Source organism: Carex rostrata, chromosome 1, assembly GCF_964058835.1.
Source record: "Carex rostrata chromosome 1, lpCarRost1.2, whole genome shotgun sequence".
NCBI classification, from domain to species: Eukaryota; Viridiplantae; Streptophyta; class Magnoliopsida; order Poales; family Cyperaceae; genus Carex; species Carex rostrata.
The window spans coordinates 1,180,877-1,252,965 of NC_135918.1; the positions used below are offsets into that span (position 1 = coordinate 1,180,877).

The following is a 72,089-nucleotide window of genomic DNA, read 5'->3' on the forward strand; positions in this document are numbered from 1 at the left end:
GGTGATGTTCTTCATTATATGCAGGCTTAATTTTAAGATGAGAATGAGCTTTTTATGAAAAGGTAACGATATATGTGAAAGGCTTAGGGTTTTGATGTTGTATGCTGCATGGTTGCGGGATGGATCATCGATCAACAACAAAAAGTGACTTTTTGCGAGCGTAAAAAGTGACTTTTTGCGAGCGTAAAAAGTGACTTTTTGCGAGCGTAAAAAGTGACTTTTCACGAGAGAGTACCATCATAAACGTGTTTTTTTCTATTCGCGACAGTACTTTTCGCGAGAGAGTACCGTCATAAATGCATTTTTTCCCTCACAAAAACTATCTATGTTGCTCTTGCCTTTGCTAGTCGCCGGGTTGCACGTTCTTCTTTTTTTCTTCCGTTTGCCTTTCTGATCGCCTCCAAAGATGTCGCTCAATATCCCCATCATTTTCGTTTTTCTAGAAAATCATAAATTGTAACATGTCTTTTATTTCACATTTTTCTCAACTATTGTGCATCGTAATGCAGTAAGACTTTTGACGGATCATTAATTAGGCTCATTTTTAATCTGAAATGCAAAAAAATAAAAATAATAATAAATAAATAAATAAATCATTTTTAACCTGCAACGCCAATATTAGCTAGCTAGCTATAGCTTTTGTCCATCAAATCAATGATAAATAAAACTGTTAGGAAGCTTTCTTATCCTTTTTTTGTCGTTTATATGTAAATGTGACATTAATTTAACTTATTGAACAATAAAAGAAAAAAAAAATGTTTCAACATAAAATGCCTGATGCTAATTTTTTTTTTTTGTATGCTTGCGTTTGCGTTGTATTATATTAGTAGATTGTTTGAGAATAAATTTTTGTCTTGATATAATATTGAAAGAATAAATTTCTTATTATTTTATATATTTTTAACAACTATACAAGCTTTCTTTTGAAAAATTCGAGTTTTAAATTCGATTCGTCCGGTTTTTTACGGAGTTGTCCAATTCAGATTCGACGAACAGTCAAAATCATCATGTGCGCAACTTTGTTCCTTGCACATACGACAACAAATAAAAAAGTATGTACATAAATATTCTGTATGTTTCGGGAACACAAGAATAACCGACTAACCTCAATGTTTATTGGATGGTAATAAAATTCTTTGTTTCGGGAAAAAAATAAGCGCAAAAGTATATAATTACTTGAAAGTGTGCAGTTGCATGTGGAAAAGCGCATATAATTTCTTGGTTATGTAACTATGAAGATTACACCTCGGTCGGATTTCATCAATCAAACCATGCGTCCGAAAAGGATGAATGCACATGCATGTTTTCTTCTTGATGAAATAAAAAAGAAAGAAACGTTTGCATAAAGCAGAGGGAGTAATACATATCATTGGATTTTGTTTATCCCCAAATATAGATTTTCGCTAGGTATGTTCAATAAAGGATCCTTGCGGTGCAAATTGTGACTATAAGGTGTAGATTTATAATGCAAGGAAATACTTAATTGTATTATCAAATAGTGATCATATGAGTTTGAGAGATTATATATTAATGTTTTTTTTAAAAAAAATAGTGATTTAAGTCTTGTAGATTTTCTTGGAATTTGCAAGTCATGCGCATTAATTATTATTTCAATTAAGAGGAGGGAAAACTTGAAAATGGTTATTTTGACAATCTTGACAATGAATTTAAAATACAATCAAATAATTAAAAATCTAAATATATAGATATGTTAGTGTACATATAGATAGTCTAACAATCAAGTTTATAGGTATGTTGGTCGAGCGAGATACAAGCATTGTTTGATAATGCATCAAGAAATATTAATATTAGATTGTTGAAGAATTGAGACATAAGTTTTTTTTTAAAGATTTCCATAAAAAATGAGTCGGTATCTACGTACTTTCATGTATAGTTTTAATGGCATCATACAACATATCCTGCAATATGATTTTACGTATCGGATGGAATACTCATAACATGATGTGGCTTTTTAGCATTTAGGAGAGTTTTTAGATCCGTTTGAAGTATGAAACAAACGATTAAGATTACACGTTATAGTACAACATATGACTGCAATTATAACGGGGACAATTGAAATAATTACCCAACGCCTAATTAGGAAATAAAAAAAATGTCGAAAGATCGATGAAAATATATTTTAGTAATAAAATAAGAGCTAGATAACCAGAGATTCAAGTTTTGAGGAAATATTTTTTAGTTCTCTTTATGTGTGCGCGTGTGAGAAGAGAGAGAGAGATATGAAGTCTTAATTATGTATAACAAAAAAAAGGTTAATTAAAAAAGAGAAAAGTTGTGTTATTTGGACCCTCCACCATTAATTTTAAGATTGGAAAAGGAAAGGTCATAAAAAAGAAATACGGTTAAAGAGTGGTATTTATTTGTGTAAATCTTTTGTATAATGAAAAGAATGGATGGACGTGTACGTATGATGACTAGGGCTGCACAAAAAATTCGTAGGTCGTGATTCGAATCAAACTCAAAGTAACGTGAACCATTGGTTTCCACTTATGACTTATATTTGCTGATGACTTAAAAGTTAAAACATAAGGCATTCCAGCCATAAGTCATAACTCGTAAGTCGTAACCCTCGTTCTCAATTCTAAAATCCTAGACGACTTTCATCTCTCGGTTTTGACGACTACGATCACTCTTTTTTATTGTAAAAAAGTTTGTAAAAGATTCGAAATTGAGTTCGTAAAAAATTTGATTCGAAATTAATTCAAACAAAACTAAAACTGGGGTAAGTTTGATTCGGTTTGATTCGTTTGCAGCTCTAATGATGACCATTGCCTGACCCCTTCCCACAAATTCACATCCTCTCAGGTTACCGGATTGAGTACAATTGAATCAGATGGTCCAAAATTATTCTTTTTAACTTGGCACGATTCTCAAAGCTCAAATAATACTACCCCTCAATAGGGGTGTCAATGGTACAATATGGGTAGGGTGAATGCATTTTCATACCCATACCCACTAAAAATAACCTTACCCATATCCTACCTTTATCCATTAAGAATTGACCTTATCCTACCCTACTATTACCATTAAAATTATCGGATAACGAAACGGTAGCGGGTGAATAACGAATAATACTAGTATAATAATTAGTTTTATTATATTTTACAAATATAATATCAAAACTCATTCATTTCACACATATGCAATGACATTACTAATAAAAAAAAATGTACAATCAATTTCAACTAAATTGTGTTTTTTATAAAACAAGAATATATCTTCTGACAAATTTAATTATTTAATTAAAAAAACAAGACATGCAAATAAAAATAATATATTTAATATTTTTCTTACAATAAAAACAATACACTAAATAACAAAAGTATTCACTAATTATTGCTCAAACATTATTATATTCACTAATTATTGCTAACAAAAAAAAAATTCTTACACATACCCATATTCAATAAGCTAACGAAAAAAAAAAGTCATTCATATCCGCCTTATCGAATACGGTACGAGTCCAATAAACGGTTAAAAGAGTATCATTGACATCCCTACTTCTCAATCATTGCGAGCAAAAATCGGTTGAAATTAAATCTGAACCGTCCTTTTCAATTGTGTTGAGTCAGGTACCTAAGAGGATACGGATATCCTTCCACCCGAGGTCCGTAAACCAAGGAAAACATCAAAATCCTAATCAAATCTTTTCTTTTTACCCGAAAGTCGTACACGACAAGTTCTATACTTAACCTTGGGTGCGTTATTTTAGTGATGGTAACAGAGTACAGAGAGAGAAAAGGATGAAATTATCTTTCTAGGATTCTAAAGCATTGAGGCCCAACGAGTAGATGCTTATCTCTTTAATTTTTCTGTATTAAGCTTTTCACAACCCACTACATTAATTGGAATTATTGGAGTTTTGAGATCTAAAACTTGGAAAGGGAATTATTTTTTTATTATTAATGGCATGACATTTGCATTGAATATTGGGAGCTTTTCATCTCTTGAGGAAGCTAGATTGATATCCACTCTTGCCTCTAAAGTGACTCATTTACACTAACCCTAATTTTTGAATTATGCAACTGTATGTCCCTGTCTCTCAATGTATTCCTTTAAATCTTAAAGCCTCGTGTATCCAGGACATAACCAACTTTATGTCCTCATAGTTGTCCAACCAGGTTAAAATTTGCTGAAAGTTTAGATTAAACGGGTCAGATCCTATTTATCTTTTTTCTGAAAAAAAAAATCACCGGAAACTGTGGTCATCCTATGAAGATGCTAATTAAGTATCAACGTTAACTTGTCAAAAATATTTAAGTGCTACGTTGTTCAGAGTTAATTCGTACGATGTATAAAATCTATATGTGTGTTTCCGCATTGCCCACGTGTTGGGTCTACGTAGCAGATTTCGCACGCTGTAGAGACCCGACAGTTCTTTGATGAACTTTTGACGATAAGTTTCACCGAAATATTTAAAGCAAATAATAATGTACATAATTTAAATTTCAAAGTCAATAATTTTCCATCAAAAGTTGGCCGGAGCACAAATGAGAGTTTTCTAGATCATCATCAAAATTTTACGGAGTATTGACAAGTTCGTCAGACCACCGCTACAAATTCATGAATGATTAAATAAAATAGGAAATGTAATTGTATATAGTGTTTATTAGTAAAGATAAACAGTAATGTTGGCTAATTAAGCTAATTCATAGTGATAATATCAATAAAATTTACATAATATTCCATACATATCGAAAATAAATTTAATCATGACTAACAGTTTTTAACGCTCCAAGCTATGTACATCTCAATTTCAATGGGAAGTTAGGTTTAGCTATCTAGTTATTGTGCAAACACAGTTTGTACTATTGGAGATTCCGAGCCCAAAAGTGAAGTCGTAATTTGTTTATAATTTATATATGCATTGATCTGAGAAAGTGGAGATCACTCTCAACAAGAGAGTGATTGTTTCCTTTACATATAAGCCTGCACTAACAATATATATTCCCCTCAGACCCATATGGCTCAAAATAGGGTCTAATGAAAATCTGGCACCTAATAGTGGGAGCATAATAAATGTACTATTACTTCTAGCTACGCAGTCAGTATGCTCCCGTATATGATGACAAAACACTAATGGGGCTCAAGATGAATCTATGATTAGGAATATTTATCATTTTAGTTATGTGAATGGGGAGACCATGAAGTAGTGTGCCTTCATGATCTCTCTTAAAATGAAAATAATGCCAAAATTATATTTATTACTTAATTAGTCAGGTGATGCTGATGTTGATCTCATCTCACATTGCATGTGCATGAGCAGTACTAGCAGTACTAGCTAGATAACTCATGACCAATGTGTAAATTAAGTAAAGGATAACTTCTTAATTTAATTGTTATTGGGGATTTTAAGTTTTGACTTCCAAATTAAATTACACTGCAATGGCGACATGAAGTGATATTGATTTTTCATTGGTCGGTGGAAGTGATGCGGAGCTTAACATATTTGTTAAGTTTTACAGTGTGGTTGATAGCACTTTATCTTAGCAAAAAGAAATATGTAGTACTTGAGTTAATTTTAGAATAAAGAATATATATATATATATATATAGAGGTTGGCTAAGATCAAAGTGGTAGTTCCTGAGCTTTGGTGCTACCAATTCGTTTTTTAATTTTGAAAGTTCAAAACGTCGATCCGAACCGTTCAAGTTGTTCTCCATATTAAATTGTGCTTGGAGACCAAATTTTATATTTTTATGATTTTTTTTACTATTTATTAAGCCACGTTGAAAACAGCTGATCCAACGGTGGCTTAACAAAACAGTAAAATCAGAAGCCACCGTTGGATCAGCTGTTTTCAAAGTGGCTTAATAAATAGTAAAAAAATTCAGAAATATGTAAAATTTGGTCTCCAAGCACAATTTAATATGGAGAACAACTTGAACGGTTCGGATCGACGTTTTGAACTTTCAAAATTGAAAAACGAATTGGTAGCACCAAAGCTCAGGAACTACCACTTTGATCTTAGCCAACCTCTATATATATATATATATATATATATATATATATATATATATATATGGAGTACGGCTAACGCGCTTCCTCTAGCATATGGGCCGAAATGCTTCCGGTGGAAATTTGAAATTTCAAAATCCAAAAAGTCGATCTGAACCGTTCATCTTCTTCTCCATATTAATATCTGCTTGGAGACCAAATTTTACATTTTTCTGAAATTTTTTACTATTTATTAAGCCACTTTGAAAATCGCTGATCCAATGGTTTTACTGTTTTGTTAAGCCACCGTTGGATCAGCGATTTTCAAAGTGGCTTAATAAATAGTAAAAAATTTCAGAAAAATGTAAAATTTGGTCTCCAAGCAGATATTAATATGGAGAAGGAGATGAACGGTTCAGATCGACTTTTTAGATTTTGAAATTTCAAATTTCCACCGGAAGTATTTCGGCCCATATGCTAGAGGAAGCGCGTTAGCCGTACTCTATATATATGAGCATATATATATATATATAGAGAGAGAGAGAGAGAGAGTGTGACTAATGTGCATTCGTATGCATTTGGCCCGATATGCATACGGTCCAAATTTGAAATTTTAAAATTCGAAACGTCGATCCGAACTGTTCATCTTGATCTCCATATTAATATGTGCTTGGAGACCAAATTTTACATTTTTCTGAATTTTTTTACTATTTATTAAGTCACTTTGAAAATTTATGATCCAACGGTGGCTGCTAATTTTACTGTTTTGTTAAGCCACCATTGAATCAACAATTTTCAAAGTGGCTTAATAAATAGTAAAATAATTCAGAAAAATGTAAAATTTGGTCTCCAAGTACATATTAATAACAAGATGAACGATTCGGATTGACGTTTTGGATTTTGAAATTTCAAATTTGAACCGTATGCATATCGGGCCATATGCATACGAATGCACATTAGTCACTCTCTCTCTGTCTCTCTCTCTCTCTCTCTCTCTATATATATATATGAGCAAGGCTACCATACATTGCAATGCATAGGCATTCTTGTGCATTGGACTATAAATCACCGAATTCAAAGTCCAAATGACTGATCCAAACCGATCATCTTGTTTTTCATATTAATATGTGTTTGCAGACCAAATTTTATATTTTTTGGAAAAATTTTACTATTTATTAAGCCACTTTGAAAATCGCTAATCCAACGATGCCTTTTGATTTTACTGTTACCGTTGGATCAGCGATTTTCAAAGTGCCTTAATAAATAGTAAAAAAATTCCAAAAAATATAAAATTTGGTCTGCAAACACATATTAATATGAAGAACAAGATGATCGGTTTGGATCAGTTATTTGGACTTTGAATTCAGTGATTTATAGTCCAATGCACAAGAATGTCTATGCATTGCAATGTATGGTAGCCTTACTCTCTCTCTATATATATAGATAGATAGATAGATAGACATACATGCATGTAGTCAAAGGTTTTTGAGTATTAAATGATTCTATGCATCAAAAGTGTTTAGCTGATGCATCGATCATAAAATGTACGTAGATACTAATTCACTAATACTATAAATAACAACAATTAAATAATCAAATATTGTGAAAACTTATGAAAAGTTATTTAATTTTTTTATTCCACCGCTGCTCTAACAGGTAAGGGAAGCGTTGTCTGACATCCTCTAAATCACTATGTTGATCAGGATTCCCACCATTCGTTACAGATACAGTTAAACTAACCAATTATTACACGTGCTGAATTACTTAATTCACCAAATACTCATTCAGCTTGTATCCCTCTCTCATCGGAATCATGTCTGCATATGATAAATGCCTTCTTCTTTTTTTAATTCTTTGAGATGTTATAAATGCAATCTGAATATCAAACAACCTAATAATAACGTATATAGAAAAGGTGTTCTGGTATCACAATTATTTAGTGCCACAAAATATAACACCCTATTTCTTTTCAATTTATATTTTAAAAATGAAAATCATAGACCATGTTAGATTGTGGAGTAAGAGGTGGAATAAACACCTTCATACTTAAGCCATCAAACGAGAAGTAAAAGAAGAGGAGTAATTAAGATAAAAGTAGGAGATGAGTTAATTCAAAGTGAGTTACTTCAAGTAGATTAACTTACTCCACCTGTAATGCCACTGACATAGGTAGAGGTAGCTCTATATATATATCAAACCAATCATTAATCTTCTTTAATTTTATGAGAGATGCATCAAATAAAAATTATAATTTTTAGGATTTATTTTATAGTAGAGAGGGAAAACTAAAACCACCAATATATTATCAATCCATATGAACTAGAATTGCTGGTAATTCAAAGATCTTGCTATTGTATAAGACTAACTCGAAACATTTTCACAATTCCTGTATGCCTCGCTAATATATAGATGATGGGCAACGTTTGTTAGATATTAGCACTTCCAATATTGCTGAAACTTCGCAGAAGTTCATGAAAAATGAAACTTTTGATAAAATTAAGAATGTAAAATATTAAGCACTAATTGTGACTAATCTAATTACTGTTCTAAACTTAGGATTATCAATTTAATTACAATTTCTTATCTTTAGGATCGAAGAGAAGGAAGGGTTCAAGATTCTTTTTTCTTATTATTGGGATATTGATCGAATAATGTCATGTCAACATTTCTCTGTCTCCACAGTCCAAGTTTTTTTTCATTTTTTATTGGGCATACTTGATCAACTAATAGAGCCCCACAAAACTTAATTATCTTCCTCGTCTTTTTTTTTGCCTGATAAAAGTAACAAAACGTAAAACAGTGCAAAAAGCTAATAATTAAGTACCACTAATATGAACATGCTAACTTCATCAAACCGAACATCACAAACCCTCTTGTAATTTGAAGCAAAAGACCTTATCGACAGTCTCTAAAAGCCCCACATCATCAAAGCAACACTCCTCGGTATTATCGTCCGCACTTAAATTCAAATCCAAACAAAAACCCGAATCCACCTCTCTCTGATCACTAGCCAACTCCTTTTCTTCATGATAAAGTTTATGTTTAGCTTGAGGTGACCATGCACGTGACCTCGAGTTGAATACATCACAACTCAATACTACAATTGAGTCATGAAAACTAACTTCTTCACCAACATCATTCCTTATTACACCACCCCCAATTGCCCTTGTAATGCACATTTTACGATTGTAGTCCAATCGGTCAACATCCTCCATGAAGATAACACGGTGAGGGTTCTCACGTAAAGCATGAAATAATTTCTCGAGATAGCCTTGGTCACTCTCAAGCCTTGATCTTTTGTTTATTATATTATCAGGTGAAGTAGACCGAGTGATCCGGGAGGACGTACCAAGCCTGAACGAGACAAAGTGGTTATGTGAACCAAAGATAAGGCTCGCAAGCTCTCTAGCTATGTTCTCTTTCCCTTCATTATCTCTTCCTTGGAACAAAAACCACGCATCCTCTCTAACACCAGATGAAACCCTGCACCTATCCTTCCTTCGCATCATGCCAGACCGACACTGTAGTATCGCACTAGCTATCTCTTGTACGACCACCTTCTGCCAAGGGACCTTTTTCTCCAAGGCATTGCATAGAGTTTTCAGGTTCTCAGCATTTAGTTCCTTGAACTTGGGAAGGTATTTTGCCTTACTCGTTTCATCTGAAGTACTTGAGTTAGTGTTACAGCTAGGGTTTGAAGTGTGCATGGACATTGTGCATTTTCCTTGCACACCATTTGTCTCAGAGAGCCAATAATGATCTCTCCATGAATTTTTGTTCTCAAAGGACAAAGGCCAAGGTTGATTGGAAAGATGGTGCAAGGTAGCGCTTGTAGAAAGTGAAGGAGGAAATGTAGTGGAGAAGCTTAAAGTTAACTCAGATGAATGGACGCTCGGGCTCTCAAGAGATGAGTTGCTTACACTAGTGTTCCATTTCATACAATGATCTTTCAGTTGAAGTGGCTCCTAAAAAATGATAGCACCGGTTGATATCGATGAGTTAGAGAGGAAAAGGAACAGAGAAAGAAAAGGAACTAAAAAGAAGGTAAGCTAATGTAATTGATTCAAAAACTTTATTCCCCGCGTACTTATTTCTGTATTAAGTATATGTGAACTTTAGTGCTAGATTCTGCTTGTACTTCCTTTCTATATATGTTTGTATACTGGTTCGAATTTATCTAGGTACAGCCTGTTGCATTTAAAAGTTCATAGAATAAAATACCTGAATATTGTTGCATGCTCTTTTCGCTTTTACATTGTGCTGAAGCCACGAGGGAATGTTGCTTTGATCATTTGTGCAACATTCAGCGGATTTACCAGTGTGGCTTCCTTGTACTCCCCCTTCTGACAACAACCAACTTGACCCGTTTCCAGTATATCCTTTTGATTTCGTTTGGTTTTGTGTGGCACTGAAAGAAAAAAAATATGCTAAGAGTTCGTTAATCAAAGTTAAGAATAATATATATTTTGAACTAATAGAAAATTGAAGGAACAATAATTAAATGTGTGCTAAATAAACGGATGATGTGCTTCATGCCCCCCCGGGAACATATTTGATGATTTTCTAATTTCTATGTGCAAGTTATGAGTTTCGACCTATACATCATAATGCATCGTGACTGCCAATGTATAATTAAAATTGCAAGGTACGTACGTACGTAGATAATATAATTCTCCAATTAGTTACTGATCATATAATGCCCCTGGTATTGCTCTCACCATTTCGCCAATCATCATTAACTGACTTATGGCTTATGGAAGGAATGGAAACAATACAGAATGCAATGGTAAGAAAGTATAACTATATGCAAACTATTATTTTCTTCTTTTTTTTCTTTCTTTTTTTTTGATGGTAGGATGTCAAAAAATGCAAATTGAATTTCTATTTTTCTACCTCAGCACAAGAAGCCAACAACAATCATTTTGTACCAATTGTTATATAGTAATTTGCATAAATGGCACTAACCTTTCACAAAGACTTAAACCCAATCCTTCAATATCAGAAATGGCGAGAGAATGCAGGCACCAAAGAGTCTCTAAAGAAGGTTCTCCGAGAGTACAACTCATGTAGCTGCTATTTGTACAAAATCCCAATAACCAAACCCTCTCGTTACTACTATTATTAATCAAACTACTAACTTCCATGATCATATGTTCAATAGGCGAATAACGATAGTTAGTATAACTCATTTGCTTTTCCAGACGAATGTTTTCCCATGCCTCACAAGCCCATTTAAAATCTTCTAAAATAAATAAGGCACCTCTTCTCCCCAAACAACAACTCCTTACAAGGCTTCTTAGCTCCATTACCTTATTATCCACCTCTTCTCTTGTCATAATCCTAAAAGAAGACAGAGGCAATGGTATGAGTTGTGTATTTCTCAAATCTTCTAGCACTTCTCCTTTGGCTATCTTATCCATTACAACCTTAATTACACCCTCAGAGAGTGACACGCACTCTCCCACAATAATAACACTTCTCTTGTTTACACTAGACAAGCAATCCAAAACCCTAACCACATCCTCACTCCTAACATGGCCCATGACCCTGCTTCCATGAACTATGGTTGCCTCCTTTGATTTGTTTTCATTTTTATTAGTACTTTCATCAGGTGTACTAGAGGCCTCCACCATAACCGCCTTCTCTACATGGATCTTGACTTGCGTGCTCGAGAAACCAGCCTCTCTCATAACCCGACTTACACTCGGATCATCCAAAATAGAAATGATAAGTTGCCCAAGTTCGATTTTGACGGCAAGCAACGGCTGTTGTTGACTCTCAGTGCCTCCTCGTCTCTGGTGTGCCTGGGCTCGTTTAAAGGCAGCTATCAATGCATTTGACAAAGTCGGGAAATGGTGATTGTGAGATGTGTGAGTGGTCAAGATTGTGGAGGAGGTTGGGAGGCGATTTAGCGCCACGTTGAAACAGAGCTCAAGAGCCTTGCACTGAAGAGGGTGTGAGTGAGATTGGAGGCAAGCTGCACGCAGGAGACTGGCCGAGGAGAGCATCATGCTAGCGACATGGAGCGGAGTCACCTGCGCATGACCCCGCCGCCTGGCAAGGTTTACCGACTGTTTGACAACTGTTGCTGCATCAGCAGTCAGGGCTTGTTGCACTGTGCACCCGCCGGCCCTCATCTTTAATTAGGTTCTATTGAAAAGATTTTGATTTAAGGGTTATATTATTTATTTGTCTTGATGATGTTATAGTTTGAATGGAGGTAGTTAGTGAGGGTTTTTCTTGGTTAACTTCATTGGTAGGAGTAGGGTAGTAAAAGAAAGGGAGAGATTTTGTTGAGGATGTCAATATCCAAGTGAGGCTGTGATAGTTTGAGATTGTAAGAGAGTGTATAAGAGGCCAGATGGGAGAAAAGATGGTGTATATGTGTATGTGTATATTCCTGTAGTCCCTTGCTTAAAAATATTTCTTTCTTTTGGGGGTAGAGATGCTTTTTGTGGGGTTAGGAGGTGGATGGATCGAGATAGGGATGAGAGAAGATTGGTGTGCTTTTCTTGTTGAGGAGGGAAAAAATTTCGGTCCAAAGTGGAATGCATGTGCTGGCGAAATGACATTGATTACTATTATCTTTAAAATCAATTAATTACTCTTTCTCATTTTTTACAGAGAAAAACCAAAAATGTACAGAGTACAAGTAAAAAATCCTCTCCTACTTGGCCCACCAGCCACGTGTCGAGCAGTATTGAAGGTTCCCATGGAAATTATTAACACTCACTGGCCACTTCCATTAGTGTACGTAGTCTATGCTTGAATCTATTTGTGTATGCGAGAAAGAGGGGCATGGGATTTTTTAATATACACCAAAGGGCTCAAAGATTAATGAAGTAATCTTGAATATAAGGTGAGCCTTGTGCTCACCTTGCAATCTTTGAGCCCTTTGTATGCTTATATCTTGTTGAGCAATCTTTAATATACAACAAATTAATGAAGCCTTTCCCAAAAATCTCCAGCACTGCAAAGCCAAGTTTAGGAACATAGTTATTTTGAAACTTTTCGAGGTCACTATAAGTATACTTTCCTTTTGAATAAAGGAAGATGCAATTATTTGTTGTTGATGCATCTTTCCACCAGACATGAGCAATGAGATCAGAGGTCGACTATGCTGATGCAACTCATTAATCTGAAATCTGTATCAGTATATATAAATGAGTCAGCTAACAGTCCCTCACACATCTATAGGGTTTAGAGTTTATAGAGGCAGCTCCAGAAAGAGCTTTTTGAGTGTTCTAGGAGCATAGGTTATTCTTGGCGGAAACTAGAATAACTCGGTTTTAAACTAAAATATAAAATAAATAAAGTAAATAGTAGAGTTTAGAGACACTTGACACAAGAGTAGTTTACGGAGTTCGGCACTAACGTCTACGTCTCCGGGGCCCGCGACCTTCTAGATGGTGCGCATTTCTTTACCCAATGAGAAATAAATACAATGTGAAATCGGTGAGCCCTTACAATCTTCTAGGAAGTCACATGGTCCGAGCATGAAATCGGCTCACGAGCACTAAAGGCTCAAAGAAAAATAATCTGAGCAACAAAGGGCTCAAAGATTGCAAGGTGAGCACAAGGCTTAAGGTAGTAGTTAATTTGATCTCGCATGATCACTCTAGGAGTTGTTGTATTGATTAAATAAGCTTGAGATTGATTATGAGTATTGAAGTTTAAGTACACAAGCAACAATAACTTTCTCTAGATCTGAGAATTCGAAATATTGAAGTTGGAGGTGGCTAGAGTTGATTTTCAAACCTTGGTATAGCTTCTATTTATAAAGAGCTGAGAAAAATGAATTATGTGGTGCTGACCGTTGCAACGGTACAGGGACCGTTACAATGGTAGGTTAATTTGAACAGGTTTGGATTTGGAAACCATAACGGTATATTATGGTGCATAACGGTGGATTCTGTTGGCAACGATAGATAACCGTTGCAACGGTCTCCACAACAGTAATCCTCCGGAATGCTGACCATCAGGTGACGGTTCTGATCAATTTAAACTGTCACAGACTTAGCTGGGGATTTATTTATTTTGTTGCAACGGTAGGCCTCACTTAGGTCATTCTCAAGCATATTTTACCAATTTTACAGATTAAATATCCTTAATCTTGAGGTGATGCTTTTGCTATCCAATACCTTATGCTTCATGACTACATCTTTGATGTTATATTGCAATTCATTTATTCATCATTGATGTGTATTTATTAAATCTTCAGTTGTCATGAACCTGCACAATGTCTCAAGAAGGAAAACTGTAAAATGCAATTTATATATGTTTTGCAAATCTAGTCAAATAGACAAGTAGATTATAACACAAGCCAACAGCATGTACATGCAAAATTTTGACCAACAGCATGTACATGCAAAATTTTGAAAGTTTCGAATTCATTTGCTACAAGGTTAAGCGGTCAAAAAATATATTAAAAATGAATATATAAAAAGGAGGGTTCAAATGCCTCTATTTTGTGTGCTTCCATCATGCCTCCATTTTTAAAAACTTTAATAACTCAAAATTTAGATATTAAAATTTAAAATAAAACCGTTGGATATGAACTATATTATTTTATCTATGCACGTGTTAAAAATTATGGCATTTCAACTTTGTTTTAGTTGTCATCTTGAGCTTGTAAAAATGTATACTAATGTGAATAATTTCTAGACATTGATTTTTCAACTTATTAATTCATATAAAAGCAAAATTAAAATGTAATATTTTTTTTATGGGCACATAGATAAAACAACATAGATCACATCTAACGGTTTTATTTGGATGTTTAAGTTTTAAACTTTGAGTTATTTAAGTTTTTAAAAATGGAGGCATGATGGAGACATTTGAACCCTTCTTATATATAAAACAACTTATAAAATAACTTATAAAAAAAATCATTTCTTTGACCACTTAACCAGTAATTCATTGTAATTTATTGTTTTTTTTTTTGAAGAAACATTGTAATTTATTGTTAAAATGAATATATAGACAAGATGTAATTCCTTGTACTAGCATAAATTTATAATCATTTCCCAACATGCATTAACCATGTCTACATGTGGCTAGATGTGACCAGTCACAGCATAATCAATATGTCAACAATAAATTTATAATCATTTCCCAACATGCATTAACCATGTCTACATATGGCCAGATGTGACCAGTCACAGCATAGTCAATATGTCATCACTGCTTGTGTGCCATGACCATCTTTCATAATTTTGATCACGACATGACACATATGTAATTCAAGTCATGAAGTGACTAGGGGTTTTCATCGATTCAATTTGGTTGAAATTGAACCTAATTAGGCAAACCAAAGTTGTAATTCGATTTAGCATTGCAACCGAACCGAACTAAAGTTTTATTTCGGTTTGTTCGCTTCAAACCGAAATATATTATTTTTTATTTAAAGCAATTGATGATAATAAACTGAAGTATATTAAGAAATAAAGTGAGATATTAAGAAATAAACCGAATTATTTAAAGCAATTGATTAAAAAATAAACCAGGACGGTCGGAACCAAATTCATAATATATAAAAGTTCGATCGGTTCAATTATTTTGGTTTTGAAAAGTTTTAAACCGAACTGATATTATAATTTAGTTTTAAAAAGTAAACCGAACCGAACTATTAAACCAAACAAAACCGAACCATTTGGTCCAATCTAATTCAGTTCGGTTCAAACCGACTAAACCATTCTCAATGAACACCCCTAGACGTGACTAATCACGACATTGTACAAATTTATTCCTACTTGCGGCATCTTTAAAGAGAAAGAGATTGGGAAACTAAATCAAAGCAGTTTATGAAATTATGATAGCAAACTAATATAGAAATTTTATTATTTCAAAATTTCGTGTCAACTGAGTAATAAAAAATTTACACATATTTTGTTCTGTTCATAAATATATTTGTCATCACTTCAGCTTTTCCCTTTACTGCACAAATGTTTTTATCGTAGTTATCAACTTTTGTTGCTCTTCATTTCTTCTTTCTTCTATTACTTGTATTATGCTTTACTTTTCGGATCAATCATTTAATTTAAAACTTAACGTTTGGTGACAAGTGGTACTGATGTCTTTTCGGAAGTGAATTTTGTGATGACATTGTGTCAATAAATTTTGTGATCACAAAAAAATAAAAGAGAGAACAGAAAATAAAGATACTTTAAGAAAAAGCAGATCTATTGTGGGTCCATGAAATAGGCATCTCATATATTCTTCATCCCAAAAATGATCAGACAATGGGGACCCGCTTTGTACGAAATGTGACTAACATCACACCTTTATCTTAAGAGGAATATTGGCAGTTTCTCAAAAAAAAAAAAAAAAAAAAAATCACACCTTTATCTTAAGAGGAATATTGGCAGGCTTTTTAGCATATCTGAATGAACTTTGTAGTCTTGTTACCTATTGACTATTGCATCAATTGGATCTGCACTGCTAGACGGATTTGATGTCGAGAAATAATGGGCCATGATATGCCTAACAGGTCTCAAAATGTTAAGACTATTTGGGCCTGAGACAGGCAAGGACGCTGGATTCATTTGGAATATATATTTGCAATAAGTTAATAACGAGTTAGGCTAATATGACACTAATGTTATATCAAACTAAATAACACCACATCTTAAACTCTTAGATCTGCTTTAAGATTCGTACTATCCGCTTTTACTGTTCAAGCACTTCATTTTGTACGAATTTTAAAACAGATCTAAGAATTTAAGATGTGGTGTTATTTAGTTTGATATAACACTAGTGTCATATTAGCCTAACTCGCTAATAACAGAAGCTAAGCATATATAATTTTCAAAAAAAAAAAAACCAACGTAGTGCATTTAGTTCTTTTTATATTTGCTACTAGACTTCGTCAGATAAATTTTAACAGCAACGTATTAGAGTTAAACAGAACAAATATACTTAAAAATTGTTATGTCCAAAAGATGAAATTCGTACGACAATCAACACAGGTTTGTCAGCCATACTCGCTCAGCTTACACCGAGTTCAGACGGCCATTTTTATTAATATCATTAAAAAAAAACTTAATTTTAAAAATAACCCTACATTGAATTTTTTTTTTAAAAATGCCCCAACCGCCAGGCCCACGAGCGACCCAAAACACAAGCGGACCGCCCGTCCCACGAGCAATTCACTGTTCATTTTTTTTAGAGAGATCTTAGTATTTTGATTTAAATAATTTTGTAAAAAAAAACTTTTCTTATTTAGAGTGTATGCCAAAAAATAAAATATTTGATATATTTACGAAGTGATGTTGTAAATCTTTATAACTTTGATTTTTTTTTTTTTTTTTTTTGGTGAACTTTGATTTTTTTTTTTTTTGTGAACTTTGATTTGATTTGATTTTTTTTATTTTATATCACAAGTCTAAATATAACACTAATGAAGGACTTGGCCTTTATTCTGGTTTTTATAATATATGTATAATATATACATATGTACATATATACATATACATATACATATACATATACATATCTACATATCTACATATACATATACATATATACAGATATACATATATACATATATACATATACATATACATATACATATACACATATACACATATACACATATAAACATATACATATATTATATGTATAATATACGTATATATACATGTAGAGTAAGGCTACGCTACTTCGTGAATTAAACGGGGCGTTTTAATTCGCGCTCATATCTCTAGTTTTGAAGTCCAAATAGTCGATCCAAACCGTTAGATATTTAATCTATATTAAAATGTGCTTGGAAACCAAATTTTACATTTTTTTTGAATTTTTTTTACTATTATTAAGATGGTTTGAAAATCACTGTTTTTTAATGCCTACCGTGAAAAGGAAAACTTAAATTGAATTTTTGAGGCCCTAAACGACATTTTTTTGAAATTCTGATGCTTCCGATATGACGATGCCCAGTGTTCCTTTTTAGCCTGATTACCAACAAGATAAGTTTGTAATATAATTTCTTGCCATTTTTTTTCCTTTTTAGCCCCTCCCAAACAAGAATTAGGATGTAAGCTTAGCATTGTTTCGGGAGTGAAGTTTTGGTACTTTGCAAGGCGCTCGTCGATCCGTACTATGGATCCATATCTTTGTTTTCAAAGGTCCAAGCAGTCGATTTGAAATTTTCAACATGATCTTCATATGAAAGTGTACTTGGAGATCGAATTTTACATTGTTTAGTATTTTTCTACTATTTTTTAAATAAATAGAAAATCACCGAATTTAAAAATTCTGAACATCCAAAAGTAATGATGTTCAACCTATCTACAAAAGTAAAAAAAAATCTACACAAAGTAAAATCCGGTCTCCAGCTACATTTTCATATAGAGATCATGTTGAGCTATTCGGATTGATCGTTTGAACTTTGAAAACATAGATATGAATCAATAGTACTGGCTAATCCGCATGTTTCTGACTTCTATTGTTTTCGAACCCCCATGTTCTAAACAAGAAGCTCTGTTTTTGGTCTGTGATCCAGGTGCTCACCCACATAAAAAAAATTGTTTTAGTATATTTAATTTTGTTCACTAACATGTGTCTTTAAGTTACAAATATTTATTTTACTTTCATAATGTTACTTTTTTTTTCCTGATATGTGGCTTTAGAACTAGCCATGTATTTTTACAATTCATAATATTATAATTATAGGATTTGTTTACTGTCTTAACCAATAAATGCTTTTTTGCAACCCTTGTTTGAAGTTCAAAATGATATGTAAGAGAAAGTTTTGCCTACTTGTACTATTGAGGGGCAAGTTGTAATGTCGATTAATTGCACAATTGAGAGCTAATTGTATGCCTATGTAGCTTGGAGCTTAATTAATAGATTAATTTTAATTGATAGATACTTTTTAGATTTTGAGTACTTAGTTCTGCTTGCATAATTTTCAATTTTAGTTAGCGATATTTTCTTTGTGTTCTGTGTGGATAATGCATTTTGCCTCAATACAGGAGCTTATGGAGAGGCCTATTCGTCTAAAAATGAGTGAAAGAGGTGATAAACAATCCAAAAATGTAGCCGAAGAATCAGAAGATAGTGTAGAAACGAGCGAAACAGTTGATGAACAATCTGAAAATGTAGCCGAAGAATCTGGAGAGAAGGTAACGTAATAGTAGAAATTACATCTATTGATCATACTGAGCTAGCTAGTACTTTTGTTTCTTTTCTTCTGGTGATCCTTGCGTACACTTTGCTGTGTGGTCATGTGGATATGCAATGTTCTCTGCATCAGGAAATGATATCAAAGCTTGACAAACAAAGTTGAAGATATGCAATGTTTTTGGCGCCGTTGCCGGGGACAACGGTGAATATTATTTCAGACCTAAGTAATTTAGTTAGTAATTGTTTTTAATTTTTCTTTTGTTTTCTTTCTCTCTCATTTTTAGGTTGAAATCTGGCAGAGGAACCTCCAACCCCGAACGTCACAGATTTGGTTGAGTGGTTTTCTAGGCGAGGGTCAACCCATCTCTTCTACCAGAGAAGGAACAAACACCCAACAAGGGGACCTTTCTTGCACTTAAATCCACGCCAGTTAGACATGTCGACCGGAAATGAAGATATTCGATTTGAAAACCTTCAGAGGGAGAGGGATCGGATGGCCAATGAACTTCAACGTTTGCGGGTAGCCGCTGTTGAAAGAGAAAACAATGAAGCAGCCGATGCCAATCGCCCTTTGAGAGACTTTACAGCACCTAGGGCTGAGGAAATCCACCTTGGCTATACGGCACCTACTATCAATGCTGAAGAATACCAAATTCCGCCTGCATGGGTTAGCATGGTGCAGCGTAACTTGTTCCACGGACTACCTCACGAAGATACCACACAACACTTAGCCAATTTTGAAGAAATCTGCAGTACAATTAAGGTACAAATTGTTTCTCCTGAAGATCTTAAAGTTATGGCTTTCACTTTTTCTCTTGCAGATAAGGCTAAAGGTTGGATAAGGGGACAACGGCCCGAGAACATGAATACTTGGCCTAAGGTGGCAAATGTTTTCCTCAACAAGTTCTTTCCACCATCAAAAACAAACTCCTTGCGCCATCAAATCCACAATTTCCGACAAAAAGGAGATGAAACCATGAGCGAGGCGTGGGAGAGATTTCAAGAACTCCAGAGGTGTCCACATCATGGTATCGAGGGGTGGAATTTATTGCAAATCTTCTACAACAGCCTCATGCCACAAGACAAAGGTATGTTAGACGCAGCTGCTGGAGGTAGTCTCATGAATAAAGGGGCTGTGGACGGATACAAATTGGTAGATGACATGGCTCTCAACCAAAGCCAATGGCACAACCCTAGGGAGACACCGATCATCCTGCAGCGGGGAATGAAGGAGGTGAATTCAAACCCAAACTTGGCTGCAGAAATTGCCGCTTTGAATCGCAAAATTGATCAAATGAGCGTAAATTCGGTAAACAATTATTCTCCTCTTCCTTGTTCAATTTGTGGTGGTACCGACTATCTAGCAATTAATTGTGGTGTACGTAATGAGGTTAGTTATGAGGAAGTCAATGCAATTAACCAAGGTAATTTTACACTAAATAACAATCCTTACTCCAATACTTATAACCCCGGTTGGAGAAATCATCCAAACTTTTCGTGGAGACAAAATGACCAAAATACCCAAGGTAACTCAAACTTTAATAGACCAAATCAAGGTTATGGTAACCAAGGGTATAGTTCTAATGCACAACCAAAATCCAATCTTGAATTGATGATGGAGGAATTCATGACAAGTCAAAACCAAAAGTTTGATGAATTGACCAAAAAGGTAGATATGTTGGCAACCCAAAATAAAATGCTTGAAAACCAAGTTGCACAACAAGAATCTTCATCCTTCCGACAACAAGGCACACTACCGGGCAAGCCAGACGTCAACCCTAGGGAGTACGCAAATGCAATAACCCTGAGGAGCGGCACGGAATATCAAGGACCAAAGATGCTGGAGACACAACCGCCTTCGGCTCGCCTCAATGCAAACACACCGGCATCGGATCTATCTCAAGAACCGGGTAACTCCAACCCGGCCAAGGTAAAATCTATTGAAACTCCTAAGTATATTCCTCCACTCAGGTTTGTACCCTTTCCTCAAATGTTAGTGAAGAATAAACTGGAGCAACAAGAAATTTTGACCAAAAAGCGCACAATGGAGGAAAGTAAACATGTGATATTAGATGAAAAATGTAGCGCAATTTTTTCTACCGATTTACCTCCTAAAATGAAAGATCCGGGTAGTTTCTCGATACCTTGCTCTATAGACACTTGAAAATGCAATGTGTGATTTAGGGGCAAGTGTCAGTCTCATGCCTAAATCGGTTTATGATAAACTTGCGTCTGGTAATTTAGAACCAACCAATATGACACTAACTCTTGCTGACGGGACGACACGATCTCCACTTGGTATCTTGAAAAATGTGGTTGTCAAAATTGGTAAGATTAAAATTCCTGTCGATTTTGTTGTCATTGAAACGGATGATTATTCGGCCGTTCTCTTAGGTCGAGCTTTCTTAGCAACGGCAGGTGCAAACATCAAAGTCAAAGAGGGGGAGCTTTCTTTCTCCGTTGGGAAGAAGAAAGAAACATTTTATTTTCATAAGCCATTGATACCTCCTAACAAAAATTCAGTTTGCATGATAGAAATTTCATAAGTTAATAGAGAATTTGTGCAAAATGAGTCGGTGGAAACATCTGAAACCGAAAAATCTCGAGAAAATCAACACAAAACGGAGCAATGGGGAGGCCGCCCTCCCGACCCTCCACCCAAGCATTAAGGCGCACCACCACCACCTTCCGCCAATAGAGTAGTCCATGTTTCTTCCTATTTACTTTTGTTTATTTTTACGTATTGGGGACAATGCTTAATTTAAGCTTGGGGGATGGGAAGAAATTGTATTTTTGCATGCATGTTTATTATTTTTCCAGTTTTTCAAAATTTTTAGGATTTACTCCAGTTTTTTAAAAAATTTAGGATTTATAACCTTATTTTTTACTTGACCATGAATAGGATTTGTGATTTTAAACTTAATTGCTTGAAATTGCGAATTTGTCAAGATATTTTACGAGGTTATAAAAAATAGAGTCTTGCATAATTGGACTTAATTGTTTGAAAATGCATAAAGTATAAAATCATGTTTAATTTTTTTTGTTAAAAGTTGGCAAAAAAATAAAAACCCTTGATAAATTTGAGTGATTGTCAAAAATATTAGAAATTTTGATACAAATTTTAACGAGTTTTTAGGAATACCTTTGGAATAATTTGAAATAACCACATAATTTGGCAAAAAACTTTGTGGAAATAAAGGTTTAAGAAATTAGAAATTTTTTCTATTGAACCATAAATTAAATCCAAGGGTAGACATTATATCCATCCAGAGTTAGGCACAAGTATAAAATAGCAGTGAGTCTAAAAAAAAATTCGAATTCAGGGGTAGGTAAATGCCTACCCCTGACTCTTCTTGGATCTGCCACTCATTGTAGCACCATCACCAGCGAAAAAAAGATCAAATTGAAAACCATATTGTATTATTCTTTATTCCACAACTAAGGCTGAAATGAATATGAGATAATTATATAATAACTTCTATCTATAGTAATGTCAGAGCCAGTTGGAGTAATTTTGGATGAGAATAATTGCAGATACAAATACAGATATTCATCTTCATAAAATTTATCTGTATCCGTCATTATTTCACCGTATAAAAAAATGCGTATATATCCTCCTTATTAAGGAGCTTAATGTCTAGATCCTGCAAGGGTCCTGATTTACTATTTTTTTTTTCGGAATGATGCTCAGCCGTTGAATTTTCAGATTGCACATAGATGAATTTTCCAAATTATGAGCTTCAACACTTAAGTATGCATTGGTCGCGCCGCATATGATCCCAGTGCCAGTAGACCGTGCACAGCACCCGTGGACCGCACACCCTTTTTTCTTTTTTTCTACTGAAGGCGGGATTCAAACCCAGTTGGGTTCTGTTCGTGCCAAAATTCTTACCACTACACTAGAGTTCACATGTGTTATCTTGTAGATAAATATAGTATTTAACTATTTTTCTCTACAAATTTAATTTAAATTATCTCTCCTCCTTATTAAAGAGCTTAATGTTTTCTACTACGTAATTTGCTTTCGTTGCTGTGCACGGACACGATTAGTAGTCTCAATATAATGTCCGAATATGGAGCGGATCCGTTTACACCCCTACCTGATTGATGTGCCAATTTCCGAGTGCGTATCCTCTGAGATATCTCAACTTTTGTGTGACTGACGTGTCCGATGCCTATTCAGGGATGATGTAGGGGTCAGTATTATGTGTACTTTGAGATTTGTGTAGAACGTATTTAAACGGTTGGGATTTTCCACAAGGTCACGCAAAGTTTGAGATATCTCATAGGATTCCGAATTCCCAATTTCCCACGTCTTCTCTCCATCTATTCCCCAGCATTCCATAACAACCCGAAGAGATTTGTTCTTACACCCGGCTTATATAGTCCAAAAACCCTATTATCTCTCTTTCCTGCGGGACCCATATAACTAATAAATCATCTCACAACTTTCTGATATGCTCCTGGAGCACCCTGCTTCCAGCTTCTCTCTCCCTAACCACTTCTTAGTAAAACACTAGAACCCTCCCACTCCCCTAGGAATTCTGTCAATAAACCCCACTCTCTATTCGATGGCTGATGATCCACCAGAGCACGATCGGCCGGAGTTGGTTACAGTACCGGTACGGCAGAGTTTACCATTTTTTACAGCACAACCACAGTTTGCACCTTCGGGCGAGTATCACCAGTTCCCGGAGACAATGGCCGGACACTCCCCTGTCGTTATTAATGCAACCCCTGTGAGTTCCAAACCTTATAGTGGTTTCTTTCTTTCTCGTATGGTTGTGTTTACGCTTTTGGATTTGGTCGTAGTAAATGCTCTTTAGTTAAAGATTGTCTTGATTTTATGTTTTGTTATACTAAAAAACGGAAGTAAATTTCGCTAGACCATAGACAATACGTGAGTTGACATTTCTTTTGTTCTCCTATTTGGTTTATCGCCAGATTAAATTGATGTTTTGTTTTTTAGTAATTCGATTTATTGTCCTTGTACTGTTCTTCCCTATTTCAATTTTGTACCATGACTATTTTTTTAACGCAAAAAATTGTTCGTATGTGTTCTGAAAATTAGTGAGCACTATCAACTTCATCTATTTTTTATTCAGATACATTGAAGCAAAATGGTTCACCTGTTCAATTTGTGTGAAATACCGATGAAAAGTACATTCAGCTGTTATTTCAAACATGTTCAATTATTCATTTTACTGGCAGTTGGCTGATTTGTATAAACCACTTCAGTATCATAGACATGGAGCTTTTTAGTGCAAATGTCATAATATCGAAGCCTGATGAGGCAGAAACTTTAGGAGGATTGTATACAATACATGGTTACTTATCATTGCAGATGAAGCGAAAGATGGAAATGAAGGATAGATGCACATCAGGAACAGGAAATAAAGGTCTGAGCTAATAGTTTTGAGAGAACAGTCACTATCCAAAAAAAAAAGAGTAAAAAAAGACCAGTGTTATCGTATTTTATGCAAGGCCCTAACGTTTGATCTGATCTGAGCCTTAAAAAGGAAAAATCAAATTGGGTTGTTGCCTTACTGGTATATATATATACTGCTCGCTGGACGGTACCGATACTCAGATGATGATATGCCTGATAGCAAGTACTATCTGCCAAATAAACAGTACTAGAAACAATTCTCAAACTGCTAATGATTGGTTATTTGCAATTACCCAACCACCAATTAATTATCATAATAATTCCCTTAACTACAGTATCTGCCACCCCGTGGTATACTCTAATATGGTTCACTACAGTGGTATCAACCTGCTAATGCAGGACCTCTTAGTCAGATCCCCTTTTTTCTAACTTCATTTTCTTTTTTATTTCTGTAGAATCTCCTTGCAATTCTGCTCGTACTCCTAATACATGCCGCTTTGACAGCTCCTTAGGTGATTAAAATATTATTTTCAAGGGCTAGTTTCATGTTTACCTTTAAAACCAAAAATGTGACGTATTACTGACCCTGAGAAATTAGAAATATAACAGTAGCTGAAGTATCTGGAATATTTTTGCTTCCAATTTTTGTGGCTTCCAAAACAGTTGGTTCTTTTCAAGTTAGAAAATACAGGCTTTAAATGATAGAGATAGGATGTGTATAATCAGCGTAGTTACAACATGACAGCTGGTGTCAAAAATTATTGCGAAAGAAAACTGATATTCTGTGTTGTGTGCTATTAGCTTGTCATTGTAACATAAAGTCATTTGTCCTATATATAAGATTTTTCAATATCCAACGGTTTAAACTTATTGGCTTTCGATGGATGGCATATGATTTTCAAATTGTGCAAACTTGTATACCTGACTTTTTTTCAATTTTGTTGAGTTTTGAATATAATTTTCGCTGTTGATAAAAAGTTGTGGGTCAATATGAACTTTCTCTGTCACTCCATCCTCTGTTTTACAAGGTTATCTGCAGTTTATTGTTGAAATTGGACCAATTTTGAATTATTTTAATTTACTAATAATGTTTTACTTAGTGAGGGCAACTAAGAAGTTCTTGGAGTTATTTGACAAAGCACCTGACAGCTCTCTTGATCTCAACAAAGCTGCTGAGACACTAGAGGTTAGTTTTTATATTAATTGAACTGCACTGGTACATTAGCTGTATTTGCAGATTTTTGGAGTTATTTGACCATGGCTACAAATTTAATAATCATGAAAGCTTCAGGAAAGACCAAAATTTTAGCAAATCCCGTTATTGTTATTCATGGTAGATACCGGCAAGGAGGCAACTGACTTTGTGAGAACCATATCAAGATTTTCTACTATTTTTGGGCAGTTGAATAATTGAAAAGCGAGAGAAGGCATGAGCATGCCATATTTCATTGCGTAGTTCCAGATAAAAAACTGTTAGAAGGCACAAAACCTATAAAGAGATATCATTCTGAAATTCTTTTTCTCTCTCTCTCTCTAGGTGCCTAAGAGGCGGTTGTATGACATAACTGGTGTCCTTGAAGGGATTGGTTTAATAGAGAAGAAACATAAGAATGCTATATGCTGGAAGTACTCTCTCTCTCTCTCTTATTTGATAATTCCTAGCAGTACCATTTCATGCAATCAGAATACAAAAGCCTCATCTTTGCTGGAAGGATATATTAGTATGGTACCGGGGTGCAACAGTTATTAATAAATAGCAACATTTTTATTTTTTTAATTATCTTGTTTTTGACCTAATAGGGCCAGTCATATGTGTGGAATATCTGCTAGCCTTGGCAATCCTCACTAGTGTAATTATTAATTCTTTTTTTTTCCTTGATTTTATCTTTATGAATTTCCAATTTAAACAAAAACAGGATCCAAGAAGAACCCAATTCAGAATTGAATGCTTTAGTTGCTAGGCTAAAGGTACAGTGCCTTTTATCTTCTTACCTCTCCTATCCCGATTCTCCTTCTTTTTAAGAATATCAAGTTATTTATTTTGCTTGAATTTTTTAATCAAGTTTTATCGTTTTATCATAATTGCTATCTGATCTGCTAGATCGAAGTACTGGTAGAGTAAGGCACAGTATAAATTTTCTGTATTTTGTAAAGTTAGAGCATCAAGTCACATTGAAGGCTCAATTAAGAATAGTTCTGATAGTTATTTGAAATTAGTGAGCCTTAAATGACACTAAAATTTTGTCTGTGACACTTCATTTTACAATGGCTGCATATTCCTTCTCAAAATTGCACCTCTTCAGGCTAGCATTGAAGATTTTATTTCGAAGGAGCACGAACTAGATGAACAGATAAGGTTTGGACATTATCTGATTTTATTTTGTGGTTGTTAGTAGCTGACTTGCTGTGCAAAAGATACTGGTACAATACCTGGTCCATACCAAATTTGTGTAATTATTATATTTTTTAGGTTCTTTATCGCTTATTTACTGGTTGAGATGTATCTTGTATGAACTCTGTAATTTTATTGATCCTGACTTCTACTCATTGTTATGATATAATGCACAGTACTGGTTTCCTTAACACAGCTTCATCTATTTTACTTTTTTATTTTTTTATTTCAGTGAAATGCAAGGAAGGATAAAGAAGCTTATCGAAGATGAGAAAGCTCAAAAGTAAGATGAGAATACTGTAATGTTATTACTTTTGTTACAATTTTGTAGTATTCGCTTCTGTTGATTTGAAGTTTGTCATGTAAAAGAAATATTTTATCTAAACTAAAATTCTGACATGATCACAGATTGCTTTTCCTAACAGAGAGTGACTTGAAGGGACTACCTGGCTTCAAGGTGCTCTTGCACTTGTTTTCATTAGATCTGCTTGTAAATTGCACCCACCATTTTGTATTTTGCCATTTTGCAAGTTAGGCCCATTATTTATCTAATTTGCAACCTGGTCTTGGTTTGGTTTATTCTGGTGTTATTCAAAGTAAATATTTGATTTTTGGATTAAAAGTCAGATAAGCTTAAACCCAACTAGTATTGTTCCTTTTTCTTAGAAACAAACTCTAATTGCGGTTAGAGCTCCCCAAGGAACAACTCTTGAAGTCCCTGACCCTGACCAGGTTAGATTTGTCTTTTCTTCAAAATAAAATTAGTAAATTTGTATTTTCAAATCCTTGTTAATATTCTAAAAGTTTGTCTCTTAAATATAGCATGGTGATGGTACACAGAGAAGATACAGATTTATTGTTAGAAGCAATGCAGGTCCAATACAAGTGCACCTTGTCAGGTTAGCATTTGTCTTTTTGAAAGAAAGATATTCAATTTCTCATGCTTAGTTTGAGCATGTTTCATAATGCAATGACATCATTCATCTTGGTGTATTTTGAATTTAGTAAATTAGAAGAAGATTTCGGTGGTGCAACTGAAAATTCAATGGCATGTCTTGGTTCAAACGGGCAAAGTGAAACTATTCCTTCAGATGATGCAAATCCAGTAATTCTTATGAGCAACTTTTTCTCTGGGATTTCTGCAATTTAAATAAAAGTTTCACCCTATTTGTAAATAATAACAAATATATCTCGTCTGCCAGAGGAACACGAGGTAGCTTTGGATATATTCAATAAACACCCCAGACAATAAGCAACCAAAAAGACTGAAACAACCCTACCGATCTGTTAAAATTTGGTAACTACAAATCCAGATGTGGTTGACTTTAGCTCCATTTGGGGCTTAGAGAAAGAAAATCAGACCATAAATAAAAAATTCGACTCATTAGGAGTTTTGGCAAAATTATGAGAACTTGACATAATGTAACAATTTGGTACAGATATGGTTTTAAATTTTAATTATCCGTATCCGAATAATAGATATATACCAAATAATTTAATATATATTATGAAAAAATTTATGTTATTCATCATTATAATTAGATAAATATTATGAACTTTTGTATTTCTTTCAATAATATTTATATGTTTTTTAATAAATAATAGTATTGAAAAACGGAAATCCGATCCCTATCCAGCAAAAAGAACAGATTCAGATATGGTTTTACTTTTACCACTATCCGATCTGTTTTCACCCCTAGTAACTTAACACCCCCCCCCCCCAAAAAAAAAATAAAAAAAATAAAAAAATAAAAGGAAAAAGGTACACAACAATACAACATGGTTATTGTTGGCCTAATATAGTGCTGTGTCGTATGTTATTACTAAAACAAGAAATCAGTATTGTTTGGAAATATGTTACGGTGCCAGTATGAAAATCGGTGGGATCAAACCAATGGCAATTCTTATTCTATTGTAATGTTGATTATGTTTATTCTGAAAGTCTAACATTCTCCTAAAAGAATGATGTTTTGGTTGACAGGATGATACAGTTTACTGGCTTTCATCAGACCCAGGATTTAGCATCTCTGACCTGTGGGACCTATCCCGTATCCTTTCTTTGCTATACCAGTTAAATTCCCATTTCTAAGCTAGTCCACAAATTGGACCCAATTAGGTATACTATATGATTAGGAGGGTGGGGACCAGTTGCCCATATTACTAATTTACTATACATTTCACATCTACTTTATAGCTGTTGTGTATCCAAGTAAAAGAATGAATTGTCTGAAGGGCTCCTCAAAATTACACCCCACACTTTACTCTATTTTCAGATAACACCCAAGGTATTTTAGTATTTCAACCTTGATATGTATGTTCTTCAGTTCGTGTGGTTATTTATAGAACTCAAGCAAATTGTTAAATTTTGGGTCAATTCAATTAGTAAATTACCAAATAGCCCATGATAATTCTGTGAAAAAAAGTTACGTCTTGTTAGCTTATAGTTTGACATTATTTTTTTCTTTTTTTTTATGGTGGAGAGGTCAAGCCAGTAAAATTTTAGATTTACATTTTTATTTTTAAGTAATATACGAGAAATGTTTGTCTCACCTGGAGTGCATCAAAATGTTGAGTGTACATTTATCAAAAAAACCCCTTTATATATGGTTGAACTTAACAGACAAAACAGCTGAGGTTAAATGGGACCATTTTCTAGCAAGTGAAGTGCCAACAGTACGACCTGGCAGAGAAACTATGCAGCACAGATCTTGATGCACCCACTAGATTCTAGTTGAAAGAAAAGCATGTTTACAGAAGCTAACATTTAGAGGAAAATGATTTTTTGTGCTTCAAGCTATAGAGTGGTCCTAACATAGTTTGAATGACCAACTTGGGTTGCCATCTTTTGTATACACGTTAGTATATATATGTTAAGTATGGATGGATTATCTAATCTCAAATGTTAGTATTTCCTACTTACAGTATGAAATGAGGTTTTTATAATGCTTGATTGGCTGCTTTTGATGAGAAGCTGAGTTAGTAATAAGAAATAGGGGTCAATTGATTCCAATTTTTTTAAAAGTTTTGTACCTATATACAATTTTTTTTATAATTTAAAGTAAAATGTTACGTGTACTGTAAAATTAATTCTCATTATCAATATGAAATTTTTTCATGATGACCCAATTTACATTTAACCCTCGTAATCATAAAGTTTGACTTCAGCCTTGCTTTTGATGACATGTCGAAATATACCCTTTAAGCCATAATTTAAATTTTGGTGATCAGAAAGTTTGACTTCACCACTGCTTTTGAAGACATGTCGAAATATACCCTTGAAGCCATGATTTTAAGTTTTAGTGATCGTGTTGCTTTATAGCATCCCATTTAATTGTCGTGTCATTTTATAGATTTGTTAATTTATTTTTTAAACTATACCGAGTAGCTTTTCTAGTTGATAAGAGAGAAGGGAACGATAGAGAATATATATATATCGTTTTTAATTTATTTTTTAAAACTATACCGAATAGTTTTCTAGTTGATAAGAGAGAAGTTAACGATAGAGAATATATATATCGTTTTAATCTCACGTTTGCAAGTTTTGGTGATGAGCTCATTTTGTACAAGTAGAGCATACAAGCATAGAGCATATCTTCCTAAATATCTAAGATAGGTTTATAAACATCCCATTTATTGGTAGCAAATTGATTTTGGTCATATCAAGAAAAAGGCATTATCGAAAGCATCAAACCCCAGTATGAGAAAAAAAATATATAAAAGATATGGTTGTTGGTTAGCCCAACTACCATTCCGTTTAGCGAATCTAAAAATCAGTCGAATATAACTTTTTTTAGGTTTTATGGCCCGTAAACAGTAGTGATTAGGCTAACGAATTATTGTGTCATGCAATTATAGGTAGCTTGTCATGTGGCTATTGGAATTTATGTTTTAATTGATACATCCCCCATTCCACCTACTTGCTCTATGTGTTCCTAACTTCCTATGGAACAACATCAAATGCAACAGGGACAAAAGGAAACCGTTGGCAACTCGGTGCAGTACAGTTCTGATATATGGAAAATTTTGATGTGGGGGAACCATGGAATTAAATCTAAAATATAGGAATGGTGGAATTAAATTTTGATTTTGGGCTCCTATAAAATATAAATTAAAAGAAAAAAAATGAATGGACCCGACCGTCGCGTCTAATAAGGACTTTGTCCCAGAGAAGCGCCGACCACAATCTCATTTTAACTCCCGTGGCTCTCCTTCCATTCCTCATTTTTTGACTTTCTACCAAACCCACATTTTTATATTTCAAATGAAAACAAAAGAACAAATCCTAATCACCGCAAACACATCAAATGTGCCGCTTTTGTTTGCCATTGAGGTTTCCATGCGAAATGTTTTTAATTAACAAATGAAATGAAGTAGATGCACCGAGGTACAATCATTTCATGTTTTGTTGGCGAGCACGCATACAGCTCCAAGTGGCTTCTCTTGGTGTCCGTATCCTCTGCTATCATTCTCTGTAATAGAATCGGTGGCAATAAGCTGCCATTATTTAAGTCGAATCTTCTAATAATTTTTAAATAACTCGATAAAATATTGATCAATTGCCGGCGTGTGATTATTGTCACATTATATCATTACTTCTTTTTTATGTTTTTGTGTGTATATAGAGGTTAATTTAGAATCTTAGATGGAATGGAGCTAATGACTTCAAATTTACGATCAATAAAATTTCGACAAATACAATAGTGAGTTAAGCACATGCATTTAAATTGGTTCCACATTTTTTATACTCGAGTTGGAATTCGTTCTTCGCGGCAGGTTTCATCAAAACCCACATTTTACCGTAGAAATAATACGCAAAACCTTTGTTTTAAGCCTCATTGCTCAGTTGCTGTAAAAAATAATTTAAGGTATATATTACAAGAGGAGGGTTCAAATGCCTTCATTTTTTGTGTCTCCACCATATCTCCATTTTTTTAATTTTAATAATTCAAAATTTAAAACTTAAAAGTCAAAATAAAACCGTTGATATGATCTACATCATTTTATCTATGCACGTGTAAAAAATTATGACATTTCAATTTTATTTTGATTGTTATCAAGAGCTTGTAAAAAACACACTAATTTGGATGATTTCTAGACGTTGATTTTTTAAATCATTGATTCACATAAAAAAAAAATTAAAATGTGATAATTTTTTATGACCACATAGAGAAAAATAACATAGATCACATCTAACGGTTTTATTTTGACTTTTAAGTTTTAAATTTTGAATTATTAAAGTTTATAAAAATAAAGACATAATGGAGATACAAAAAATGAAGGCATTTGAACCATCCTCATATTACAAAATGCATAATCATCAAACTATCTATAAAATTGCACCGTCTCATGTGCCTACAATTTTATTTAATCCAAGTTCTACTATCTGACTATTTTTCAGAATCCCTCTCCCCAGAAAGAGAAAAATCTAGCAAAATTTATTTTGATACTGTACTTTATTATTATAATATCTTTCCATTTTCCTAGCTATAATATTGGAAATTTTGTATCTAATGAGCTATTTGATTAATAGTGTCTTATTAATGCTATCTAAATTTACTTTTACAAAACACCCTCCATTGTATAGCTTTTTATTTGCCGTAACTCCGAAACAAATTATTTATGTCGCAAGTATAAATCAGGATCAACCTTTTTTTGTCCGTTCTAAATTATGCAAGGACAAAGATATTGCACCAGTATTGTTTATTTTATAGTATGCTTCTCTGTTTTTAATGATCCGGAAAATCTAAATTAAAAATCTGGTAACAATAAACTCGATAAAAAGGTGAAAAACATTGAGAGCATATTTTTTTTTTTTTCTTTTTTCTTTTAATGTATATATTTTGATGATCCACGATAGTACAGAAGAAGAAATATAGGAATTATTTCTCTCTTTCTGTTATCACTGTGCGCTTATCGTGATATTGGTTATTTTTCTGTTAACACTTAACACCTATATAGGTGTTGATTACAAATTAAACTAAGAAACAACATGTGGGTCCCACGATACAGATCGAAGAAAGATGTCACTGGGCATGTGGGACCCCAGCAGTTTGGATGCGTTGCTTTGCTTGGTAACGGAATGGACACCTCCGTTTCAGCTTCATTGGGACAAGACAATTAATCGAGCACATACATCGAGACGCAGTGACTAAAATGCAGAAATCCGACGGTCCAAATATAAGCAACACGGATGGTTGCGCGGTCCAGGCAACACAGAATTATGACACATATTTTTGAACCTGTCATGCGTCAGCAGACAACTGGTGCATGGGGTGCTTGGTTGGACCCCACAGGAGAAGATCGTTATCTTTCTAGGAAATCAAACTTCGACGAGATGCTGTGGCTTATTTTGGAATTTTTTTCATAAATCATAATCCAGAAAATATTGTGATACATTTAATTTATAAAAAGTTGTATCTGTTTTGAGAATTCTTTTTGAATAACAACCATTAAATAACTTAAAGTTTTTGTTTTTTTTTCAAAAATAGATACAACTTTTCATAAATTAAATGTACTAGAAGGATCACAATATTTTCTGAATTACCTAGAAGTGACTTTTGAACCGGGATCAATAACTCAGAATCTAAGCATTTTTATTTTTTTCCAATAACACATAAAGAAATATATTAATTTTTCTTACAGCCGCGAAAAATCCGACCTGAAAAATATTGATCCGGGTTATTTGTTGCAGTCTTTCTAATAAATCAAATTATATTATATTTCATCTATTTTCAAAGAAATATATTCAATATTTCTAATATTTTAATACAAAAAAAAATTGTTTTAAAAAAGAAAAGAAAAAAGAGGTAAGACCTTATGGTCCATACGGTCTAAAAAAAATGCAATTTTGGAGACCGTAGGGACCATACGGTCCTTATGGTTTTTGAAAAAAAAAAACCAATCATATTGGTTCGGTAAAATTCATTTTATTAATTATGGTTTTTGAAAAAAAATCCTTATTTTGGCTATGAACGAAATAAAATTTAAGAGATTTTTTTCAGTAAAAATAATTCAAATGATACACCTTGATCCAAAAAATTATTAGCAACATGAGAATTCATTCTTTTAAATCATTAAAGTATTTAGATTAGATAAATTTACAAATTGTGTCATTCTATTCTCACTGTCCATAACTCTTGGTTGAAAAGATAGAGAATAAATATCCAAAGAGTATATTAAATTCTTCTCAAATTCTATCCAGTCTCATAAGATTTTAACATGGTGAAAATGAGAAATCATTTTTCATTTTGCTTTTTGATAGGACCATATACTAAATATTTTCGTAGACTACTCGCAGGTCGAGTACCGGGTTCGTCGACGAAGGTCTCCAAGTCCGACCTTGTAAACGAGCCCGAAGTATTACATGAAGGCTCAACAAAGCCCATTCGGCAAGTATGTTAGGCAAGTAGGGGCGGATTCAGGATTTTCGTCAAGGAGGAACAACAAAATAACGAATTTGATTTGAATAGTTAATCGAATTTAAATTCATTAGCTAATCAAGTACTATATAAAAAACAATATTCTAATTTCTAATACTCTGACTTCTAATTCTAATTATCAATTATAATTCAAAAAAAATTATCATAATTTTAACTCTAAATTTAACATTAATTACAAACTAAGAGTTAAGAGATAGGCAAATAAAATTCTAAAAATGAACAAAGTCGGTGCGAACCTATAAATTATAATATCTTAATTTTGGATGAAGTGTGACATCATTGATGAATAGTGTCACCCCATTGATTTGCCATTCAATCAGATATGAATGAACTAGATTTTGTATAAAAAATTCAAAATCCAGGGAGGGACAATTGCCCCCTCTTGGACTAGGCTGGGTCAGCCCCTGTCAGCAAGAGCGGGCTCAGCCCGAGTTTGGGATCATCACGCTGGAGTGATTGCCACAATTGTTTATATACAATGTGTCAAGCAACCTATCAAATATGAGATTGCGAATTACTGTAACTACCACTATACGACAGTTACATGCCGACTTATATAAAATACAAAACTCAGTCGAGAAAAGAGTTTACAATTTTATTCACGCAAGATGTCTTCCACTTTCACTCGCGAGCCCATCTCAAGAAGATATTGTCTAGCTACCCGAGATATGATGTATCATTTTTCAAGGGTGGACCAGTGTAGTCCGAGCGGGGGGGGGGGGGGGGGGGAGCTGCCCCCATGGAAAGTAAGTAGTGGAAAAACTAGGTTGATTTCGGTTTTGCCCCCGCTGAAAATTAGGTTGCCCCTCTCTGGAGAAAAACAGGTCAAGTTCTTTCTATCTTGATTGTTGATAAGAATAAGCCACAAGATTTTATCTTTCTCTTAAATTTTGTAGTTCTAAAAATTCTTTTCTTTAGGTCAATTTTCAGATAATAAACGAGGGAGATAAATCTTACAGAGGAGTCGCATATGTCATTGATCCAATATAATGCTTCTTGTTTTATTTTAATTTTTGATCTTAAGGGAGATTTTAGACAACCAAATAGTAGTCAATATTTTATCTCCTTTTTAGTAATGAATCCGTACTCTGTGAATACCAATCGTTATGCAAACAGTTGCGTGCTTTGGAGTACTGAAAAATTCAGGGATTATGCAGAAGAAATCTGAACAATTCGATCTAAGATGTGCGTGAATCTCGATTTTATCAAACAGTAGTCAGTGCCCTAGATTTCTACCAAGCGTTAAAGAGTATTCATTTATTATTTTCGTCAAATGAAACACGCACGAAGTTCTATGCACAAAAATGTCAAACTGTTTAAGTATAAACTCAAAATATTAATGTTATTGTTCTAAAGAAAATGGATAAATTAACAGTATATGTTAAAATAATTAAAAAAATGATTTCTAATAAAAAAAAAATCTGAAAAGTAAATTATAGATATATATATATTGGACATATGTAAATTACATTCAGTTTAAATATTACTTGATTATGCATTAAGAACCTTTAATTTCGAATTAGTCAAAATTTTAAGTCATTGTTTGTATGATGAAACATACGTTAAATTTCATCATTTTATATAAAATATGATGTATGAATAAAATAAGTCATGTTTATTGTGTCGAATTTCAATTTTTTTTTTAAATTATAAGAAAATTATGAAAATAAAAGGTTGTCAAGTGATCTCCTCTATTTTAAATATTCGGAAGATATCAAAAAGTTAATTTAGTGAAAGGCGTTGAAATTATTTATCTCATTATGTGTAATTTCATAATTTGACGCGTTGAAATTGAGAAGGGGTTATATTAGTTTATGTGCAACTGGAGAGGATCGCTAACTTGATTATATGACTTGTTTTTTTATATGTTGAAAGTCGCATTCTTGCAGATGACAAACCAGAAGCTGATCAACATCATATCATATGTTCTTTCAAAAAAAAAAAAAAAAACTTTCAAAACATCATATCATATGATGCCAATATGTTCATAATTTAATTAGAACAAAATGGATTTGGATCTATAGAAAAATTGGAAAAAGAAGACTAATCGATAATTGCATATATACCTTATATTTTTTTTTTTTATGGTTGGAAGGCTTAAAAGCCTCTAACAATTTCATATATAAAAAAATTATTTACAAAGTCCTATTTAACCCTATTAAACAAAGAAGTATACTAGTTCCGAGTCTCACAGCACTATGTACAAATGCATACCTTATATATTATCTGCATCTCCGACGAACTTATACTTCATGATAAATAAAATGATAGAAGTATTTATTCCTCATGTTATTAACTATTTTTAAAATTTTCTTTTTACGTGTTCAACGAAGTCTTTAACTTAATTTTTTTATGATCTTTCAGAAAAGAAAAGAAAACATCGTAGGATATAGATATAAATAACAATAAAGTATAAATATTTCGGATTGCAAATATGGAGTACAAGAATAAATTTATTTTTATGATCGAAACGAATGAAGCAGTTAATAATGTGGATATGTAGTATGGATAAGAAGTTTTAAGGCAATACTTTATAGATATTAAGTATATATATATATATTTTTTTTAAGATCAGTGGATACTGACATTTTTATTGATTAAGAAAAAGGTTATTCACAAAAAAAAGAAGCTAATTATTTACAATGTATACATAATAAAGATCTCCTCTTCCACTATAGTGTGATGCCTTTCTTTTTTAGTTTAGTCAGGCTCGCCTATATGTTCCTGTACTAATCTGAAATCTCTAATGCGATGTGATTGACAAGATCTAATGTAATTATTCCAGTTGTAAATGATGGTATACATAAAATTATTTAAACAATATTTTTTTTTTTGAGAAAGTAAACAATATTTAAATTAATTTCCCATTACAATCTCTTAAGAATGTTGAAAGAAGGTATTTGTCAAATCAAAATCAACCAGCACATGATAAGCGTGGTTCGTAAATTGGTGAATAAGAAAAAAAAAAAAAAAAATAGGAGCTAGGGCTGCCAAAAAGAAACAGACCCACAGACGAATCATCGATTTTATAATTAAAATAAAAAAAAATCCAACTGACGTTGATTGAATATGATTTATGGGAATTTATTAGACATTGAAATAATAAAGGATCTTTTACATATATTTGAAAAGAAACGTGAGAGATACGATACGACCGACAAGATAGCCACATGAGAAGGATTTGTTGTCCTTTTTCATTTATACGATAAGATCATAAGACCATGTTGGCATTACCATAATAAGGTCTAGACCGGGAGAAAGGAGAAATTCTGACATGCTGATCCAATATAAAACTGGAATTAAGTTTTGTGCAAAAGATCCAAATTTCTTTTGACAAAAACCCCACCTTATAAAACTTGGTCATTTATGCTCTTTAATTTGTTAAAGATAAGAGAGGGGTTACAGGGCGGTGCTAAATATTTGCATGGCCAGAAATCAAACTTCCCCAAATTATCTTTTCTAGGTCATTATTCACTATTGTCAAATACGATATTACTCAAGAAAGCAATATAAGATCATTAAATACACAAATTTGTCTTCTTTTTGTTTTTCTGTAAAATGATTCCTCAGTAATCTCGCATAAATTCTATCTCTCGATTTTTTTTTTTTTTGAAGGTTGTCGACAATTGTCGGCAACAAATCTATTGAAACTCTCGATTTTTAATCATACATATCATCTATATTTTACCAATTTAATTCAGTTTCTCTTTATTTATTTTTATCGAATGGTTTTTGTATCACATCTCTATATCTTAATTAAAATGAATGTGTTTGATATATATAAGATATAATGTAACACTTAAATTAATATTTTTTTTCTCTATTGAATATTTGCGCAGAAAATCATGTTGTTAATCATAATATGGGTCTTCAATATTAAAAATAATATTTAGTTTTTGTCGATTTTTTTAGAAATTGTCTAATTTTAAAAATTAACTTTTACTTTAATAATTATATTTCTTTTTTTTTTAAACTTTAATAATTATATTTCTCGGAACAAAGATTACGAAAGCAATAGTACATTATATCACATAACTGCACATTTTTATTTTGGGCTCTGAATCTCATTTTGTTGAGATATGGATCCAAGTAACATTAAAAATAATTTAGTAGATAAAAAATCATTACTCTTAAAAATTAGGCATTTAGAATACTTAAAAATGATACTTTAATTAAAAAAAGAGTAAAAATTATAAAATTATGTAAAACTTGGTTTCCAAACATATTTTGTTATGGATGGTATAGGGTTGAAACCAAAAATATACTATAGTAGAGCTGGATTTGGTAAAAATTAAACAAGATATATTTAGAGCGAATTATATTTGTTGTTTTAATTAAAATATTTTATTTATAACAGAGGAAACTATAGGATCAACCTTTTTATAAAATGAGGAAGGTTGAAATACTTCATTTTTATTACTTTAAGAAATAAAAATTTAGAATTATTAAAATAAAATAATTTAACATGACCACATCATTTTCTCTCTCTCTATATAAAAAAAATATAACAATAGTTATTTTTGGATGTTAATTTGTGAAACTTAATTTTTATCAAAATAAAGTTGCAAAGTCATACTTTCTTACGTGCCTGTAACATAATCTATCCCATATCTAACAATTTTATGAGTTACTTTATTTTAGAATATTATTATTATAAATTAAAAAAGTGTAGACATAATAAATACATAAAAATAAAAGGTGAAATAATTTGAATTCTCTTTCAACATAATTACAAAAAAAATCAAATATATTTATTTATTACGAAGAACAAATCACTTTAAAATAAAAAGTTGTCCTTTTCAAAACAATAGATATATTGTGCTTATCCTCGATTGTGTCCGTAAAATATTATTCTTTTTTAAGCACGCATACATACGTGAAAATTGAACGATAACGGCGGTCAATTGGTTCCTTTTTTCGTTTCGGCTCTTGGGCCACATTGTCAGAGAGAGATAAGAGTAAGACTCGGCCAGATTGATTATGTGGCAAGGAGAGGGCAGATCAAGCCACGAACTCATCCATATCCCCCGTCTCTCTCTCTCTCTCTCTCAGAAATCAACATAGGTAGTAGTAGTAGTTGGCCATGTGTTGTGACCTGGAGCCAATAATTGATCCCTGGCCCACTTTTCATCGAACGGTCTTGATTTAATATATCGCACCACATAAAACAACAGAAAAAAATAAAAATAAAAAATACCCTGAAGCCTGAACGAAGTCTCTCTATCTCTCTCTCGTCGTTTCACTTTTCCCGAAAAAACAACCATCCTCAAATTCCCTCTCATCCCACTAATTATCTCCGTTCATTGGTTCAACCAAAAAACACAATCATCTCACTCATGCCCCACTCCCTCTCTCTCCTCCACCATGTCTAAACGCAGCCCCAAGCCGTCGACCAATGGCCACTTCGAGCTGCGCCACTGGCGGTCGACCAAGAGAAAAACGCGTCCGCCTGCGATTAGAATTCCAAACGGTGACAGAACCTCGTTGGAATTGTCTGAGATCAACCCGGTATTGAATGACACCGATGATGAAGGTTATATTAGTCTCAGAGATATTTTGACTTCACCAGAGTTTGCTGATGTGTCATCACCTACTGTTAGGGGTGGCAGCTGGCCGGAGATAAATATCAGCAACCCCTTGGTGAAGCAAGCTGCGTATGCATACTTGCAGCCAAACCAGTCGGCCAGGGAGGTGGAGCGACGACGGCTTGATGTGAAGCGGGTCATCTCGGAAATCTTCTCACCTTGTCTTGAATTTTTGGGGGTGATCTTTAATTTTAGGAGATAAAGTTGAGTTCTTGTTTTTCTTTTCTCTTTTGTAAATTTTCATTTTGTTTTGTTGCTTTGTCTTGAATTTTGATCTCCTGTAAATATTAGGAGGGAAGTGACCGAAAAGGATTGATACAGATGAAGGAATTATTGCACTAAATTGTTGGAATAAAAAGGATAGATCCATACGGAATAAGGGCTTAAGCATTTTATTCCAATTTTTTGGTCTTTGTTTGATGCTTATTTGTTTCAATTTTTGATCTGCTGGCAACAGCAAGAGAATGTAGAAATATAGGTGAACAATTGCTAGTGGAGGAATTTTTCTTTGCTTCAATAGAAGATGTCAAAAAGGTATATTGAAAAGAAAACAAATAAAGTCAATGCATTTGCTGCATTATTATGGGTTTTATTCATTTGGCACCTTTCCGATTGATTTAGATCTTTTTTATTTTTTGGTAAATTGCTAGTAGGCTTGATTTAGAGCTTTAGTTAACAATAGGAGTAAAAGACAGTATTGCAAGGTTAGATGAATCTATCTTTAATGGTTACTAAAGAAAGTTACTGTTGCAAAAAAAATTAGTGGGAAAGAATAAAAGAAAATCCAACAAAATGTCAAGACTATGCCTATGCAATTTATCACCGTACTTTTTGTTGATGTGTATTTACAGTGAGCCCAGTTGCAGTACTTGTATTTACAAAACAATGCTAACGTCTGGTGCTGGTAAGGTAATGGGGCCGCTTGGGTTTGGCTCGTGCAGTCGCAGGTGCATTGCGAAGCGGTTTCACAATTGCCGCATCAACATCAGAGCAATCGGGAGTTTTTGGTTCATTGTACATCGAGCGTTTGACCGGGAACGGGCTCCATCCTGTCTGTTTCTTATCCTGCATCGAGTATAAAACTAGTTGTCAAATAGCGAGATTTTGTACAGATTGCACCTGAGGCAACATATTGCTTTTTCCAATACAGGTGTTTTTTTTTTTCTTTCTGGGAACAACATGTAAATTGGTTGTTTGGAATATGCAGGGAAAGAAGTTATCAAAATAACATCCGGGCACATGCACATGCTCATGTTTATATATATATATATATATATATATTTTTTTTTTTTTGACATAATTAATTTCACTAACTCCTTGATCTTCCTCAAGTTAAAGAAGATAAAATTTTTCATTTATAGAAATTATATAAAATAATATAGAGTATAGGCTGTGGCTAATTTGCTGCCGGCAGCATTTCTGCCGGCGGTGCTGCCACTGTTTTTTCTATTTTTTGATGTTCAAACGACAAATCTAAACCGTTAGATGTTTAATCTATATTATAATCTACTTGGAGACCAAATTTTACATTTTTTGGAATTTTTTTACTATATATTAAGCTGGTTTGAAAACCGCTGATTTCAATGCTGCAGAAATTTACTGAAATCAGCGGTTTTCAAACCAGCTTAATATATAGTAAAAAAATTCCAAAAAATGTAAAATTTGGTCTCCAAGTAGATTATAATATAGATTAAACATCTAACGGTTTGGATTTGTTGTTTGGACATCACACGGCTAAATATAGCCCCGGCAGCACCTCTGCCGAAATGCTGCCAGCAGCAATTTAGACAGACCCTAGAGTATAATATGGATCTCATTCATATTTCGATCCCCTAGAAGGAGCATTTTTTTTCGGTTCTTCAGGGAATCCAAAAAAAAACGGGGGAAAAAAAAACTTGGTTCCTTTAGGGATTCTTTGTGGTATATGCGTAGTAGGCAGTATGGTTCAAAGGAATCTAGGAAAAAAAAAATCCGGTTCCTTCTATCGGATCAAAGCATTGGATGAAATCCATATAATCCTTATTTTTATATAATTTCTAAAAATAAAAATTTATGTAAAGAAGAAGTCCTATTTACTGAAATATAGGCTGTGACCAGCAGAACAATGACTAATAAAAACATGAAATAAATTAATCCGAAATTTTTAAAAATACCATTTTCTCAAAAATGATAAACCAAAAGACCACGATTCTGTGAAATTTCGAAAAATAACATGGCTGCATTTAGAAAATGCGGCCACTTTTTTTTTTGCCTTCTCGTGCAGCAGCTCAACCTAAAGAAAAAAAAAATGGTCATGCTATTTTTCGAAATTTCACAGAATCGTGGTATTTTGATTTATCATTTTTGGAAAAATGGTATTTTTAAAAATTACGGTAAATTAATACATGGATAAAACCACAATTGAATGCTAATTTTTCCCGACATTCTTAAATCAAATATATCAAGCTAGCATGCACATTGAGAATTATCAATAACAAAAAAAAAGGCAATGACCTTTATTACATATGTATGTATGTAAATACAGAAATTGGATTTGGGTAAAATGACTGGATGACTTCGAGTGATTGAGAGATGTACATCCAAACTCGGCTCGGCTCAAAGAGAGAAACAAAATGATTCGGCTCTAACTCGGCTCACTTTTAATAGAAAAAAACTCAACTCGACTCGGCTCATGTAAGTACTTGGCTCGACTCGGCTCGGCTCATCTAAGCACTTCGGCTCGTGAGCCGGCTCATATTACATGGTAAAAAAGTGATCATTTAACTATTTTAAAGAAATTATCGAAGTGGAATAGAAATATTCTTGTGACTTTAAATTACATGTTAAAAAACTTTAATTATTTTTTAAAGAAATAATTCAAAGAAATTTAAAAAAACGATCATTTCTTTAAAATAATTTCAAAATGTCAGCTTATATTACATGTTGAAAAACATTGAAATTTGAAAAAAAAAAAACATTGAAATCGGAAAAAATTTGAAATCTGAAAAATTTGAAATCTGAAAAATTTGAAATCTGAAAAATTTTGAAATATGAAAAATTTTGAAATCTGAAAATATTTGAAATTAAAACAAAAATTGAAATTTGGAAAATTTTCAAATTTAGATTTCAAAATTTTTCAGATTTCAAATTTTTTCAGATTTCAAATTTTTTTCAGATTTCAAATTTTTTCAGATTTCAAATTTTTCAGATTTCAAATTTTTTCAGATTTCAACTTTTTTCAGATTTCAAATTTTTCAGATTTCAAATTTTTCAGATTTCAAATTTGTTCAAATTTCAAAAAATTTCAAATTTCAAAGTTTTCAACATGTAATATGGGCCGGCATTTTGAAATTATTTTAAAAAAATGACATTTTTTTCAAATTTCTTTACATCATTTCTTTAAAAAATAATCAAAATTTTTCAACATGTAATTTAAAGTCACAAGAATATCTCTATTTCACTTCAATCATTTCTATAAAATAATTAAATGATCAGTTTTTTTAACATGTAATATGAGCCGACTCGCGAACTCGCGAGTCAAGCCAAGTGTTTACATGAGTCAAGCCGAGCCGAGCTTTTTTCTTTCAAAAGTGAGCCGAGTCGAGTTAGGGTATTTTTTAGTTTTGAGTCCAATTCATTATGAAATATTGAACCGCTCAACTCATTGATTCGCAAGCCGGCTCAACTCATTAGCAGCCCTATGTACATCAGAATCGGATGGTTCAGAGAATATTTAAGAAATCTCCAACCCTAAAAATTCAAGGCTTAATCTAGACAGTTGATTTTGATTGGATGGTTTAGATAGAATAGTAATAACCTGCTATCATGACACCCGAATGTCTAGATGTACTTTGAATTTTGAAACACGTTTTTGGTGGGTCCATGAAAACTTCTTCTTTATTTTGATTGAAAGTCAATGAAAACTAGGCTGGTCGCCATCTAGGGGTGTCAATGATACCCTTTTACCCGATCCATATCATATTTGATAAGGCAAGTATTGGTAAAGTTTTTTTTTCGTTAACTTATTGAATATGAGTATAGATAAGGATTTTTTTCATTAACTAAATGAGTAAGGGTACGAGTAAAGACTATTTCGTACCCGTTATCCTAGAGGGTAATTATATAATAATATAATAACGTTTGAGTAATAATTAGTGAGTACTTTTGTTATTTAGTGTATTGTTTTTGTTGTAATAAAATATTAAACATATTATTTTTATTTATATGTCTTGTTCTTTAATTAAATAATTAAATTTATCGGAAGATATATTTTTATTTTTGAATTCTCTTGTTTTATAAAAAATACAATTTAGTTGAAATTGATTGCACATTTTTATTTTTACTTTTTATTAGTAATATTACTGCATATGTGAGAAATAAATGAGTTTTGATATTTTATTTGTAAAATATAATAAAACTAATTATTATAGTAGTATTATTCGTTATTCACCCACTACTGTTTCGTTACCCGATAATTTTAATATGTAAGGGTAAGGTAAGGTAGAGTAAGATCAAATTTTAATGGCCAAGGGTAGGGATATAGATAAAGTCATTCTTAGTGGGTATGGGTATGAAAATGCTTCCATCCTACCCGTATCGTACCCATTGTCACCCCTACAAAGGTCACTCTCAATTGCCATTATCCAACTAATAAGCCAGAATTAATTGGCAAACAGGTCCCACCTCTAATATAAATTTCCTGCAGCCCCACAACTCAAGTGACTTGCTATCTTGCATTTTTTTTCCTGTTATTTAATTAATTAATTAATTAATATTTTTATTTACTTATTTTTATATATTATTGGGGGGTGGTTTGAGTTCAGGGGTGGAGCATCACACTTTCGTCTTATTAGCTCTATGGTTTGAGAGGGCTCCAATTTAAACAAAAAAAATAGAACTAAGAAACTATACACATTATTATTTTAGGTTACTATTTCTAGTAGAATTATGGTATAATGAAATTCTTCTAATGGTATTACGTAAGTACTTGTTATTATCTTATTATTCAGTTTAGCATACAACCTACCTAACAATAAAAAAGTTTCATTGTTGTAATAAAGAACAGGGGCAGAACTAGAAAATTTAGTTAGGGGGGCTCAAACTTAAAATGCATAATTATTAATTTGTGGTTAGTGGGATTTGAACCCCAAGACCTCTCAAGCACAAAATAGTCTTAACCACTAAATTATAAGTACACATCTAACATTTTATGAGAAGGGTTGAACTATATAAAAACTTCAAAGAAATAAAAAATCAATTAAATTTCAACATACGTGATTAAAAATTTGAAAATCATGAGGGTGGCTTAGCACCCACTGAACATAGTGTCCATCCACCCCTTATAAAGAACACTTCTGATGAAGCAGATAAGTGGAATGGTGATACTGATAACTGCTAACTATCGTCCTGGAAATTTTGCCTATCTCGACAACTATGGTAACTGGACTCTCATGGTAATTAACTAATTCTCCTAGCATGTAACATGGAGGATCCTTCCCTTTTTACTTCAACAAGAGAATTATTAATGATACTCTGATATAATTTGAGACTAGAACCTTTTGAGTACTTGAACAACCAACCTTCCTATTATGATGTGTTTTATTATTTTTTTAGCAATAATGTGCAGACTAGCACTAATAATTAAAAAGTAATGGTTTATTATTGCTATCTTCTGTTATCAGTCAAGCAGACTGGTTCTTTTACTTATTTATTGAGGTGATTGTAATTGTTAGCAAAATATTAATTTTATAATAAATATATATTTACTCACCATATGTTCTGTACACTGAATTGATAGTTACGGAGGGGAAGGTGCTACTTCTTATTGGTTGAACTAATCTACAAAAAATTTGTATGTTAAATCACTATCCAATTGTTGAACTTAATCAGCATTATTTTCCATACAGTATAAATAATTATTGCACTTGCAACTTGAAAGCATAATTTTTATGGGTAGTGGGAGAGCCAACCAAAATAAACACACCATATATACATGCAAAAAAAATCAGTTGTCTTTTCAAGTGCTTCAACCATTAATGAATGCAAAGGCAAAATATATGATTCCTTGTATACAAGTACATAATACTTAGTAGCAAATATTCTAACAGTTTGGATGAATTATTTGGTTTACCCAACTTTTGCTTTAAATCAATGGTATACAGTGCCATGGAGAGATAATGGCACCATATCCCCCTTGTGATGATTAGAAATGAAGAAAAAAAAAATACAAAAGTCATATCTAGTTTATTTATTGGTATGAATTAATAACCAAATCTCTGATAATTAGAAACTAAGCAAAAAAAGAAATACAAAGGTCATATCTGGTTTATTTAATGGTATGGATTAGTAGCCAAATGTCTCTTTCGATCCTTGTCAGCTCTTCTAGTGACCAGTTAATTATTAATCTCACCAATATAACAAAAGATTCCCTAATATCTTTATCGATATACCACTTGTGAATTCTTTGTTCTTTTTCTTTTTTTTTAAATTGTCATTGTTGCAGTGTTGCTTATCTCAAAAGCAAAAGACAGTTTTCAACTGCAGCCGTGTTCACTTGGGAGATTGAGCAATATCACAACAATATGAGAACTTAAGGTCAAATAGGTCATCTTCCAAGGAACACGGAAACATAGTTCAAATACTTTTTTTGGCTTTTTGCAATGGTTTTAATTAAATGAATAACTAAACTGCTCAATTGATATGTTCAGAAAATTTCACTCCTACTGGCCCTACAATGCACAATATTGAATTAAGAAAGTCTGACATGTCAACGTCTTTTGGGTCCTTTTGTTTTTAACTTCACTTTTTGACTGCAAATTTTGTTATTTGTATAAATGGGGCTGGGTGACATTTCACCAAGTTGAGGGCCTAGAAACTATTCTTTCATTTGAAATTAAAAGGAAATATTCCCATCGAAACCAAAAGAAAAGAAAAACAATCAAAAGTTAAGCGCAGAAAGCCACAAGAAGTATCAATTAATATTGCCAGATACTCAATAAGTGGAATGGTAGTGTCTGGCATGGTAATTTCTACTATCTATAAGGTCAAGTTTGAGAAAACATTTGCAAAAATAAGCTTTACCTCATGTCTTATATGTTCCCTGTTAGGCGGGGGAGATACCACTTGGTGCACAACTTCAAGGAAAAATGTCATCCCTTTATCAGTGAAGTTCTTGATATAGAACACCAAAACCTGCCCTGATTTGGCACGTAGGTTTCCTAGCCTCTGCTCTATGTTTGGCTCATACTGCATCACAAATGGCCGCAGGAAGGTGTCATACACCAAATCGCTTCCCTTTAAAAGAAAATTACAATTACATTTAGGAGTTAGAAGGGCAGCATGGTGGGCACCCTAGGTCCTGAGAAATGATGGAGATAGAGGAGACTAATGAAGATCTAGATGGGCACCAAAAGAATGGCATCATTTAGAGGGGATACAAGGATTTTGATTTTGAATAAAAAGATGTAGTGCAATATGCATTACTATTTGGAGTTGGTTTAATTTAGAAATAATGATAGTTGGGGTTTATTCTGCTTCTTTTCCTTTGTTTTCTTTTGCTTTACATCTTTTTTACTTTTTTCTTTTTCTTTTTCTTTTTCTTTTCTTTTGTGTATTTTTGCAGGAGGGGGGGAATTTACCAAGGAACTCTGAGCACCTCCTTAGATGCGGACTCCGCAAAATAAGCTGGGTATTTTTGGTAGATATACTACAGATGAGAGCTTTAAGGGTAGATAGTATTAATATAAGTCTTATTTTATTAATTAGAATTAGGATTTTTTATGTTATTTTGTCAATTGTCATCTCACCTATATTAAAATAGCACCTTAGGGTCGTGGGTCAGGTCAGGAGACTCCAACTATAGAATGGGTGTGTGAAAAAATATAAAATATATTTCATTCATTTCTGGTACAGAGTAGGAGACTGATCAATGACACTCCACGAGAGCACATGAAAGAGTTGGTATTGTGCCAACTTATTTCATTTAAAAAGAAGAAAAAGGAGTTAAAAGTTGAACTATCACCGATATTTGTACAAAATTGAAGCTTAATACTATAGATTGTGTACCATGTGCACATGGAATCTCTAATATCTACCATTGTTATTGTTTTCTAATTGATTGTTTTCTGTTAGCTTATATGTGACAATTTATTGGGTTGTCTTCCTTTAAAAGGCAGTAGATGGTGGGAGGTAATTTATAAAACAATTATAACCATGTCTCTCACACGGTCACACCCAGGGGGAGGTGAGTACTAGTCATTTTACACATGTTACCAGACACGATCAGTATTGAACTATAACAATACCTATCATTTGCAGTGGCAACAATATGGTTTAAAACCAGAAGAATACTTGATACAACATCTGATTAGCACTGAAATTATCAGTATAGGATTTAGAAATACAAAATCAGTTACCTTAGTTTTAGGATACCAGAGATAGACGAAGAAGGCTAGCTTTACTTCTCCATACATAGGCAACCTATGTTCAATGATAGATAGGCTTGTTAATGTAAAAGAAATAATTAACTGGAAAAGTGAAACTGATTTGATGATTGGAAGTTTAGCATTACAATGAGAGGGGGCTTTCAAATACCAGCACCATTGCAACAATAATCCTAGAAAAAGAAAACTGAATTATGATTAGCATGAATTAAAATTTACACATACCAAAGGCAAACTGATAGAAACAAGGATCTGTGTAAAATAAGGTATAAATATTTTGCGTGTTCCAGTAATCCGGACCCAATGAATTTCATATTATAGTCATTTAAAATTCCAGACTTTTTTGTAAATTCATTTTAATGTTTGGGTAGACAAGTTCGTTTGGAGCTGCGATTCAGTTGCTTGAGTACTCTTCTTGTTATATCAGGTCAGGTTCAGATTTCTAGTCAAAGTGGAGTCTCCAGTGTTGGGTCATTATGGTTTAAAAATATTCCTCCCAGATGTAATTGTTTATTAATGGTACCAAATGAATGTCTGGTTACAAATTATTAATTTTAATTAAAGTTGAATTTTTAGATTGTGGGTGATGAGCTCTTAACACAAATATTATGTTGACTTCCACTGTGGATAGTTGCGAACAGAGCAGTTGAGGATGCGAAGATGTGGATCAGATACTGTGGTGTAGGTACAGCTACTGTGAACATGGTAGATGAGGGAAGTGGGAGCAAAGTAATTACAGGGGCAATTGATGCTGTAACATACTTCTCATGTAATAGTTTAGGAACTGATGTTGTAAGCGCATTTACGAATACAATCTTGGTAGCCATTACCAAGTTTAAAAAAAAAAAAAACAAATATTATGTTGATTTCTTTTTGGTTCCAACTTTTTGCCCTTTTTTTTGGTATTTTAGTTACCTTATTTTATTTTTCCTTCAAGGAGCTACACTTTGAACATTTTGCCAGATCTAATCATTCTTTATCTATAATCCTTAAAAATATTGTAATTGAAGTCACAGCTTGTGAATTTTTACTAAAGAAAATTAGCTTTAGAAGAAACATAGATACATAGCTCAGCACTTAACTTTTGTAATTGAGAGAATTCCCTCTTCCAATTTTAGCATGGAAGAAATAAATTCAAGTCTCAATCACAAGGATTAAGCATAAAATAATTTAACAAAGTGAGGAAAGGACAAATTTCAACCTGCAGTGCTTTCAGCTTATTAAGGTCAAGAATTTAAATTTAGCAATGTTGATCTAATCAAATATCATACACTCGCCAGTACTGACACTAGATTCGAAATTGGTCAGACCTATTTTGGTCTTATTCAAATAAAAATTGACAAAAAAAAAAAAGAATACACTCACCAGTACTGACACCAGAATCGGAGCTGCTCAACATGGCCAGGCCGCTTCTCTACCATCTTGAAACACTCAAATGCGGGGTAAGCGTACCCAAATAGCAACCTAGATTGTCACTCAAATTCAAGTTCCTATAAGTGTTAAATTCTACCAAAGCTAAACAAAATCACAAATTGACAACTTACGTAAGAGTAGCAGTGAGAAATTCTCCCAACATAGCCGAATCTATGGAAGCATCTATTCAAATTTTGGATATTTCAGATTCGGCAGTTGAGAAATGTGACTCGTTTGAGCAATTATACTGATGATTAAGAGGAGTGGGGAGTACAATTAAGGACTATTTAGTGGAGATTGCGTGAAAAGGAAGAGAGAGCAGGTTGCTTCCGTGAGAGACTAACAGTTGCATTTACAGGAAAATTAGTTACGGAAAAGGAGAGTGTAAATAAATAAATTGCAGGGATCTCCTGATTACTGTTCAACTCTTTTTTCTTTGGGGGCAATTTCACGTATACCCCTCAAAAACTTCAAAATTACATATTTCCCCCTCTAAAGTTTGAAATTACATATTCCCCCCTCTAAACTTCAAATACTCACAAATTTACCCATTTTATTGTCTTTTATATTAAAACTCATTCTAAATTTATAAAATACCTATTTTACCATTTTATTAAAAGCATATAAAGCCCATCAAACTCAAAATTGAATCTGAACAATTTTTCTACCGTCCAAACTACTTTTAAATATGCGTGCACAAGATCAGCACGAATCTCGATGCGAACACACACGTATATTGATGTGACATGCACAGATCTTAATGCGATGCACACCAATCAATATTACTTTAAGATCCGTGCATGCTAGATCAACACGAAATTGAAGCACTATGCACAGATCTTAATGCGATGCACACAGATCAAACGGTAGAGGAACCCTTTAGATTTAAATTTGAGTTTGATGGGCTTTATATGCTTTTAATAAAGGGTAAAATGGGTATTTTAAGATTTTAGAATGAGTTTTAATATAAAATACAATAAAATAAGTAAATTTGTGAGTTTTTGAAGTTTAGAGGGAAAAATACGTAATTTTAAACTTTAGAGAGAGAAATACGTAGTTTTAAAGTTTTTGAGGGGTATACATGAAATTCCCCCTTTTCTTTGAAAAAGTTCAAAGTCCATTAAAGACCTTGCGTAGCATTTACTTCTGCATTCTCCCATAGTTTTTTTTTTTAATAATATATTACAGTTGGGCTAATGGGCTCTGTGCTTCCCGGCCATTTTTATTAATACCCAAAAAAAAGTAAAATTTTAAAATTGTCCCGATCGCTGGGTCCACGGGCGGCCCAAAACACCAAGCAGACCGTCCGGGCCAGGGGCGGTCCACTAGGGACTAGACCGCCTGTGGTCCGGGAGGTCCTTTTTTTTTAGAGATCTTAATATTTTGATTTAAATAATTTTATGAAGAAAAAATTTCCTTGTTTAGAGTGTATGTCAAAAAATAAGACATTTGATATATTTATGCAGTGATGTCGTAACTCTTTATAACTTTGATTTGGTTTGTCAGTTGGTTATCACAAGTTTAAAGATAACACTAATTAAGGATTTGGTCTTGATTCAAAAAATTTCAAGCTCTGACAGCTTGTTGATCTTCTTCTCTTTATTTCTAGTATTAAAACAGTAGTTTAGAGTTACTAAAATATGAACAAATCTCAAATTAGATCTCTGTCCATCCACAATGAACCCTAGACTGACATCTGGTACCAAGTCCAAATTCAGCAGCCAAGCACTAAACAAAAGCCACCAGTATAGTGCAATGCACTAAAAACATCCAATTTGACTTCTTCTGGTAAATCAGCAAGTTTGGACTGATACAGGAACCAAACTGCAAAATTGATTACACCAACATGTAGAGCATTCAAAAATACACAGAATTGACACAAATTTCAATTTATTTGAATTTTTCTACAATCAGTTATGAATTTCCAAAGTTTGGCTTTTGAAAAAACTTTAAACAGCCATAACTTTGGCTATGAAAGTTGGATTTGCGCGTATGACTACTTTTCAAAAAGGGGGGACGAGACGGATCCAAATATCGCCCCGGGAGAAACACCCGAGCATTTAAAGCATCATAATTTCAAAAAAATATCGTTTAATACCTCAAAAATTCAGTTTAAGTTTTCATTCGACGGTAGGCATACAACGATCGGTATTTTGTTTAGTCAAAAGCCTAAGATTATTCAAGAATTATTCATATAATTATTTTAAAATGTATTTACTATTTATTGTGTTTGTTTGCCTATCTCCGAGCAAATGGTATATGTTGACAATAATCAAATAATCCAATTATTCTCTAAAAAAAAAAAAAAGTTGACCTCATTGAGGCAATCTAACTATATTTCCTTGTGTATATTTGAATAAAATAAATTATAAAGAATCAATTCCTTAATTAATGTTATCTTTAGACTTGTGATATCCAACTGACAAACCAAATCAAAGTTATAAAGAGTTACGACATCACTGCATAAATATACAGTCTTATTTTTTGGCATACACTCTAAACAAGGAAATTTTTCATTCATAAAATTATTTAAATCAAAATATTAAGATCTCTCTCTCTAAAAAAAAAAAAAAGAGGACCGTCCGGACCACAAGCGGTCTTGTCCCTAGTGGACCGCCCCTGGCCCGGGGGGTCTGCTAGAGCTGTGGCCCGCCCCTGCAGTGGGCAGTCTGCTTGGTGTTTTGGGCCGCCCGTGGGCCCAGCGGTCAGGGTAGTTTTGAAAAAAAACCAATCACGGGGGCAATTTTAAAATTTCCTTTTTTTTTGGGGTATTAATAAAAATGGCCGGTGCTTCCCGAACCCGAAGTACCGAAATTTTTATTAATACCCTAACAAGAAAAAATTAGAAAATATGCTCTCATATTTCAAACAATTTTATAAATACCCTAACCGCCCATTGAGGACGATCAACTATCAATACCAAATCGTCCTTACTGGGGCGGTCAGCCCTAGACCAAATCATACTCCAGTAGGGCGTTTTGATTTTGCCTGTATATTGAAGGGTACCCTCCCGTTTTTCACCCCCTCTCTCTCCTCTCTTTCTCTATTTTTCTAGATTTTTCACTTCTATTTTGCATGTAAGTCCCTCAACTTTTTTGAATTTTCTTTTTTAGTCCAAAATTGTTTAGAAATTGTTAGGAATTAATATAAATATTTATGAATTGTTTAAAAATTGTCCAAAATTGTTTAGAAATACTATAAATTGTCCAAAATTATTTAGAAATTGTTATATTGTTTGAAACTGTTTACAAAATGTCTAAAATTGTTTAGAATTGTTACATTGTTAGAATTGTTAACTACACCCAACCAAACTGAAACATACATTACGGCATACTCAAATTCAAAATTACAAATCACTCATTCACATGCACAAAAAATAAAAGCGAAGAAAAGAATACAAATTTTCTCAGAGCTTACCCAACCGATCGAGAGATAAAATACCACTAACAGCAACCACTAGAGAGGAGACAAAGCACCACCAAAATAGGAAGTACATGGTATGAGAACTTGGTCGTTTGCTTCAGAGAGCGAAAACGGGAGAGGCATGAAGAGGGCAAATTAGCGAAATCTTATGGTGGGACCGCTTTTTCTCTCGCAGCACCCTGATTTGGAGAGGACGAAATTTGTCTCCGTAGAGTAAGCATTTCGCTCTGGTTGTCTTTCCCTCCCGTCTGATTTTTTTGTGTGGTGCAAGTAAGTTTCCTAATTTTCACTCACACTCCCTTTCCCTCCCCTCTGTTCCACTCAATTGGAGCACACCCTAAATTAATTCGAAAAATTAAAAACTTTGCATGAAAACTCATTACTTGTCACAAGTAGACCGGTATCAACAATTTGAATTTATCATTTAAAATTTATCTAATATATTTTGAGGTTATGTTAAAAATACCCTAGTTTTACTCTTAATTTTACACGAGTTGGCTTTAATATTTACTTATAAGAAACGCAACCTGTGTGGTGATGCAATCATCAAGGTAACTCACTCTATCATATTAAATTCGAATCGATCATCATAAATAAACTCGATTTTAAAATTGTTCGTTCTTTATCTGATTCGAATTGGAGTATAAGGTAATAGAGTGATTAAAAGTGTAATTAAGTGAGATTAGATTATTAGAGTTGTTTAGATGAATTAGTAAGAATAAATGATTTTAGATCTATGAATGAATTGATTCGTTATAAATACATTTTTTTATCAATGAAATTATTAGTAGGTATTTAAAGTCGCTAAGTTAAAAAAATAAATTATAATAAAATAAAATAAATCATTTGATGAGTTAGATAAAGATATTAATAAAGTTATTTTTGTTTCAACGCAGTACGTCAGTCATATACTTTTTATGTTCTCTATTAGTCACGCGCTACATGAAATCAAAATAAGTTGTATCAATATATTTACTCCAAGTCTCCAACAGATCAGTGTTTTCATCCGAATAGACCATAAAGTTTGTTGTTAGGTACTTCTTCTGAGAGAGACGTGGCCTTTCAAATTAGGTGCCTTGCACTTGTCATAACAAATGGCAACATGACACCCAAACAATCTACCTCATCTTTTAGGAATAATTTCCTTCTAATTTATTTACAACATCCCCCATTCCCTTCTAAAATGAACATTATTATGGCACTTGAAATCATCAAATGATTAAAGGTACGGTTCAAACTACGAAGAGATGAAGAGCATTTTTTTTTTTTTTTTTTTTTTAAGGTTGAAGAGCAATTTGTTAAAATGTAAAAAGAAGGCACCAACCTAATATCGGGCACAAACGTACTAATAGATTCTTGGGGTTATGTAAAGTAGGCTAAAATAAATAATCAAATTGACAAATTGCAGTCATTAGTAGAGTGAAAAAAACGTGTCATGCCGTGTTGTAATGTGACTAACACATTATAATTTTTAAAAACGGATTGACAATATATACTTTTATTATATAGTTTATATGTAAATACTATGAGTACCTTAAAAAATGTCTCCCATAAATTTGTTAAAATTTTATATGGTTGATTTCCATTTATTTTGAAGAAAAAAGTAGACTATTGTATAATACGTATAACTTGGAAACTCATAGCATTTTATATTTTTTTTCTTCAAAAAGTTGAGAAGTTCACCACTCTTCATATATCTCTCTGACTCTCTCCCCCATACAATATTCAACTCCCATAAAAATCATGTCTCCAAACTCACCATTTAAAAAAACAAATTGTATGTTTTTGATCCCATTACTCAAAATCCTGCCTCCGCCCTTGGTGACTTTCGTCTCGTACCGTGTCGTGACTAATACACCATGACTTTGGTATCGTACCGTACCGTGATCAAGTTAATTTTTCACGTGCTATGTCGTGCCATGATCAAAATCTGATGGTCCTAATTACACGTGACTTGCGTGACCACGTATCATGCCATGTCATACTAAATTTTCAAAAGATAATCACGATAAGCAAATGATCACGGTGTGAAACACACGAGCCACATCATGTAACCGATACGCGTGCCATGCTGTGACGAAACCAACTCTGTTATGCCATTTTTCCAACTCTAGCCACTAGTGCCAAAGCATTTTTGTTGGGTTTGTTGAGTTGTGCTAGGGAGAAAAAACGATAGATAGGTTCTCATAAATTCATAGGCTCATTTGGGCAAATATTAAGGTTTCATAGGCCTCAAACTCATATAAAAAGGCCTTAATGGGCTTCTTCAATATTCTGATTTTCTTCAAAAGGCTCAGGCCTTTAAATCAGGTTCTACGAATCGTACCATTACCAGTTATTCCGACATTTTTATTTTTACTCAATTAAAAAATTATTTTAATAATAATAACCAAGATTTAGGAATAATTTTAAAAATACCCAAATTGTGGAAGCTTGGAATTTTAATTCCAGCCTGAGAAAAAATTCCACGGTTCCAACTTTTTTTTTTTTTACAAAACAGAAATTTGTATTTATTTTTTATTTTTTGTATTGAAATATTAGAAATGTTGAATATATTTCTTTAAACATAGATGAAATACAATATAATTTAATTTATTAGAAAGACTGTAACAAATAATCCGGATCAATATTTTTGATGCCGGTTTTTTCGCGGCTGTAAGAAAAATTAATATATTTCTTTATGTGCTATTGGAAAAAAAATAAAAATGCTTAGATTCTGAGTTATTGATCCCGGTTCAAAAGTCACTTCTAGGTAATCCAGAAAATATTGTGATCCATCTAGTACATTTAATTTATAAAAAGTTGTATCTATTTAAAAAAAAAATACATGACCACCTTTTCTTTTTTTTTAATTTTTTTTTTACTATTTTTTTGGGTAACCGAAAATAATATACGGTTACCACTTTTTTTTTAAACAGAAAATTTTAAATTTTTTTATTTTTTTTATTGAAATATTAGAAATGTTGAATATATTTCTTTAAAAATAGATGAAATACAATATAATTTGATTTATTAGAAAGACTGCAACAAATAACCCGGATCAATATTTTTCAGGCCGGATTTTTTACGGTTCTAAGAAAAATTAATATATTTCTTTATGTGTTATTGAAAATAAATAAAAATGCTTAGATTTTGAGTTATTGATCCCGGTTCGAAAGTCACTTCTATGTAATCCAGAAAATATTGTAATCCTCCTAATACATTTAATTTATGAAAAGTTGTATCTATTTTGATAAAAAAAAAAACTTTAAGTTATTTAATGATTGTTATTAAAAAATAATTATCAAAATAGATACAACTTTTTATAAATTAAATATCTAGAAGGATTACAATATTTTCTGGATTATATAGAAGTGACTTTCGAATCAGGAACAATAACTCAGAATCTAAGCAATTTTATTTTTTTCCAATAACACATAAAGAAATATATTAATTTTTCTTACAGCCGTAAAAAATCCGACTGGAAAAATATTGATCTGGCTTATCTGTTGCAGTTTTTCTAATAAATCAAATTATATTGTATTTCATCTATTTTTAAAGAAATATATTCAACATTTCTAATATTTCAATAAAAAAATTAAAAAATTAAAAAAAAATTGTTTTAAAAAAAAGAAGAAGTGGTAACCGTATATTATTTTCGGTTACCCAAAAAAATAGTAAAAAAATAATAATTAAAAAAAAGAAAAGGTGGTCATGTGTTTTTGTTTTCTTTTCAAAAATAGATATAACTTTTTATAAATTAATGTACTAGATGGATCACAATATTTTCTGGATTACCTAGAAGTGACTTTTGAACCGAGATCAATAACTCAGAATCTAAGCATTTTTATTTTTTTCCAATAGCACATAAAGAAATATATTAGTTTTTGTTACAGTCGTGAAAAAACCGGCCTCAAAAATATTGATCCGGGTTATTTGTTACAGTCTTTCTAATAAATCAAATTATATTGTATTTGTAAAAAAAAAAGTTGGAACCGTGGAATTTTTCCACGAGCTGAAATTAAAATTCCAAGCCGTGGAAAAATTCCAAGCCGTGGAAAAATTCCACGGTTTTAAAAAAAAAAAAAAATTCCACGGTTTGAGTATTTTTAAAATTATTCCTAAACCTTGGTTATTATTATTAAAATAATTTTTTAATTGGGTAAAAATAAAAATGTCGGCCAGTTATTCGTATAATCGCATATTTTTAAAGGAAAATTAAAAAGAAAAAGAAAAATCAATGACCCAAGAAGACCCCAATTAATACTGAAATCACATCCTCCCTATTACCTCAAAAAGATTTATTTTTTACAATAAGTGAATCCGGACCTTTTTTTTAAATTTTGGTGCAAATCTCAAAGTCCAATAATATTGTCTCCTACACTAGCCCGAATCTTAAAACAACTGAGATTTAATCTCAAACCATACCATTAAGTGAGGAAAATCGTCTACATTGATACGGTTAGCACCACCTGTCGATCATTCAGCACATCTTTTTTCGTCACTTTCTTCTCATTTTTTCCATGTTCATTTAAAAAAAAAAAAGCCAAGTGGCCTAATTAAATATAGCATTGCGGTGTCTGAGCGATCTATGATCTATCGTAGCCGGTCAAGATAGCTTAGCTGGCTACCTCATTTTTCTTGTAGACAATCAAGACTGTCTTAAAATCATGAATATACTGTCAGAAAGAAGCAATGAATCAATGGGCAAGTAGTACATGGAGATGGTATCAATCTTTCAACGCGTTGAATATAACGTTTATCGTTTTCTTTTGTGTCCCACAGGTAGCGTCACATTTCCCATTTGCATGATAAGAAATTAAAACAGTATCAATTATTCGATTTTGACGCAGGAAACAAATTAAATCTCAATGCTACGTTTCTCCCTGATAATGATACCTTTTCGCAACATGACAACGGTGATATTTAGCGCGGGGAGGGGAAGTGACATGCGGTTGGATTTGATCTTCAATTTAAATGTATGTTACTAAAATTATTTTTTGATTTAGTGAAAAAGGGTCCCTTAGGCTTGCACGATCCTAATTTAGACTTTTATTAAATTAAATTATTACAATTGACCAGAGGAGAGGAAAGTAGTGCGGAAGTTTTTTTTTTTTTTTTTTTTGTGTAGAAATTGACCATCTGGATTTGGGCTCTTTACTTATTTTGACTAGTATAAGGTGCAACTGTGCAAGTCCCTTTGCTGTAATTCGAATACTGCATTGTAGTTATTAGTTTACTCTTTAAAAAATAAAACCTCTTGTGGCGGATATGCCCCCAGTACCCCACCTATAATTTAATCTGTATTTCAGAATTAACTTCAAATTATATATATATTTTTTACTGTATTTTTTTAGAATTTAACTTGCATTTCTAAATACATCAAAATTTAGTTACTTTGATTATTAACAATTGATAGGCTAATACTTTTGATACATTTGACAACTGTAGTGCTATACAGAATAGTCGTGCTCTTTGCGAACAAATTATGTTTAGAACTAGAACTTATTTGTTAAGCTATTCCGTATACATCATGTATTCATGATTAAACGATTGCGCATTTGCGCTCAGTTCGACAAAAGAGTTTCCATGAAAAATCGAACCTTAAGGGGTGCATTCAGGAACTTCTAATTATAAACCGATAGTATTGTGCGTTCATACATTCTACTGTGTGTATGCGTTCTAAGTGGTATTGGACATGCATTCAAGCTTGGTCCCTTATTTGGTATATCTTATTTTTTATGCTTCAAATACGGACAAACATTCAATCAGAAGTACTGTTGCATACATGCGTTTCAAAAACAGAGACATAGTGTTATCAAATATATAAAAATCGAAACATCAGTGTTATTGTTTTGAAAATATATGACTAGTAAATAAAATATTCTCTATTTCCGATCCTCTCCCTTCTCATTTGTGAGATGCACTATGGTTCGGGATTTAGATCCTTGACATCATTTGCATGAGCTTTTCATCAACTGAGATATTAGCCAATGCGGGAAGTTTTTTTTTTTTAAACCATAACAGTAATGCATTTTCTAGTAGTGTTCAACATTAATTCAACATAGAAAGATGTCTTAATATTCATACAATTTTTTAAGATTCACATGAAAAACTTCTTCAAGGTTCGTTCAATAAATTTCTCGTGTTGCGAACAATATTTCTTTTGCCACCTTCTATTGCGCATTGTTTGTATATATAATTAATGATCAATTAGTTCGCAAAATATATCGTCCTGATTCACTTAATGGAATATTACTGGGGATGAAAACGGAGCGGATAGTGGTAAAACTAGCTGTGCCAACCAGCTGGCTCGGTCTGAGCTAGGCTCTAGCTCAGCTTGTTAATTTTGGACCGAGCTACAGCCAAGCGAGCTGGACTTAGGACATCTGAGCTAAAATCTCAGCTTGAACTCGTGACAAGCCAGCCCGACCTAGCTTGTGAGCTGACGAGCTAGCTCGCTGGGCTGATTAAATCTTGCTTTAAGAAGAAAATGAATTCTACAAACTTTTTAGATCGAGCTGAAACGAGCTAGACCGAGCTAAACAGTATAAAATGCACACAAATTCATTATTTGATGCCTAACCAATCTAGTTCGTGAGTTGGCGAGCAAGCTAGACTCCAGCTTGAACTCATTAATTCTGGACCGAGCTAGTGACGAGCTGGCTCATTAAATGCTCGATCCAGTAACGAGCAAGTTGTTAGCGAGCGAGTCACGATCGAGCCACGAGCTACGAGTTTTTTTTCCACCCCTAGGTAAACCATATCCATATTCATTTTTTTTATTTTTCGAATACGAATACGGAGTGGATATCAGACAGATATGGATACGGTTTGGACCAGATCGAACATTTATGAAAATAATATAAAAAGATATTAAAAAATATTTATCTACTATTCGGATACGAATAATTAAAATTAAAAACCACATCCAGATACATATCCGCACGGATATTCGAATATCCGTCTTTAATTTTCGGATACGGATTCGGATCTGAATACAGTCTGATATTATCCAATCCGTTTGCACCCCCTATATATATCTACTATTTGGATACAAATAATTGAAATGTAAACCATATCAGTACCCTTATCCACACAGATATTTGGATATCGAATATTCACATCTAAGTTTTTGAATACAGATCAAATACGGATCAGATATTATCAATACCGTTTTCATCCCTAAATATTATACAATGATGAGTAAATCCAGTCATTGTCGGAGCGCGGTGGCGGTCGAAGAAGCAGATCCGGTCGTGGATCGAGATGGCGATTAAAGTGTTACGGTGATCAAACATCTCGATTGGAGCACGACAGTAAGTAGCACTACTACAAAAAATATTTTTCCCATTGCCCCTTTACCATCGGATGTGCTTCCGCACAGAGTGGCAGCGCTGTAATTACGTTGAACTTTTTACCGTCTGTTCTGGATAACAAACCGATGGCATTGATCGACCCCCTCATTTTCCATCGGTTAAATTTCACGAATAGTTAGTATTGAGAGACTCTTTAACATCGTTTGGGCTAATAATCCGATGGTGTAGATGTGGTGATCTTTACCATCCGTGACGTAGATGAGCCGTTAACATTAGTATGATCAATACCAACTGCGTTCTTTGTTGAACAGAATGATCCGCGCATTGCAAAGTAACATAACCTCATAATTAATATTGTCTAGCAATGGTGTAGCACCGTTTTAATAGAACTGCAGCCTATTCATATGGTTTCTGAGATATAATATATTCATGGTTTTAATAATGGACTAAGTCTTATTAATTTCATATATCTAATATATTTATTTAATTATTGTATAAATTATATTTATAATATTAAAGACGGGCTAAATATTTTCATGAATTGACATACTTTTTATTTTACTTTGAGAAGAATTAAAGAATTACATACTTTTATTTTGGTGGCATCCAGCCAGAAACATCTTTCCATTTTATTGTTTCTGGAAATGTGCCAGGTTGGTACAATATTTAGAAATTGCATTTAAAATTGTTGCAAATTTAACAAGTAGCCTGGATAAATGGTAAGAAATATATCAACGGATGCCCCTCTCTGTCGCTCCATCAATCTCCCTAAAATCCTCTTTCCCCACTTACAAAGGTTTCTTTTTAAGGTCAAGTTCAGAGAGATTTCTTTCTCATCAATTCCGACAATTTCTTTCTTAATTCTATTATTTATCACTGGTTTAGATAAAGCACAACCACCTCCCCGCCCTTAGGTAACATCTGTCATAATAAGGGCTGTAGAATTTTCTCCAATTGTTTTTCATATATCTATTTGTTATTCTAATGTGGTAATATGTTTTTACAGAGTATGGAGATTTCAACATCATCTAAATCTTTTGCAAAAGTGGGCTTCATGCATGTATGTGATAGCTAGGTTTGAATTTTTTAAACAAGTTAATTTTGGTTTTATATTGTGTGAAAAAAAATATTATATGTCATTACATGTAAAACAAGGTATTTAAAACAATAAAATATTTCTTTAAGTTAATTTGAAATGAGTTTATGCATGTCATCACTTCTGAGTCGAAAGACAAGTATTAAGTATTAACACATCTTGTCCACTTATGAATGTCTCTTCATTAAATTTTTTTTGTCAATATGTAATGATATCGATCGATTTATAATTTGATGATTGAGTCAAAGAAATACCAAATGTGGTTATATAGTTAACATACTTTAATTTGTGCAGATGTGTTTGATGTATCCACTAATTATGAATATCTCCAGCAGGGATGACTACTGGTAAGGATTTGAGTACGAGCCAATGTCTGGTATGACTTCCAGTATCACTGTTACGGTTCTGATAAGGCAACTGGTCAGAGGTACAGACACTGGTACGGAGCCTGGAGATGAGATAAACCACACTTAAATTGGATAAGAGGCAAAGCAAGCAAATTTTCTGTTATATTTTCTTATTTTTTAGATTCATTTCATATTTTCCTTTTGTTGGGTTCCATAATGCATGTCTCAATCCATTTTTTTCTTTTATCTATAAATGACATTGTAGTTTTCTTTATTATTATCAATGTAAATTATCTGATATATAAATGTTTAATGAAATTCATTTTGGAATTATCTGTTTTTATTTTATATTATATTTACAGTTTGTGTTATAAATCGAGAATATTCATTTATTTTAAATTAATCGAATGACGTACTAATTGTAACAAAATATTGAACAAAATAAATTGCATAGTAGCAACCATGTATTTGGTTGCAATAGATTTTTCTACACATTTCATGTAACTAAAATTTGGTTGCAAAACATTATACAAATTGCAACCATGAATTTTGTTGTAATACACTATCTTATTGTTACTATTTTTCGGTTGTGTTAAATGCACATTAGCAACCGTTTATTTAGTTGCAATATATTATTGCCACGCATTTCATGCAACTAGAATTTGGTTGCAAGAATTTACACAAGTTGCAACCATTGATTTAGTTGTGATACACTATCTTATTGCTACTATTTTTCGGTTGTGTTAGATGCATAGTAGCAACTATTTATTTGGTTGCAATAGGTTATTGCTACGCAACTCATGCAACTAAAATTTAGTTGCAAGAATTGTACATGTTACAACCATGAATTTTGTTGCGATACACTATCTTATTGTTACCATTTGTCGGTTGTGTTACATGCACAATAACAACCATTTATTTTGTTGCAATACCTTATTGCTACGCCGTTCTTGCAACCAAATTTTAGTTGCAATAAAAAAAATTTATTGCAACCAAACAATTGGTTGTGAATATATTGCAACAAGAGATATTGCAACCACCGGCAACCAATTTTCTTTGTTGTAAAATTATTTTATTGCAACCAATTTATATCTATTGCAACTATTTTTTTGGTTGCCCGACATAGAAAATGGCGTAGTGTGGGTAGCTGGCGGGGGGGGGTATGAAACAATGATAAGTCATGCTGAGTCCCACTACCAGAGGCCTCCCAATCATCAACCCTGGCTGGATACGGCTGACGTGGTGGCGGAGAGGCGGCTGTATCCCACTGATCCCCGCCAACTAGATCTGTCAGGCTGAAAGACAAGCCCTCATCATGCGTAGGGTGGATCTCCGGAGATCCAGCCTGATGCTCAGGCGATGTCGGCATGCAGGCAGGACCCTGTAAGGATACCAATAATTCAATAAATTTTAACATTACAAATGTACCTGACATAAAATAAAGAATGTCATACCTGGGGAAGACACGGAAGTCCATACTCGTCAAAATAGGCATGCCAACTGGACATGCTCAGAACCCAACGATGGAAGTCCCACTCTGGCTGCTCTGCGGGCTCTGGTGGCATCTCAGCAGCCATAACAGGCGGCGCACCGGGCTCATCCCTCTGTACTTTGCGCCAATCAATGTTCTCTCCGGCATCTCTGAGCATCGTGATTAGCTTGGCCTCGTGGCCGTGGCCCTCAATGCAAGGCGCAAAGTAGTTCAACATTGTGTGTCCAAAAGCCCTGAAGCCAGGCGTTCCAAGACAAACAATTGCATGCGCTGCACCTTTAATCGCTAGTAGCAGCTACAAAAAAAAAAAAAAAAAACAATGTTAGACAACAAAAAAAAACATTAGGGAAAAATGTTAAAAAGGTAACCAAAATGATCTGTTTTAGGTGCATTACTTACATCGCGAGCAAGTTTTTTGCCAGTGGGAGTATAACCATCATCCTCGAAGATCTTCGAGCGCAGAAAATCACCGTAATCTCCCTCTATATACACCGAAGCCATGCCGACCCGCATGTACCAAGCCTGGTATCTCAATAGGGGATCTCCTTGAAACTGCATCCCATCAACCTCCAGCATCTGCCATAAGTTGGCACTCATATTCATTGCCTTGTTGTAGTGCTCCAAGTGATACTCACTCCAATCTCTATCGTAGTGATTAGCGTGTGTTATACTGTAATTAATATGTTAGTTGCAATTTAAAGGCAAGAACTAGTGTTAAGTACAAAAATGCTAGAAATAACATAACTTGCCTGTGTAGACCCATGATCACAGATCTCGGGATGTCTGGATCTGCGGGGATGACTGCAGGAAGATCAAACTGACGGAGCACCCGATCTGGATAGTGGTGCTGCACTATCGAGAAGCACACCAACGGACCCCTGTAGAGCCACATCGCATGATCATCCGCTACAATCTGTGGCAGCCTCCCCTCAGTGTACAACTCACGGTACGGAGTCCAGATCACCTGCGTCTCACCCAGACTCTGAATCTGACTCCGGACCACCCTGATACTTATTGGATTTCCGTGAGGGTTGTCCTTGTACAAGTGATGTCCGTACCATTTCATGGCAAATGCCGGTCGATTTCCACTATCGGGCTCTCCCCATGGATCCTCGTTCAGCTCAGGCACCCCCACTGGTAGCCGTGACCAAGACCAATGCTGCAGTAGTAGCATCGGCCCGTATATAGCCTTGCTTTTTCGCTATAATTTGAAGAATACTAGCCGTCAGGGATAAGTTAAATAATTAAAATAAGACAGCAAGTGCATGACAAGTTAGATAATTTAAATAAGACAGAAAAAATATACTGACCTTGCACCCGTGGCACAGGTTGGAGTAGAGATGTGCTAGGACAGCCCCACCCAAGTTGTATCTGCTCGACGGCTGAAGGTCTCGCAGCAGCTCTAGATACATAATCGGAATGGTATCACCGTTTGAATCAGCAAACATGACAGAACCAAATAGGTTCATCACGAATCCGCGTGTGTATCTGTAATATTAAAATTACAGAGCAACTCATTTTTTTCGCATGAAACAGAATACAAAATAAATGTAATTCGAATAGTTTGTATGAGTACCTATCAATCTCGAGCTGAGTGGAATGCATACCCATACCTCTCGCAAACATAGCTCGCAGCTTTGTCTTGTCCAGACAGTACTTGGACTTCCCCCTATTGCTGCGTATGTTGGGCTCTGCTCCCAACAACTCTGCGAGCATGTAATTAATCGTGATGTCCTCTGAATCTGTGGTGTCAGATATGCCACCAACAGGCACGCCCTGGATAGGCAGACCCCATAGAGCACTGACATCCTGGAGAGTCACTGTCATCTCTCCAAAAGGTAAGTGGAACGTGTGCGTCTCGGGGCGCCATCGCTTCACTAGTCCTGCAATGAGGGACACGTTAATGGACTTACTCTCCGACTCTAGAATATCGACTAAATGTTGCACCCCCAAATTTTGCAGATACGGCTCCATCAGCGAGTAGTACTGCATGTCATAGTGCCGACTCCTGACAGTTATAATTGTCTCACTCTGCGTTGAAAAAAGTAAACAACATGAAAACTTAAAAATACGAAAACTCAACAACATTTAAACTTAAAAAAACAAGAAAAAGTAATCAAATACCTCTCGAGATGCCTCTGAGACTCGGTGCTCATCGTGAGGCATCCATAATAAAGGACTGAAATGATCCTTGCTGTCAGTGGGAATGGGCTCATCAACCGGGTCGGCTGCGGGTGGTTTCCTAGGCCATCCCCTAGCCATCCTACGTTAAAAAAATAAATAAACATGCTACAATTAGCTTAAACATTTTATTGTTTATGTAAAAAGGAAGCTATGTGGCTTGAAATAATAGCTTAAAAAAATTAGCAACAATAGACACCACAATTGCACATCAGTTCTAAATTATATATATGCACCAACATAAAAAAAATTCCCAATATAGGAAGGACACCCTTATAAATTTTTAAGGTACATAGCAGTGCCAATCAAGGTACAGTATCAAATATAACATAGTTCAAACTACAAAACATAATGAATCACAGCACATTATAGTTAGAAAGATGCAAATGGTCATATGATTCGTTATTGGAGGAGCTTGATAATTGGTTCGGATAAAAAATAAACAAGCAAAATTCGGCAATCAAGCCCGTCAATACAATATACATGGGGATGATGAAACTTCAATCTTTAATTTTATAGTTATTTGAAATCCCACAAGACTACCTAAGATGGTATACGCACAATTCGAGCTTATAAACAAACAAAAGAAAAAAATGTTACTGGTACAAGGAAGATTTACATTCTTCTGACTAATGTGACATAACAGTAACAACACTGGTACTAGAACCGTAACAGCACTGGTACTGACTGGTACCAGTGCCAGAATAGTAACAGCAAACACTGGTACTGACTTCCTAGATGACATATTTTTCAATTCTAACTAACTGGTAGTAGAACCGTAACAACACTGGTACTGACTGGTACCAGTGCCAGAACAGTAACAGCAAGCACCCAACCGGTACCAAATTTAAATTGAACTAGAAAAATATCACTAACAAAATCAATTCATACCCAACCGGCACCAAATCAATTCCTATACCACTCAAATTCTCACAACAAACAATTTGGTTACGGTTCTAGTACCAGTCTGCACCTTAATTAAATTTCAATTCATACCTCAATTCATACGTACAAAATCAATTCCTATACATAAATTCCAAAGATCATCGATAAAATCAGTACAGAAATAAGAAAAGAATTCAAATTACCTTCAGAGACGGTTGAAGCACCGGATCCTCCCTCCCTTCTTGTACTTCTCCTCAACAGATAGGCAAAAGAGAGGGAAGAGTTGCAGCGGGGGAGGGTGGTGGCGGCGAGTGAAGAGGCGGAGGAGCGGACGGGCGGACAGGCGGCGCGGTGGGCCGGCCCTGTGGGGCGGAGGCGCTGTTTTTCCTTTTTTCTTTTTTTTTCTTTTTTCTGGCTTTCTTTTTTCTGGCGGAGACAGAGAGGAGAAGAAGAAGACGGTACTTGGTATTTCTGAATATTTAAGTCGGACCGCATATATTCCTAGCGGTTTGAATTGTTAATTCGGCCCGCATATATTCTAGGCGATTCCAATTAAAAATTCGGACCGCCGGGAATATTGGCGGTTTGGGTATAAATATAATTTTTTGAAAAACGTGGTTATTTATAATAAAATTATTTATTTTTTGGGTAAAAATAAAAATCTCGGCTTACTAATTGTATGTTTCAATTTTTGCATTGATACTTATTAATTTATCTCCAAAAGGTTAATTTGTTGGTTATTTAAGAGGTAATTAGGTTATTTTCTGAGCCAATGTCTTTTGTTAGGGTTTATCTAGGGTTAGGAATCTAATGGGTTTAGGACTTCGGGTTTTCGATCTGAGCCAATTTCTTTTGTTGATTTACAGCTTCAATCCTTGGGTGGTGATTTAGGTTTTCCAATGGTATCGGAGCCCTTCTATATTTCATCTATCAAGGAGAACTTCAATACAATTCGGAACCTACATCTCCTCTCTGAATGTGGCACACGGAATGGCATTGAACAGCAAGTATGTTCATCTAAATTATAACAAAATATGGTAATTATTGTTAATTTTTCTATTTGTTAGTGGCTGGCTGATATGGAGAACTTCAACATGATATTGATGGAAAAGTCCAATGCTAGCTGCAATATCTACAAAAGGTAGTAAAGCAATCATTTGTATTTTATTTCAATTTTAGAATACTATTCAGTGTTACTTATTGAACGTATTTTCACCTACATTGATCCTCTCTCTAAAAGTGGCACCCGGAATGGCATTGAACATAAGGCATATATGTTCATCTAAATTATAACAAAATGGTAATGCTTGTCATTTTTTCTATTTGTTAGTGGCTGATATGAAAAACTTCAATGTGATATTGGAGGAAAAGACAAAAGCTGCAATTAATATCTCCAGAAGGTAGTAAAGTCTATCATTCATATTATGTTTTAATTTTTGAAAAATATTCATTGTTACTTAATTAATAATGTATGCACTCACATTTTGTTCCAATTTCAGCCACTAGTAGTGAATATATATATGGAGATAATTCTGAGAGAGGACTGTTGGATGAGGCTCTGCGATGTACCTATTTAATCAACATATTGGTTACTCCTGTTAGTGTAATAATCTAGAAGTCAATAATACGATAATTTATCATAAAGCTTTGTTGATGAATTGAATGATTAATATCATTTTGTTGCCTTGAGTATTATTGCATTTATGGATCATTTCGAGTTCATGAGTGAAATTGTGAAACTCCATAATATAGATGATATATACTCTTAAAAGGTCACTGACCAAGGTAATTAGCAGGAACACTAATTACCGCTGTAAGGTTAGTATGTGGATTAAATGATGGTCAAGTTTTACAGACCATAGACAAGGAGTTGTCATTTTAATCACATAGATATATGTTCCAGGAACATGATATCTGACAGACCCCGAATGAAACATTATACGGAATTGTGTTCGTGTCATTAATGCTTTCATTCAGTGTTAAGTTCTAAAGTATGAGGTATTCATCTTTCCTACTAAGAAATGTATATGTGTGATTGTTATCAAACACTGTCGGTAAAATGCAATTATAACGGTAGCTCTTCGGTATACATGGCTTAGCTGAGGTAGTGATGGTTTACCAAAAGTACTATTGTCCCTCGTATCTCTATACGAGCTATAGCATCACTGGGCCCCTTGATAGAGTAAGATTATCAGCGCGCGGTATGATTACAAGAGTAATCATATTTGATAATCTGCTCAAGATCAAGAAAAGATTAAGTTTACAAGGATGACACACACCTACCTTGAAACTAATCTGATAGCTATGTGACAAAAGAACTGACACAAGTAAATTGTTTACTGGATCGTGATATTGTACTGTACAGCATCATCTGTGTAATTGGATGGTCATGATGTGTTTCCAGATGCCGCTCATGATTATAGAAGTTAAAACAGTTTTAACTCTATTTACCAACATAACACAGATCATATTGGGTCACACCATATAGGAGTTAATCGGAGAATCTTATTGTGATTGATTATAAATTGGTTATGATCAATAGTAAGATGGTTATAATTAATTATACGTGTTATAATTAAATTATAAATGTTATGTAAAAATAACAAGCAAAAACATTGGTTAATTTATAAACGTGTGTGACACGTTGTATAAAAGTTAACCGGTTAATTTATAAATGTGCATGACACGTTGTATAAATTACCGAAACAACAACCGCAAGAAAAATATATATAATTGTTCAGAATAATTATACGAATATTATTTGTATTCGGGCCGAGGGCAGTCGGGTCTTTTCAGATTCGTCCTTATCCGCATGACATGTCATCGATCCTATCCAGATGACACGTCATCGATACCGAAACAAACAACCGCAGAAAAATATATATAATTGTTCAGAATAATTATATGAACATTATTTGTGTTCGGGCCGAGGGCATTCGGGTCTTTTTAGATTCGTGTTTATCCGCATGACGTGTCATCGATCCTATCCAGATGACACGTCATCGATCTTATCCACATGTCATCATCCTTATCCATTCGATGGCATATCTTGTAAATAGGCATATGTTGAGGGGTATTTCGGTCTTTTGCGAACCTCCTCAAAAGCCTATAAATAGAGGGGTGCATGTAGAGAGAAAAACCACTAATTCACTTGTATTGTTTCGTGCAGAATCGAATCGGTATTTTCTCTCTTTCTCGGTTTCTCTCCCAAATAGTGTTTCGGTTGAGAAAAGAAAGTTATACGTAGTTGACGTATAATCTTGCGGGTTGTTGTGGAGAATATTTACGGGATTGATGAATAGTGTTTTACCGAATTTCGCGGTATGTCAGTTTTGCTCATTTGATGAAACTGAGTAACCGAAAATTTGTGTTTACGGGTTTTCGTCTTTTTCCCCGTGAATAGTGTTTTTGCAGAATTCCGCGGTTTATAGTATTTCTGGCAAAAGAAATAAATCGCTCTCTGGTTAGTCCTGGTGGATAACCGATAGAGGTATCACACGTGTGATACTCCGAGTCGATTCCTTTCCTGGTGAGGCTCTACTCGCTCGGTCTGCATTCCAACTGTGATTTGGAAACAAGGTATAAACATGTTATATTAATCTATTTAATTGGTAAGTAGATTAAAGTTTTAGAAATCAATCATGGAGTAGATCTGTAAAAGGATTAAATTGGGTTTTGATGCCAAAGGAATACTGAAGGTGGACAGCCTTGGAAAGTTTCCTGACATACCCCGTTTAATCCTGAGCTTAAGTTGGCTGTAGAAATTTTTGTTCTACGGTCATTCCGCACCTTAAGCCTAAACGGGTTTTGGTTACAGCACCGCCGAAACCCCAACAACTCCTACACATAATGAGTTTGATGAAGCACAAAGGCTGCAGGCTAGAGGGAAGGATGAAGTCAACTTGTACCTATTGTATGATTTGAATACGACTTGCAAGTTAATTTTAACTACTCTTATGTTTTTCCTATCTAGAGGAACTACTTGTATATGTATAATATATATGTTGTTGATTATATTATATGTTTTAAAAATGGCTAGACTAGCCTGTAATACAAGAATTAATAATAAAAATAATAATAATTACATATACAAGAATTAATAACCCGCTAGAATTCTAGGATTTGCCAACGCCAACACAGACAAAACAGATGGTGTAAGACACTATTGCAATCGGCTATTGAAATTCAGTGGACAACGTTAATCACATTTGCCGTCGGTTGGAGAAACTAAAGCGATGGCGTTGGGTTCGTCAAATCCGATGGCCAAAGGTGCGCTGCCGATGGTATATTGATTAACGCCATCTGTTTTGATCCGATAGCATAGACGTCTACATTTCTTATCGGGGCAATATGCATCGGATCGGACCCCGATGGCACAACACGATTCTAACCGATATAAAAGGGTTCTTTTGTAGTAGTGTAGATCCAGTTGTCGTCGAAGCGCGGCGGCGGTCGAAGAAGCAAATCCAATCGTGAAGCATGATAAGAATTAGAATACTATATTAGATTTTATGAGATTAAAAAAAAGTAAATTATAAATTATAAAACACACAAGTAAACGGTAATTATATTCACCAGTAAACTTCCAGCACAGTTCTGCTAGCTTCCCCTCAATTTCAGATCATATCGTACAAATATTCAAGTGAAAGTCAGGTTTGACTGGTCTACACGAACTGTTTTCTCATTACTCTGCTTTCAATGAAGCATCTGATGATAATGATAATGCCGCAGCTGGCAGCAGCATTTTATCGGACATCTGAATATCTGATTTTGATCTCTTTGACGACCACAATGAAACTGTATCAATACATTTAATGCATGTGACAATCTAAAACTTATCCGTTCAAATATTACTATAAATCCTGCATTCGAGTTCGACTAGCTAGGGGTATGAAATGAGAAATTTATTTGTTATCTGATGATCCAACTTCTAAGCATTTGATAAGAAAACTAATTAAGGTCTATTTCCAGTTTTTTTTTTTCCTTCGTAACCTTATCGATAGATGCGGACAATATATGTTTCTTACTATAATGTTTTATTAGTAATTAATAATTTTTAAAATAATGAGAACACCAAATGCATAATTTTTGTTATCCTTGACGGTATTATACACTTGGTCCAGTTTATTGGTATATGTAATTATGTATTTACTAATTTGCTAATAATGTGGGGAGAAGGGTAGAAATGCCTCATCATCCCTCACATTTTATGTCTCTGTTTTTAAAGTCTAAAGAATCGACTCAAGATGATATTCATATTAAAATGTACTGGGAGATTATTTTTTTTTTTTTTTTACTATTTGTTTAAATAGGCACAAATAGAGTGGAAAAAATGGCACAGCGGAGTCGGCTCCGTCATGGAACGGCACGGAATGACACGACACGTGTTACTGTTCCGTGCCGTGACTCGTGTGTCCCGTGCTGTGACTATTCGCATGCCGTGACCAGCTTTTGAAAAATTTGGCACAGCATGACATGCGAAAGATCCGACCACGGCACGTTACATAATCACGCGAGTCACGTGTAATTAGAACCGTTAGGTCTTAGTCAAATGGTAAATCTTGAATAAACTAAAATTATGAAAAATAAATAGTTAAACGTTCTCACGTAACCAGTTACGTTTGGACAGGACACACGAGTCACGGTGTG

General features: G+C 33.7%; 4 protein-coding genes across 10 annotated transcripts; 2 read left to right on the forward strand and 2 right to left on the reverse strand.

Annotated features, from left to right (window-relative positions):
* Positions 1 to 8,705: 8,705 nt before the first annotated feature.
* LOC144551110 (protein SMAX1-LIKE 3-like) lies at positions 8,706 to 12,311 on the reverse strand. Its single transcript, XM_078298925.1, has 3 exons — positions 10,924 to 12,311; positions 10,180 to 10,366; positions 8,706 to 9,923 (listed from the first exon to the last, which is right to left on the reverse strand). The coding sequence occupies exons 1-3, from the start codon at positions 12,093 to 12,095 to the stop codon at positions 8,820 to 8,822; spliced, it is 2,463 nt and encodes an 820-aa protein (XP_078155051.1). The 5' UTR covers positions 12,096 to 12,311; the 3' UTR covers positions 8,706 to 8,819.
* Positions 12,312 to 19,516: 7,205 nt separating this feature from the next.
* LOC144564267 (uncharacterized) lies at positions 19,517 to 21,626 on the forward strand. The gene is made up of 3 exons (XM_078313852.1): positions 19,517 to 20,504; positions 20,793 to 21,134; positions 21,265 to 21,626. Exons 1-3 carry the CDS (start codon positions 19,517 to 19,519, stop codon positions 21,624 to 21,626), a joined length of 1,692 nt encoding a protein of 563 aa, XP_078169978.1.
* Positions 21,627 to 23,518: 1,892 nt separating this feature from the next.
* LOC144551117 (transcription factor E2FA-like) lies at positions 23,519 to 29,781 on the forward strand. 2 transcript variants are annotated; one of them, XM_078298940.1, is made up of 14 exons: positions 23,519 to 23,819; positions 24,425 to 24,479; positions 24,925 to 24,981; positions 25,570 to 25,655; positions 26,007 to 26,095; positions 26,386 to 26,437; positions 26,773 to 26,825; positions 27,094 to 27,144; positions 27,270 to 27,318; positions 27,528 to 27,593; positions 27,684 to 27,760; positions 27,867 to 27,966; positions 28,843 to 28,909; positions 29,491 to 29,781. In XM_078298940.1, exons 1-14 carry the CDS (start codon positions 23,652 to 23,654, stop codon positions 29,571 to 29,573), a joined length of 1,053 nt encoding a protein of 350 aa, XP_078155066.1. In that variant the 5' UTR covers positions 23,519 to 23,651; the 3' UTR covers positions 29,574 to 29,781. The 2 variants fall into 2 exon arrangements, with proteins under 2 accessions (XP_078155066.1, XP_078155075.1); XM_078298949.1 differs by having other exon boundaries at positions 23,686 to 23,819; positions 24,319 to 24,479.
* Positions 29,782 to 40,592: 10,811 nt separating this feature from the next.
* LOC144551128 (putative HVA22-like protein g) lies at positions 40,593 to 50,131 on the reverse strand. Of its 6 annotated transcripts, none has more exons than XM_078298993.1 (6): positions 49,850 to 50,125; positions 49,671 to 49,769; positions 48,434 to 48,478; positions 48,279 to 48,342; positions 46,945 to 47,109; positions 40,593 to 40,950 (listed from the first exon to the last, which is right to left on the reverse strand). In XM_078298993.1, the coding sequence occupies exons 1-6, from the start codon at positions 49,879 to 49,881 to the stop codon at positions 40,774 to 40,776; spliced, it is 582 nt and encodes a 193-aa protein (XP_078155119.1). In that variant the 5' UTR covers positions 49,882 to 50,125; the 3' UTR covers positions 40,593 to 40,773. The 6 variants fall into 6 exon arrangements, with proteins under 6 accessions (XP_078155119.1, XP_078155104.1, XP_078155095.1 ...); XM_078298978.1 differs by having other exon boundaries at positions 46,945 to 47,157; positions 49,850 to 50,123; XM_078298969.1 differs by having other exon boundaries at positions 48,279 to 48,492; positions 49,850 to 50,131.
* Positions 50,132 to 72,089: the final 21,958 nt, after the last annotated feature.

What these genes read in the sequence shown, in the direction of transcription:
- LOC144551110 (XM_078298925.1), bottom strand. Translation starts at nt 12,095, where the DNA reads ATGAGGGCCGGCGGGTGCACAGTGCAACAAGCCCTGACTGCTGATGCA. An exon ending in GGTTTAAGTCTTTGTGAAAG is followed by an intron (nt 10,367 to 10,923) that starts GTTAGTGCCATT and finishes TTTTTCTTTCAG; the next exon opens with TGCCACACAAAACCAAACGA. An exon ending in GAGCATGCAACAATATTCAG is followed by an intron (nt 9,924 to 10,179) that starts GTATTTTATTCT and finishes ATCATTTTTTAG; the next exon opens with GAGCCACTTCAACTGAAAGA.
- LOC144564267 (XM_078313852.1), top strand. Translation starts at nt 19,517, where the DNA reads ATGTCGACCGGAAATGAAGATATTCGATTTGAAAACCTTCAGAGGGAG. An exon ending in AGTCAATGCAATTAACCAAG is followed by an intron (nt 20,505 to 20,792) that starts GTAATTTTACAC and finishes TTGAAAACCAAG; the next exon opens with TTGCACAACAAGAATCTTCA. An exon ending in AAAGCGCACAATGGAGGAAA is followed by an intron (nt 21,135 to 21,264) that starts GTAAACATGTGA and finishes TGTGTGATTTAG; the next exon opens with GGGCAAGTGTCAGTCTCATG.
- LOC144551117 (XM_078298940.1), top strand. Translation starts at nt 23,652, where the DNA reads ATGGCTGATGATCCACCAGAGCACGATCGGCCGGAGTTGGTTACAGTA. An exon ending in CTTTAGTTGCTAGGCTAAAG is followed by an intron (nt 26,438 to 26,772) that starts GTACAGTGCCTT and finishes GCACCTCTTCAG; the next exon opens with GCTAGCATTGAAGATTTTAT. An exon ending in ATACAAGTGCACCTTGTCAG is followed by an intron (nt 27,761 to 27,866) that starts GTTAGCATTTGT and finishes TTTTGAATTTAG; the next exon opens with TAAATTAGAAGAAGATTTCG.
- LOC144551128 (XM_078298961.1), bottom strand. Translation starts at nt 49,881, where the DNA reads ATGTTGGGAGAATTTCTCACTGCTACTCTTAC. An exon ending in CGATTCTGGTGTCAGTACTG is followed by an intron (nt 48,493 to 49,670) that starts GTGAGTGTATTC and finishes ATCATAATTCAG; the next exon opens with TTTTCTTTTTCTAGGATTAT. An exon ending in GGGAACATATAAGACATGAG is followed by an intron (nt 40,951 to 46,944) that starts GTAAAGCTTATT and finishes TACTCGATGCAG; the next exon opens with GATAAGAAACAGACAGGATG.